The sequence below is a fragment of the Cygnus olor genome, chromosome 1 (assembly GCF_009769625.2).
Source record: "Cygnus olor isolate bCygOlo1 chromosome 1, bCygOlo1.pri.v2, whole genome shotgun sequence".
Taxonomy (NCBI): Eukaryota; Metazoa; Chordata; class Aves; order Anseriformes; family Anatidae; genus Cygnus; species Cygnus olor.
In genome coordinates, this window is record NC_049169.1 from 33,633,184 (window position 1) to 33,705,272 (window position 72,089).

Below are 72,089 nucleotides of genomic sequence, written 5' to 3' on the forward strand. Positions count from 1 at the left end.
ATATGTCAGTTCTAAGGGACCTATGAAGACCATCGAACCTGACTGCCTGATCACTTCAAGGCTAACCAAAAGTTAAAACATATTACTGAGGGCATTGTCCAAATGCCTCTTGAACACTGGCAGGCTTGGGGCATCAACCACCCCTCTAGGAAACCTGTTCCAGTGTTTGACCACCCTTACAGTAGAGAAATTTTTCCTCATGCCCAGTATGAACCTCCCTGGGTTCAGCTTTGTGCTGTTCCCGTGCATCTTGCCACCAGTTCCTTGGGAGAAGACTGGCACCTCCCTCTGTGCTTCCCCTCCTCAGGAAGCTGTAGGGAGCAATGAGGTTGCCTCTGAGCCTCCTTTTCTCCAGACCAAGTGACCCAAGAGTCCTCAGCCTCTCCTCATAGGACATGCCTTCCAGCCCTTTTACCAGTTTTGTTGCCCTCCTCTGGACGCTTTCAAGTACCTTAATGTCCTTTATTATTGTGGAGCTAAGACCTTTACACAATATTCAAGGTGAGGCCAGAGCAAAGCAGGAGAATCACCTCTTTTGACCATCTGGATACACTGTGTTTAATGCACCCCAAAATGTGTTTTGCCCTCTTGGCTGCCAGGGCACACCACTGGCTCTTGCTGAGCCCTCTGCCAACCAGCACCCCCCGATCCTTTTCTTCAGAGCTGCTCTCTAGTCACTCGTCTCCCAGTCTGTACCTGTGTCTGGCTTCACCCCATCCCAGGTGCAGAACCAGGCATTTTCTTTTGCTGAATTTCATGCCGTTGCTGATTGTCCAATGCTCCAATCTATCCTGACACCTCCTCAGGCCTCTTGACCCTCCAGGGAGTCAACAACACCTCCCAGTTTAGTGTCATCACCGAACTTGCATTTGACTCCTGCATCCAGATCGTTGTTAAAAATGTTGAATAGAACTGGCCCTAGAACAGATCCCTGAAGAACACTGCTAGTGACTGGCCACCAGCCATACGTATGTATATATAATGCCGTGTATAGTATTTTTAATTCTTTAATGGAGTTCAGTGTCCTTATTGTGCACCAGGTCATTCACTGTGTATCTGATTCAATGTCCACTGTGATCTGTGCATTTCCTTTAGTGAGATTTGGTTTGTGAACTGTTGTGAAATGTCTTAAGTTTTCACAACTTGATCCTGCACTGGGGCTTTATATACATGGCTAAAAATGCTTGCAATCATAAACACTGATGGAGGACTAATACTTCAAGCAATAAAATAAAATTTAAGCAAAACACAGTGGTTATATTGTACCAAGTAAGAGTAAAAGAAATTGAGTCTTTCTGTTGTTTTGATAGGACAAGAAAAAGATGTAAGAAAGAAAAAATTTTCACAGACATATCCTTCCCAAATAACCAACTAATACATTTGCTTTTATACATTTGTTGGATTATCTTTTTGCCTTTAAAAATCATCCCATGAACTGTGTGTACATGGATTACTTATAGTGAATGTTACCTCATCTTCCCAGTCATTCTTCTGCCTATTATTTCTGCGCATTATCTGAGAGGGCAGTTAAATTAAAGTCTTATATTGAAGGAACAGTATATTAAGGGGGACATGCTTACTAAATGTTGTATATGTGAAAGCAAACCGAAGTCTCATAAAGCATCAGATTTCTCTGTGTTGCTCATCTTTAGATCTGCAGATGCTTGGTTACTTGATTATGGATCATTGCAGTAGTTAAAATAACTCTTGGACAAATAGGTTTTCCTTTTTTTTATTTCCCTTAAAAAGAAAAAAGAAAGAGCTGAAAGGAAGAACATTTTTTTTCCAGAATTTAGGGGTAGTTTCTTTAGCAAAATTGTTCTCAGAATAACAGTGTTAAAAACAAACAAACAAACAAACAAACAAAAACATACAGTGTGAAGCCTATTCAGAGAAAGGTGTGTATTTCTGTATCAAGGGTGTTGAAAGGTCCTGTCTATATTTTCTGCTTTACTCCCCCTTTTCTCTTCTGTGTAACATGCCATGTAATTTCCAGCCCATTTATATCTATAATCAGAAAGTGCATAACATAGTCTACCCTTGATTGATTGTGTGGAAAAATGTATCAATGTTAAATAGCAATGTGACTAATTTTATTTTGAATTCTTATAAACAAGTAAATTAGATTACGAAGTACAGTCTAAAAATAGTTTATAAATATGATAGGAACTTAGGAAATGGAAGACGATTTGAAGACTTCTATCTTGTCATATTCAGGTCAATGTTAATGCTAAATAGGGCTATCGTACTTTTTGAGTTTAGAGTGTCCCATTGTGAGAAACTTTGGTATGCTTCTTCTTTAGATGGCCTGGTTATTACCTCTCAGATGCAATAAAATTAAATTAAGGAAATGTCTACATGAGTTTTGTACAGAATGTAAAATACGTGGTAGTAAAATGTGCTTTAAAATGCACACTTAACTCACTTGCAAGCAAACCAGGCTTATTGCAATGACACTCTCAGCAGCTCCTTGACTGTGCTCTGTGGGCCACCAGTCTTCTGTAGAATGTTCTGTGGGATGCTCTCTGGAGAGCTCATGGGATCGTGTAGTGTTCATTCACTTTGTTTCCATTTCTTTAATTGCATGAAAAGAAGTTAAAAACCTGTCAGTACTTTCCCAGTGCAGTCTAGTTTTACTATAACAAACCCAAGGGAGTCCTGGAGAATTGTTCATCCTAACAGGGTTGTTTTGCAATTTGCTGCACTGAAATTGTGAAGAAACATCCGATTTCTAATACCCAGTAATCAGTTGTGCTTTTATGGCAATTACTTCATGCTGTTTAATATTTAAAGGATGCTTTAAGAAGAAAATAATGAGGAAATTAAAAAGGAAAAAAAAAAATCACATTCAAAGGCTAAATCCTGCATGCTGTGATAAAGACAAAGAAAATAGAGCTTACATGTAGATCAGCCTTCTGTAAGCACACACTCCAGTAGGCCTGACGACCAAGGAGAACGTATCTTTTTGCTGTTGAAATTACTGAAATTAGGGGGAGGCCATGACTTACTTTTAATGAAGTCAGTCAATTCTTACTTTCTTTGTAAACATAGTCTGTAGCTATGAAAGGGATGGAACTTGTTTTTTGTTAAAATAACTGATGACTGCAGTTGCCATGATCTGTAGAGAAGAGGGCCCACAGTCAATGTTTTCTGATGTCACCTGTGTTGTAAAGCTTATGACTCTCTGTTCTACTCCTCATTGCAACATCATATAGTATGTACTAGCAGGGAAAATTCATGGCCCCCATTTAAAGTCAGCCAGACAACATTTATGCCAGAGTTCTGTTTAGTTGCTCTTAATCTCAATAGGCTGATGTAATTGCTGTAATTCAAGCAAAACCAACAAGCATCACTCTTTTTTTTTTTTTTATACTGTCTAGTGATTGTTGTTCCACTTTAATGTAATTTTAGCTAAATTTAATTTCAAACCATCTCAGCTGAATTACTAAATAATAACATTAAAACCAAAACAAGCCTGAAAAAAACAGATACACACTCAGATCTTGTTGTGATTGCAATTCAGGAAAGCTAAAACCAAACATAAAAGAGCTTGAATTTATTTGAAACAAAGGTATATTTTTTGAATAAAGTAGATGTAGCTATTAAATCTTCAGTATTAATATTGGACATATGCAGACAGGCATCTGCTTTCATTTGATTCAATCACTTTAAAAACATCTTTAAGCTTTAGCAACTTTATATAAATTCATTATTTTTGATGTCTTTTTTAATATCAACATTTATTATCAAACTATCTGTTAGTTTAAAAGGAATGGCATTGTCCTAGTATCTGGCATATTCCAGTTGAGTTACTCCTTCATGCATAACTAGATATTTACAGTTTCCATTTGCTAGTTTCAGATTTTATGGTTTGTTCAGTACTCTAGCCATGATCCACTGAATTCTCTGGTAGGGAGCCTAGTAGCATCTTGATAGACAAAGAAAATAAAGGCAGTTATTTACTCTGAGCTTTTATTTAGCTATGGTGTCACTGGCCATCCTTCTTTCTTTGGGCACAAAAGAGCTGGAGAACTGGCTTAACACTGAGATATAATGTGAAGATGCATATGGCCCTGCTGTTGGGGACTGATGCTTCCAGAAAGCACAAGGTGAGGATGCAGCAGATTTCCTCCTGCTGCCCAGCACACGAGGTGTTCCTGTGGGGGCGAATCAGTGGGAGCAGCCTCGTGGGGTCATGGCAAACTGAAACAAGTCAAAGCTGGTCAACAGTAGCTCTAACTTTTGCTAGGACCAGAGTAGTGTTTGCTCAGGAGAAATAACTAGTTAAATAAAAGTTATCTGGGTACAAATGGCAAAAGTACTGTCCCTTTTGGGTCCGTTCTCATTGTGTGCTGAGCTCTTGCTAGAAGCTGTTGGTCCAACTGTAACCTGCTCCCTTTAGACATTGTTTAAATCCTAAATTTTAGATATATATCTGTAGTGCCGCTCATAGACCATTGAAGTCCATGATCAGCATAATAGGGCAAGTCCTAAGCAAATTTCTGTTTTGTTTATATTTAAATATTAGCACATAGCAGACAATTAGCAGCAATGTCACTGCTCTGGCAAAGGGTAAGGAGAATTAATGGTAATGCTAATGAGGTCTGACTGAAAACGTTTAAGGCTCTCTCTGGTTCCACAGCTGCTGCCCTTTTGGTTTGGACCATTTTTGCTAATGTAACAACTAGTTGAGCAATGGTTTGGTGTTTACAGTAAAAAACATAGCTGCCAGGTATTTGTAGCAAATCAGTGACTGGCTCTATCCAGACACCTGCATGTCTTTCTTTAAAACCAGACAAAAGGAACAGTATTGGATAAAAAGAGGGCTTTATGACTTACCATGATGGGTCACGAGTGCAATATGTGCACAGTTTGAGTATCACTTCTGACCACTCTTTAGTACTAGAGTTCCTGTTCTGCTTGTTTCTTCATGAAAATAATAAATTTGCACTACCCTTATTGCTTGCAGATATGAATACACATCAAGAAAGATTTCAGCAATGCAGAAGTTTTAGATCTCATGAAGTGCCATGTGGTAAATCTAAAGGTGATCATCTGTGGCAGTAAAGAATATATACCCCACAGAAATAAATCGATCTAGTTAGCTGCCACTGGCATAGACATACAACATTCATGACTTTTAGTATTCACATTTATTTTGGTATTTGTTATACTGTGCTGATATTTGTGATGTTTTCTTGTTCCAGATCACGCAGGAGAACTTTAAACAGTGCAGGTATGATCATGTAACTTTCTAAAATTCATCAGTGGTTGACAGAACTGTTCCGGTGTTGCCTCGGGTGCTGCTCAGTGAGAGGTTACCTGCATGCTGGAGCACTTCTGTAACAGTAATGGGACAGTGGTTATTTGTTTGCAAATACAAATTTCAGCATAATGACTTGAAATGTGCCTTGGTTATTTAATCATTGATAATACTAATAGCTTCCAAAGAAAGCAATATTTTACATCTGTTATATATTTAAAGTTTAGTTGTTCTCTGACAGCTGAAATTACGTAATAAACATTTTATTTTTTCCTGAAGATTTTTTTTTTTTTCCTTGTACATCAGTTTGCATCCTAACACATTATTTCTTTATGGCTTTGTAAACAAGTACTGATTTATAGAGACAGAAACTTGTCAAATATATAATACATATGCTACTTTAGCTAAAACATCTGTTATGTAACTTGTCCTAGGTCATTCTTAATCACGTGTTATTTTATGCATTGTTGTACTCTGCAGTTGTCATAGAAATTCTGCAAACTTTTCTGAGGTAATAAGATAATACCCAGCTATTGTTTTCCAGTATTTTTTTTCTCCATGTACGTAGGGAAAAAAAAAATAGATATATATATGTAACCCCCATTTAAAATGTTTAAATGTAACAATGTTTACCATTGATACAGTGAAATCTAGAATAGTCTTGCAACTTAGATTTTAGTTACCTAATGTCCCTTTAGACATGCTGCTTTCTAAGAAGAAATTAAATAAGATTTTATAGTATAATTACTTTTTCAATGTCTTGAAAATCATCGATCCTGCTTCTCTCTAAATCTCTAAAAATGCCAATGATTTAAAGAGCAGACTCATGTCTCAGGTTTACACATATCACCGATCACATTTACCCAACTAGGGTTCAAGATGAGATCCCTCTGATCAAATGTAGACACCTGTTTATGGGCAGGAGCAATAATTTGTCAGGTTCTGCTGGCTGAACTCTTCATGAACACAATGGATGAGAACTAGCTCTTATGAAGACATAAATTATAGACAGCTAAAATAAAGTAAGATTAGTCTTACCTCCCATCCTTCATCCTCACCTCAGCTCCAGCAGGCTGAGAATTAAAATCTCTTTGTGTAATGATCATCACTCAACATTCAGCCATCCACCAAGGACTGCACATTTTGCTACAGTCATTGCAGTATAAACAGCTCATGTTTCAGAGGACAAAGATACTGCCTTAAAAATGCAGTTTTGTAAGAGTGCGCAGTTCACAATTTTTGTTTATTATTTTTTTTCCACAGTTCATCATGCTGGATTTCAAAACATCCAGCTGTATTTGTCTGGGAAGGGTCTGTTACTGACTGTAAGGAGACACTTTGAAGATGCTTGTTTAAATTAAATATTTATGTGAGTTTCTAACAGTTGTGAAGATATTTAAACAATATAATTCTCAATATGACTTAGACATACAATGCACTTGGAAGGAAGAAATAACTGATTTTGCTCTAAAGTTAGAACTATGCTGTCAGCTGGTTAGTTTCTGGGAATGTCGGAAACTAAAGCAGCCCAAAACAAAAGAATAAAGTTGTTAGCAATCTTGTCTCATGAACTCTCTCTCTGTATCTTTCTCTGTCTCTCTGTCTCTCCAAACATAAACCTAGGGTAAGGATTGCAGGAGCTGCGTCTTCTGCTGAGAGACCAGTCTTTTAATGATATATGTGGAAGAACATTAGTATTGTGTCAATATTGCCATGTAAAGGCCTTTTTTGTTGTTGTTGATGGGGGTCATACATTGTAAACAGGTCTTTCACTGTGACTATGGAATATTTCTTTTAAGCTAAAAAAGAGTGTTCTGTAATGATTAGGCTGAGTACTTCAAATCTCACTGTGTGGTAGCTTCTGCTGTGTCTTTCTAAGAAGATTACTGATTTACAAGAATTTCAGCAGAATTTGTTGCTAACTTCAACACAGTCACAGGTGTCTGTGTCACCTTGGCTGAGAGGGGAGCTGTGCATCAGCTAAGCCCTGGTAATTGACTGCATGCACTCCAAAAGCATAGTAAACATGCTATGATAGTACTGTGATTGCATTATCACACTGCAGTGGAGGTGGCTTCAATGACTGTTTCACTTCTTGAGAAGTACACACTAGAGAAAAGTGAAGGGATCAGTGAGACAGCTTGTTCAGCAGCTAGTTTCTAGGGTTTTCCTGTAAATTTAGCCTAAAATAGCAGAGCCAGCTGAAGTTCTCTGGCTTTTAAAGCCAGTCAGTTATCTACCAGCTTATCAAACAGGCTCCCAAATCACTCCATGCTGTTTGAAAAATAATCATAAGAAGACTATATTGAGTAGGAATAACTGGAAATGTGACAGCATCAACTTGGCTCAGTTGATATAGTACCTGGTGGCAGTGAAGTGAAAAGATATGGAGCAAAGAAAGCAAATGAAAACTGAAATGCTATTCCAGATTTTGCAAGAGGTTAGGGTTCACAAGGAATGATGAATTGAAATCCAACTGGAAAATTGTATATTATATACTGACAAAAATTATGTAATTTTGAAAGCTGCTTTGCTATTGTGTGACTGCAGTATGACTTGCATATGAATGTTCTTGCTTGGTAGCAGCACCACAAAGTCATAGGCCATAAGGAGCAGAGACTGGGCAGAAGTGTGCTATTATGCAAACTGAAAGTATAAAAGGTAGAAATAAAATATTTATGTTATCTTATGATAACATACTCTTTAGCCTAGGCTTTCTAAATTGGCACAATTAGATCTCAACAACTTGCAGATCAATATGGCAATGGCCAACACGTCATTGACAGCGATGAGAATGGAAAAGGTGATGGTACCTAATACTGTGATTAACTTGCTGATCATCGTATTTTGCTGTCTCTTTTCCTCTCCTTAGGCAATTTCTTTGAAGAGTCATGTACTAGAAGAAGAAGGGTTAATATGGAAATCAGAGAGAGCTGAGGCTGTATCAATAAGCCAGTACAGGTTGAGGGGATTTTTGCACAGGAGAAACATCTGTAGACAAGATGCAACAACCACTGTATAAGCAAAGACCTGAAAGGTATCACTCTTTCTAATTATCATAAGCATGACAATCACCAAGATCATACATCATAAGAATGACTACTGCCCTTGAGAGTTACAGAGTAAGACTTAATGCTCATCAGGATACTTATGGCCTCATTGAATAAAAAGCCATCTAACTTTATGAGAGCAACACTGAGCTCAGGTTGATGTAAGGTTTGATGAAAGTCAGGACGTGGTTTTGTGGACTTGGTGCCATATGGACATGGTCAGAGCACTGGAAGGGGAAGCTTAACACCATGATTTTGGAATCCGAGGAACACAATTACAAGGCTGAAAATCCATGTGTCTGTTTGGAGAAGTATGATGGAAAAGAGAAATAATGAAAAACTTCACAGTTTTGTGAGATCTTAAATAGATTTCTTCCTTCTCCCTAAACATTTTCAGGTGTTTTTTTTTTTTTTTTCTTCTCCCCCCCGCCCCAAAAAATAAAATTATTTATTTATTTTAAGGCAATGCCTTTTATGAATTTACAGGAAAAAGGATTTTAGGGAAGGTTTGAATTCTTTTTTGTTTGTTTGTTTGTATATTTATTTTACTGGTTATGCTTTTGACTTTATACTAGATGGTCTGTAAAAATGCTATTATATAATATTAATAATTATCATATTTAATTAATAATTATAATAATATAATATTATATAATGGTATTTTATTTGTATTGCCTAAAAAGCCAATAGAAGTATAAAAGTATATATAAAACTATAAAAGGTAGAAATAAAATATTTATGGTAATATTTATGTTATCTTATAATAACATACTCTTTAGCCTAGCTTTCTAAATTGGCACAATTAGATCTCAACAACTTGCAGATCAATACGGCAATGGTTAACACATCATTGACAGCAATGAGAATGGAAAAGGTGATGGTACCTAATATTGTGATTAACTTGCTGATCTTATAGTATCTATTATAGTATCTGAAACTTATAGTATCTACTCCTCTTTTCCAGTCCTAGTTAATCTCTTCCTTTTAACTACAATATTGCAGTCTATCAAACAGAATGCAAGTAAAGAGAGATTCTCTAAACATAACAGAGTTAAATCAAAACAAATCGTTTTGGGTTTAGTAGCAAAGCAATTCCCAACCACTGCAAAGGTGAATTTAAGAAGCATAAGTCAGTTAAAATCAGCACTTTCTGAAAAGAATTTATTCTTCTCATGTACTTTCAGAGTTTTGTAAGGAATAGCAGTCCACAAAATCAACAGAGCCAGTCCTGCAATCCTTGTGAAGAAGCAACATTAATCTCCAGTGATGTAAGGTATGTCTGCAAGCCTGATAAGGTCTTTCTACAAGCTAGTTCCTGCTGAAAGGCCCTGTGATTCCGTTAAATTGCTATTCAGTCCAAAGAAACCCATCTGAAGAGGCAACGTGTGCTAGCATGGGTTTACCACCCTATGGCTATGACCACACAGCTGCTTTTTATCCGCTTGGAATATGGTCAAACCTGCTTGCTCTATATTATATGGGTGCATCTATGGTGAAACATACCTTTTGCAAAGTGCATATACAAGCACTTCGGTGTAAAATAGGCCAAACACAGTCTTTGAGTAGGTCTGAAGTCCATTGAGGTTATTCCATTGAACAACTAAGTTAAATTTAGTTTTCTGTCTTTTCAGCAATTCAGCAAAACTCCCTGCAAGCAAATGATGGCACATTATCCAAGACTCTTAGCTGAAACAAGGATAATAGCCTTTCTTCTGCGTAGCTGTTCATATCATTGCAAATGCTCAAATTGTATTTTTGTGCACAATAATTGGACTGAAACATCAAAAAAACTGTTAGGGCTGTGTGTGCTTGCATTGGGGTTGTAGTTGTTATTTCAGTGGGTCTGGAGAGGACGGTGAAACAGTGAAGCAGGCTTTATAAACCCTGTAGGAGCAACACTAGTACTGCCACTGAGCTTTCTATTTTAGCACTGCTGCAACTGGTTTCTAAGTGGAAGAAATGTAAGAGGCACAATAAATACTGGAGTGGTAGGAAAGCAAAAGCAAGCAAGGACTAAAACTTGTGCAGCTGTAGGCCTGCCTATACTCTAGGGGGGGCAAAGGGCTAGTTCAAACATATCATGGCTGTGCTTTATGCAGGAAAAGACTTGCTTTCTCAAAATGGTGAAAGCTTATAGTGTAAACACAGCCCATGGTGTGTGTATATCCATATGAAGCTTTCTTTACAGTGCAGTGCCAGAAATTACTCCCTTGCTAAGCTACAGAATGTAGTACAGACGCAGGCCAGTAGCTGAGGTGGCAAATTAGAGTTAATTTGGATATCTCTGCTCTGGGTTGTTTTGGTGACATTCGTGTTAGTAAATAAAAGAGGACAAGGCGTGCTCTCTGGTCATGTGGACAAACGTCCATGGCATAACTGATGTCCGTATGATAAACTTGTTTTTGCCTTGCCCTTTCTGCCTGTCAGGCGTAGTCCCCATCTCATGCAAAACCCTCAAGCTGTGTGGCCAGTGCTACGTGCAGGAGCACTGCTGAGCCCTGGTTGGTTTCTTGGTATAGCTCTAGTGACTGACTTCCCTCTTTACCCTATAAACTGAGTTAAAAGGAACCAAGGTAAAGCTGAAATGTAAATACAACTATCTGTCTAGATACCTGTCTGTTCCACTGCTGGTGTAGTGGTGGCTCTGTATAGCTGAATACTGGAGAACTGCCTACTGAAGACATTAGCTCATTTCGCTTCATGAACCTCTTCATGACCTTCAAGCCAAACATGTGGTTAAGTGTTTTGCTGGAAGGAGGCTTCTTTTATACTGATAAGAAATACTGTTTTTTAGGGCAATGGGACACTCATTTTCTCATCTCTCCTTTAACCTTTCTTTTCTGCTGTTGCCTATAATAGATGCACAGTCCAACTTCACTTTCCTACCTTATTACTGCAGTTGACATCTCCATCTTACCTCTCTCAATGTACTCTCATCTTTCTTTATCAATTTTTAAAATTTCAGCCTTTCCTATACATTCAAATCCACCCTACATCAATTTTTTTCTTCAGACTGGCCTGTGAAAGACTCACCATATCCATCCTAGATTCCTGTAATTATTTTGCATATTTGTGTGAATTATTCTGTGATAATGGCTGTTCATTACATAGACTGTTTCTTCATACCAAATACAGAAAGTTAAAGAGGTTGTTATAGAAGAAATAGAAAGAATAGAAATAGACAAAATTCTATCTCCAATCAGTCCTTTTTGAGGTACCTAAAAGGCTGAATATTTGGAATTTTTTAGTTTTTTTTATTTATTTATTTATTTATTGTTAGTTAACTGTCACATACCAGAACTTAGAGACTGTAGAATGAGGAAACTTCATTTATACTACGGTACATGGTTGACCTGATCCAAAGAGCCACACTTTGTCAGAGGCTGGTTGTTTTTTTTTTGATAATTTATAATTTGGGCTATTCTATTATTTTCCACACACCTGGATGGTGTCTGAGTAGACATGCACTTAAAGAAATGCATTTATGATACTACTGTCTCTAAACAGAGCACCTGTAGAATTTCTTCAAATTTGTATATAATGAAAAATAGATGCAAGTGGACAAGGTCTCTACCTCCACATAGATATGTTGCACAAGCTTGAGAATGCATCTTCCAAATTATTCTAAAGATTTGTAGAAAAAAAAACTGGTGGTATTCAGCAAAACACAAGACTTCACGATGTACAATTTAATACTGTACTAAACATTGAACTGAAAGAAATGTCATGATTAGAAGTAGAAAATGTCTAGTCTTTTAATCCTATCTGTTAAACACAAATGTTATTAAATGACACTGTAGTTACCTAAATGATTTAATATCTGTCTTAGATGGCAATCAGACAATTTAAGCTAATTAAAAAACAAAAATGTACCGCTTTTCCTGTTTGGAAAAACTACTATAGAATGTAATGGGAGAAAGACAAGACCTTATTTAGGTTATAAAATGCAATGAATGATATCTGACATGTAGAAGATGTCGTGCTTTCCAGTAAAAGAATAATAAGAAGTATGGCTAATCTTTCACTATTTAATGAATTGATTTATTTCTTTAAATTGTTAGAAAGTGCATGGGCAACATTTTATTACTCTGCTGTTTAAATGAAACGTCTAGATCCTTAGGACAGGCTCTGTCTTCCAGTGATATATATATATATAGAAAGGTTGGTCCTCTGGACTTGGACTGCAATTTCTAGGCACTGCTATGCTGCAAATTATAAACATCTACGAGAAAATGCTTCTTATAGAAGCTGTTTGGCTCTGAATCAAGAATGAATAAGTCACTTCTAAAGATTCCGGCAAATAAACTGGAACTCCAGTCGCCTCTTGTACACATGCTCAGCTTCCAGTAATCTGCTAATTACTCTTAAAATTAGCACAGTCTGCAGCCTGCAGGAAAATATGCAGTAAATCTTCAGTCACATGAACTTTTGAACCCAGACTTTTAAGAAATATAATGAGATGGTCACTTAATAAAGACTTTAATCGGAATTTTAGTGTGCTTCATTCTGCACTAAAATGCAGAGAGAATTTACAAATAAGGAAACAAAATTGTATATAATGAATTGGGAATAAAATATGGCTGATTATTCCGGCTTCAAACGGCTGGAATAGAACTGTGAGAGAACATCCCTTACCAAAAATCCTTAAATCCCCTTATATTCTTCCTTGAAAGAGTTGAACTTCTATTTCTGAAGAAACCCTTTGAAGTCTATTAGGCGACTCCATCTTATTCCAAAAATTAACTCCAAGAAAACTGCTGACAAGACATCCAATCACCCTCTTAGAAAGAATTAAATGCACATTTTCAAGAGGGAAAAATACAGAGGAGCTTTTTCTTTCATAAGCTGGGAGAAATGGGAAGACTGCAAAGAGGCTTTTATGATGGTATGGAGTACAGCATTGGGGTGAAGTGGCTGAAAAGGATATAAGAAATTAGTGCTGTATGGACTGCCATACCACAATCTCTGATTTTTTTCTTGTGGTACCCTACTGGGATGATCCAGTTTTGAAAAGCTTTGACATGACACTTCTGTTTGTACTCACATTCTTGTTGGGGTATACCTGCATTATGCCCTGTACCACCATCCCCTTCCCTTTTCCCTCATTCTCACTTCAATGTTCCTGCTTAGTCTGGATCTACAGGACTACGCTGTGGGGAAAGAGGCATCTGGTGCTGAAGTTCTGCTAATATGGATCTAAACCCAGCCCAGATCTTTTGTACATGGTAGTAGAAAATCAGGCTGATTCCCCGGGCACTCACACTCTCAACATTTTAGCCTGGTAAACATTTATCTAGTGTTCAGTATTTTAAAGGAAAAAAACACCAGGAAGCATTTTAAATATTGGGAATTCAAAATCTGGTGCATGGTATCTACCATGTTTGGATCTTGAGCCTGTTTCAACTGGTAGGCACGATTCCAATCAAAACAATTTGTGAGTAGAATCAACCTTTGGCAAGGTTTCAACTATTTGAAGATTTAGCTAGCTGGAACTCTATTTTTACAGCTGCTTCCATATGAATTTACGGATTTGAAGTAAACCCCTTTTTGGTGTATAAGCACTGTTTGAAATGGCATCTTTTGGTCCCCAGTTCAGAGTTTCAGCTAGTCTTGAGCAATGCATCTTTTTCAACTCTGTGCAATTAGTATGTATAATTTTACAGAAGCAGCAGTCTAAAATGTAAACCGTGTCTGTGTTATCATGGCAGTAATCATTTGATCAACACTGGTCTTTTGAAAGCTTTATAGACTTTTTCTCAAGCTACGAATACCTAAAGGATTCCTGCTTTTCCTTTTCTAAAATACAGTTTAAAAATTATTACGTTGGATTTTTTTCCTCTATTCAGCCACATATTAAAAGTATTTTTCATCAGTTCTGCTAGTGTTCACTTTAGAATTAAACCTGACATTACAAACACTGAATGTACTTGTGTTAGTAGAAGTCGACCTTTTAAGCTTTCATTTTTCAGAGTGTCTGCTTGTCAAAAAACAGAAAGAAGGCAGGGAGGGGGCGGGGAGAGGGAACCACATATTGTATAGTAACAAACAAAAAAGCAACACAAAAGATTTTTCTTTTGAAACCTGGCATGTACTCCAGAATAGTTCTTGCCATGGGAACATTTAATTAATCTCAGCAGCTTCCACTTTTCCCAGTTGGGTACTGTCCTGTCACTTCTCCTGGTAATTGCAAATACAAAGCTGTTTTACATACAATAATGGGTGAGTGAGTTGGTGTTCCTGCTCATTTTGCTAAGCTGCAGAAGCATATTCTCAAGTATATTGCACATTCCTGGAGAGTGCATTTACCCAAGGGAAAATATGTCCCAAAATAATTTACGATCAGCCCAGTTCTAGCAAAATGCAAGGAACATATTGTCCTCTATGGAGCAGTGACGCAGTTTCACTGATACAAAATTAGATGAGGCTGAGACTGGGTGCTCTGAACGGCTGCATGATGGACATGTGGCTTTGAGTCCTGCACTGGGTTTGTGTTTTCTTTGGGTGCATTTAGCACAGCTGTGGGGTGAGGACCCAAGCCCATCATACAAACACGGGTTAGTAATGCCAGCTTCTGCAGATTTCTTATCAAAAGCAGTGGGAGGTTCATGACTTAAACGCACACAGAATGAGCCCCATAGGTCATTTGATTGAATTGGGTAATGGTCTGATTTTTGGGGTGAGGGGGAGAGAAGAGAGGTAGAGAAAAAAAAGAAAGAAAGGGAGAGAAATGAAAACAATCTTCCTCTGATACCTTCAGCCTTCAGGAAGAAAGATGGGGCTACCTGTCACCTGTCTTTCAGCTCTTTAAAACTGACCTCTCCGAATTCTTATATACAGTGAGGACTTAGACAAGAAATTAAACTATAAAGATATAATTACTGGGGAACAGTGTGTGTGTATACATATATATATATAATTATATATACTTGTATATAGACTACCTATATAATACTTTTATATACAACTATAAAATAAAAGGCAGACTTCACTAATAAAAGAGAAGTGTCAAATATTTCCAGGGTTCTTCCACTACTGAAGCTACTGCGAATCAGTATACTGCTACAGAAAAGCAGGATAATTAAAGTGTTAATTATTGGGTTAATCTACCCTGAACTGCCTACTGGAGTGCAGTGTTGAGGCTTGACCATGGATGACCATTTGGAAAACACAACTGGAGTGTGAGAGCTGACCTAGCTGCCTCAGTCTTAGGTCTTCAGTTGTAATTATTTTTTTTATTCAATTTAGAACTTACAAGAAACCCTCAAGTATGCTTAATTACACTTTCTTATAACACAAGAACCAGCTCTTTTCAGTTCTTTTAATTAAGAGATACTTAAGGAAGCAGAAGCCAATAATTTTATGTGTGTGCTGGGCCTGGTCTCAGAAACCGGAGCTATCAGCTGTCCACTGTGAAGAACTCCCTACTTTCTACTGCTTTCCAAACTTTCATTGTGTGGGTTGAAAGAAAGGCAGGAGCTTGCCTTAGGCTTCAATTATTATTTTTACTGTAGCGTCCCCAATAGCGTTTGTACACATCATAATATGATCTTTAGCAGTGCAGTTACTTGTTCTTCTCTTCACCGCACATCTTTGGATGGGACTTTTGGGGCAGGGGAGTGGGAGGAGAAAGGTGACAGCACACCACTGTCCTTCACCTGTCTTGGTGCTGGTGTTGGTGTTCCCAGCCTTGCCCTGTTGTTTTCTCCACGGAACTAGGAAGAAGTGATTGCTCTGCATGGAGTGGCCAGGGGTGCCGCCCACAACCCAGCTCAGGAATGCAGATTCTTCACAATGGTCATAAAGTCTTTGGGTCAAACCCTCTTGTTTCTGAGCTAACCAACATCAACTTCAGGGGGCTACCCAAAAGATGAGGAGCCACTGCCAGAGGGGAGCAAGGGGAGACAGTATCTGGTGTAAAGGAATATATAATTATGGCTTGCTTGTACTTGCTTCCAAAAAAAAGTATATTAACACATGATCAATGCTGACCAGCAGAATACATCAGCCTCAAAAGCTGTGCATTGAAAGCTGTGCATTGAAAGCTGTGCATTGACTGTTAATGATGTTGTAAAATTCTGTGGTAATATACAGTGCATAAAAAATCACCATTTGTAATAAAATACAGTAGAAAATAAAATACAGAAGCAGAAAACATACTTCTTTTCAAAATCCGAAAAATGTTTTTATCTTTCTTAATGCATTTTTTTCCCTCCTCTCGGCTTTCCACCTACTGATTTTCCACCAGCAAAATGACAGTTTGGGGCAAAATGTTGGGTTGACAGAAACCAGCTTTGCATTTATAAACCTCAACCCACAAAAACACCTCTGAGACTTTGCATTTATGCCCTGTAGGAAAACAGGATTTATTTTGTTTTGCCTTTTAGAGTAACAATGATAAATGTTAAAATGAAGCTGCTTTTAAGAAGATGTGCCTTCAATACACTGTTTTGGGCTATTACAGGAGTGAAATACTGCAGCCTGGCTGAAGGAGGGCTGGTCTTCATGATGCAAGAGCCCTTCCTGATTTTATCAGAAAATAATGATCTAATTGTGGTGAAACCATTGCCAGTCTGAAGTTCATTTGGATGGATTAATTGGTCTGGATTCTGACCCTAAAGATGGAAAAGTCACCTGAAACTTTGTCATTGTTTTTGAATGAAAAGTATGCTGATCCAGTCCATGAGAAAACAGAAGAGAAAATGACTGAAGAAAAGTAAGACCAGCTACACTGTTCTGTTTGTAGAGATGTGAATAGTTGTGGGGAGGGACAGGACTAACACAGCTTCACCTCCTACCTCCCTGTGCTGCAGGGTCTCTCCTTCCAGCATCTCAGTGCATGGCCACTCCAGCTCTGAAAAGTGAATGTAAATAAGGTAAGTGTTAAACAACTGAGGAAGGGGGCTTTAAAAACAAAACTTAAAGCTGTGGGTCTAAAAGTCTATGAGTAGCTTTTCATTAAAAAAAAAAAAAGACTTTTTTTTCTTTTTTTAGTGTGGCATCTTATTTGTCACTGCTGATGCAGGCCACTGCAAGTGGCATTTTGGGGATCCAGCTGGGACCAACCCCATCCCTGGAGAGATCAGGTGTTATTTTATCGTTCTGCCAAGAAAAACATTTTCAATAACAGCCTGGCCTCTGTGGGAACATTACCGGCAGGGGCTGTCATGAAGATATTTAGATGTTGTGCATTTCATCCCCATCATGTTCATGATCTCCTTGCTGATTTGCCTTGGGCTGGTTTCTCTCTTGCAAAAGGCACCTGTTTTCCTTCATTTCAGTGCTTTCCAATTTGTTTCTGCTTGAAAGTACTAGTCTATAGTTTAGAGCAAAGTGAATATCTAATATACATTTAGTTTTGCTGGAAGAACAAGTATTTTTTTGTTTGATTTGTACTTGACCCAAAATAAACCATTTTATTTTACTTTGGAAATATATATATTCCAAAGTGTAGCGCCTTTAAAAAATAAATAAATAAAATAAATTCTGAAGTTTTAAAAAAATGAGAATGATTTTTTTTATGATAGTCTTTCTCTCTCTCATTCTCTTTCTCTCTTTTCAGAACTATTCAATAATTCAAAATGAACTTTCACATATTATGATTAATTAAAGTCTTCATTTCTGATGAACAGAGGATCTGTCTAAAGAACGTGACCTCCTTCCATATGAAGTTTTCATGTTAGAGAGCCTGACTTGATTGATTGTTCTTTTTGATTGTCATGGTGTCTGATAACTTTGGCTAGGATTCTTTCTGCTTGCCTGAAGGGAAATAAAATGTATTGGGCTTTTGGGCCTAGAGTTACTTTACATGCCAGACCTTCTGGTGTGACAGCATGCCATACTCCAGAACACATGCCTATTCTTTACTGATTTTCTTAGCGGGAATGTTGGCTAATGGTAAAAAACTTTTGAGCCGGGGGGGTTGCAAATTTAGACACTATTCCTAATTGCTTTATTTTATTTGTGCTTATATTCTGTAGATTTTCTGGATATTCAGATTTTCTACAGGACTTTGAATAGATATATCTTCCAAAAAGATCAAGTACAGGATTTACGTTTCCTGTTTTTTTTTTTTTGTTTGTTTGTTTGTTTTGTTTTTGTTTTTCCCAAACCACAGCTGCACATTAACTTGGGGACTGTTCTATTTTTTTAGCAGCCAGTAGCACAGCTGTGCCCTGGGGAGTATTTAGCAAATACAGATTACCGGACAGCTCTAAATTAGTTCCCTGTGTATCACGATCTCTGCCTCGGGTTGAAATGCCCCATTATTAAGTGGGACTATATTCTATTCAGATTTAATGTTTACCTTTAGAAGTAATGAATAACAAAGATAGTGTGGATTCAACAAATTATTGTTACAATCCTATTATGTAAAGTGGCTACATTTTTCTGAGGTCAGACCATGCGGATATTTACAGTGACACTCAAAGCCAGTCTAGCCTTCTGTACTCAGAAGCATGGCTATCGTGACCAAAACGTTGGTCATTACTTGATGGACATCTATCCAGCTTTGTGTTAGAAAATAGGGAGAGCCCAGACATACATTTCAGACCTGTTATGTAAGAGGGGTGCTTGTATTATTGTTATTTGGTGGTTACTCCATTCCATGTGACAGGAAAAAGTTCTGGAAAAAAAAGCATAGTAGAAAGGGATCTGTAGGCTGAATCTCAGTTCATTCTCCTAGAATTAATTTGGACACTTGTGATGTGAAATCATTTCAATTCATCAGGCTATTTCCTATCTATTATCTATATCAGATTTGATGAGAACTTCTGTGTCAGATTCAATATCTGAGCATCCTAAGTGTACTGCCTAGAAAACAGTTTATATTTGAGATAATACATTTCAGCTGATGAAATCCAAGTGTATTTGCAATACTGTTTTTTCTGTTTCTAGGAATTTGACCTAACCTATTTGATATGTAACACGGAGTTTAATTCTACAAAGATTGAAAACATGATCAAATCATCTTGCAAGCTCAATATCAGTTATTAGAATTTTTTAGTTAACCACAAGCATGGTAAAAAAATTCTTTGCTACTGTACCTGAACCCTAATAGTCTAATGGTTAACCAATTTTTAATTTAATTAATTAAGTTTATTTAATTTTAAACTTTGAGTTTTAGGTGTTGTGCTTGGAAACGGTGTAAAAAGATGTCCCTTAAACATACTGGCTCATCTGATGGAGTTGCCATAAGAATCCTTTAAACACTTCCAAAGTCCACTAGTATTTGCACCTTGGTGCAAATGGAGCAACACCACAGAGAAGCCCCAGTTATGGGTGCATGGGGAGAAGAAGGACAGGGCTGCTCCTTGGTGAGGCTTTTGTGGAGGTTTTACCCAGCTGGGCAGCTGAGCTCCACCACAACCACTCTCTCACTCCCCCTCCTCAAAAGGGGGAGAAAATATGACGGAAAGGGCTCAAGGGTTGAGATAAGGACAGGGAGATCACTCAACAATTATCATCATGGGCAAAACAGGCTCAGAGTAGGGAAATTAATGTAATTTATTACCTATTACTAACAAGCTAGAGAAGTGCGAAATAAAGAAAACAAACTGAAAACACCTTCCCCCATCCACCCTATTCTATATCCTCCTCCCTGAGTGGCACAGGGGAACAGGGAATGAGGGCTGCAGTCAGTCCCTAACACTTCCTCTCCACTGTTCTTTCACGGTCACTCTCTGCCCCTGCTCCACGTGGGGTCCCTCCTACAGGATGCCATCCTTCCCGAACTGAGCCTGCGGGGGCTGCCCACAGGCAGCAGCTCTTCAAGAACTGCTCCCACATGTCTCCGTACCACGGGGTCCATCCCCCAGGAGCAAACTGCTCCAGCACGGGTCCCCCACGGGTGGCAGCTCCCCCCAGACCCCCTGCTCCTGCGTGGGCTCCTCTCCACGGGCTGCAGCTCCATCCCGGGGCCTGCTCCTGCGGTGGCCCTCCATGGGCCACAGCCTCCTGCAGGCCACATCCACCTGCTCCACCGGGGGCTCCTCCACGGGCTGCAGCATGGAGATCTGCTCCATGTGGGACCCATGGGCTGCAAGGGGACAGCCTGCTCCACCAGAGGCCTCTCCACAGGCCACAGGGGAACTGCTGCTGCATGCCTGGAGCACCTCCTGCCCTCCTTCTGCACTGACCTGGGTGTCTGCAGGGCTGCTTCTCACTCCTCACTCTCCCAGCTGCTGTTGCACAGCTGTTTTCCCTTTCTTGAATCTGCTGTCCCAGAGGCACAAACAACATCACTTATTGGCATGGTTCTGGGCAGAAGCAGTTCCCTTTGAAGCCATCTGGAGCTGGCCCTTATCTAACATGGGGCAGTTTATGGATTCTTCTCACAGAGGACACCCCTGCAGCCCCGTGTTACCACAACTTTACCACACAAACCCAATACAACTTGGGGCATGGCTTGAGGGAGAGAGAACAACAGCTGAGGATGACAGTCATGCAACTATTTCTAGCAGCTGGTTTGGGGGTTCACATTGCCTTTAATAGCCACCTGTACTGAATCAACTCAGATTAATACTAGTACAGGCTCTTTCAGTAGTCCTGTAGACAACAAGTCCTCTGTGGGACAGAACCTCTTTGTGTTCATGACACATCACCTAAATTCACAGTCTGCTCTCATATAGTTTACAGCAATTTCAAGCTAGACCGAATCTGGAACTGTATTTTTCTTAATCTGATATTTGTTGGGCTCTGTTTATCAGTATTTTAAACATGGGATCCTTGAATAAATGTATTGAAGCTGTTTGCATAATAGAAACTTAATTGGAGCTAATTAAAACTGACTAACATGAAAGATGAAAAATATAAAAAGTATATTCTCTCAGCAGTGCCTCATTCTTCAACATTCATTGTATTTATCTGTATTTATTTATAATATATAAATGGTGCAGGACTGCCTATACAGATAAAAGTGAGGTTTTGTTAAGGGTTTCTAAATTATCATGTATGGTCAAAAAAAGCTCAGATGGAAATGCATCCATGGATTTCCTATTTCTATGTCAAAGTGAGCATTCAAATATGTTCAAAAATATTTTTTTTTAATTAATGCATTCATAAATGCATCACTGGATTATTCATTTCTGAATGCTACATCTGTTTTGTACAGTAAACATTCAGCTAATATGCTTTCACTTGCTAAAAACCCTCTAAAATTGTATACCCATTAGCAATTGTTTAGATAGATATGACAGTATCTGTAGCTGAAAATATTCAATAAAATTCCCTTATTTTAATCCAATACAGATATAATATGGTATGAAAATATTTGGTTGAAAAATGTGTATGATGTGGAGGCAAGCTAGACCTGTGTCATGCTTCCTTCAATGTCTGGACCACTCTGAGCTCTCTCAGTTGGATGTGTGCAGGGAAAACACAGCATGACACAAGGAGAAAAAGTCATGAAGGCATGAAGAACTTTGGGGGCATAAATAATGTTAGCATTCTGCAGAAAGGATTAATGCAATCGTAGAATAATTTTGGCTGGAAGAGACCTGTGGAACCACTCTACCCAAAGCAGTACAAACTTCAAAGCTACACCAAGTTGCTCAGGGCTTTTTTCAACAATTTTATATCTTCAAGGGTAGAGATTGCACACCATTTCTGGACATTGGTTCCAATGCGTGGCCACCTTTATTGTGAAAGCTTTCATCTACTATGTAACTGGATTTTCTCTTTCTGTGAATCCTTGCCTAAATTTATCCATCTTGACGGCAATTGTCTAGTTTACTTTTGCAGTGAATAGAAAGAAAGAACCGCCTCCTGAGGCCTTTGGGGATGGCATTTAACACCCTCAGGAGATGTCTCCTCTTCCTCCTTGACACAGAAGGAGACCATATAACACAGAGAAATGGTCATAAAGCCCTTCCAGGAGGTCAAAGCAGGTGAGGAGCATTGCTTCTGGTCTGTTGTAGACACCTCTGCATCTGCTGTAAGTAGACTCATGAAGAGTAGTATTGTAGCACCTTCTCACTGGGTCTAAAGGAGACTCTATCTATTACTCCAGCTAAATGCAAAAATTTCTGCTGTTTGGATTGTTTCAGTATATTGCCTTGTTTTTTTCCATCTTAGTTAGCTCCCACTGCTTGACTCATGAGCCCTCACATAAGATGGTGGCTTCTTTTTTTCTTGGCTCTCTGACTCTGAAACCTTAGTTTTTACAGAATAAGCAGTTGATGTGTTCCTCCACAAAATAAGTCTGTAATTTGGAAGTCTCTACCTTTTCTAAGTAGACAATTTTTAATGGGATAATTGTTTCATTATACAGTCCATTTATTACTCACTGATGCTATAAATGGCTCAGTCTGTGGGTAGGTACCATATATATTAGTATTCTATTGGAATACTCTCAATGCTATTTTTTGCTATTTCTTAGTGCTTAATTACATATTGTAGTCCATACTGCATGCATATTGCAAATGGGATCTTTTTTTGTTTGTTTGTTTACCATTTGTTGATTCCTTATACTTTATTGCACATTCATTTCTGTTTCATCTCAGTGTGAAATTCTCCAGTACTGACATATGAGTGGTACAATTCGTGTCACAGGTCTGAAAGGATGAGGCTGAGTTTGGTATTCCTTCTTCTACTAGCAAAATACTTTTAGTTTTAGTCCAAATAGTCTTAAAATCTTTTTTACTTGCTTCATTTTCACAGAAAGTATTTCATCTACAGAGGTTTTTAATTAGAGGAAAAAAGGTTGTTTATCAAGTAGTAAACTACTGGAGGAAAACCAGAAAAAAGTAATCAGAAAGGTAGAGAAGAAAGAGGCACTGGAACAGCTGTTGAGGAAGAACTGGAACAGGAGAACAGTGTCATCCATGAGCTGAAAACTCTTGCAGGAGCATGGTTGCCTCGACAGAAAAGCAGTGGTGCCTGTGTTTTCAGGGGAGCATCCCTTCTGTGGCAGATCCAGGGAGAAAGGACCATCCCTGTGAGGAACATGCTTTAGCCACAGGATATGGGCATCTTTGGTTTTCTTTTATTAGTAGGAAAAGTAGTCTCATACTGCTAAACATGGTTTGACATTTAAGGATCAAATGTCTCAAAAAATCAAGAAAGCTAAAATCTGTGTTGGGCTGAATTATGAAGTTCAGACTGGATTGGGTTCAAGGGCAGCAATCCAAGTTCTACTCTTTCTTCTCATTTACATATTTTATAGATTTGAGAAGGCAGTTTGTTAACCTGTTTAAGAAACAAACAAGCATCATACAAGACCGTATAGAAAATGTTGATTTTTTTTTCTTGTGTGTGTGTGTGATCTGAATCTACTTATGCAATGACAGATAGTTTAGATGAAAACTTCAGCACTGCAAATTTTAAGAAGATGTTTGTCTTTGACTTTAATTTCTGGGTAAGTGTGCTGACATTTAATTCTTTGCTTGAGAAGCCATTTGGGTTTGTTTTGTTTCATAGTTATGATTGTTGTTTTTGTTGTTGTTGTTGTTGCTTTTTTTACTATCCCCTTAGGTACCAGGAAGCTTAATTAAACAGAAACAAAGAAAATGGAAATAAAGCAAATCTGGAGTTGATAGTCCAGATGCATTTGTGTTGGAAATGGGAGAATAAATTACATCACTTTTCCAGTACAGGGCTCTGAGGAAGGATCCATGGTGTTTCCAACAAACAGCTCTCATTACTGCTTCCACTTTTGGAGGCAGCATCTGGTTCTGGATTGCACTCTGTGTTCAGCCTGCCAAATTAATATAACGAACATATCTATTGCTCACAGCTGACATGGTCCTGGCACAAGTAGTGCAGGTGAGTGGAGGGACTGTGGCTGAAGTCAATGCATGCTTCATCTCCTCCAGGCATGTATCCTTGTTGCAAAGGGGACAGGGGGGAGAGGACACGTCCTTCTTCCTCCGTCCTTCCTGCTCAGCCTCTTCAGTGCCAGGCTTCCCCTCAGCCTGGATGTATCTGTCCTCAACAATATACCCAGGATCCTTATGTTTACTCCAACTCCTTTCCCCAGTCCTTCAATGTTACTATTGTCACAGCCATTTCAGTCTTCCCTGAGCCTTCCCAGATGAACCCCTCATCCTTTTTATCACAGTCCCACAACTCCATTTTTTGTTGCTCCATGCAACAAAAATGCTTTTTGCCTTACTTATGGCAGTATTCAAACCAATATTTACAAATTACAGTGAGGGCAAAACAACTGGAAGAAGTAAAGGCTGTTGGTAATTCTAAATTGTCTTTGCAGAAAGGCAGGATATTAACTGCTTGTTCAGACTGGTGTGTCGAAACATAAAACCAGTAGGAACTCCTGTAGGAGAAACTTATATTTTGTGTAAGTAAGACGTGATGATCTGCTGTGGGAAGGTCTAATGTACTGCAGTTATAGATCTACCCTAGGCTTTCATGTCGTTATATTTTCCAGAGAACACAGTCAAGTTTCATTGGCATTACAACAGAAATCTTTTGAAGGAAAAATCAGACACTAGAGGTTGTTTTGTGGCCATCCCATATGTACCAGTCTGGAAATAGCCAGGCTCATGGACCCAGGGTCCAGAAACAAACAAAAAAAGCCAAATAAAATCAATCCTGCATCAGGAGGTACACATAAGCCAATCTATTGGTCTGTGCTCTGTTTGGAGCAGAAGATAAAATGTATTATGATAAAATTTATTATTAGTATTGATTTTTTTTTATCATAAGCTTTATAGAGAATATCATCAATAATATCATCTGATAATACTGACTTTTCCCTTCTGTAACATTCAGCTTTGCATGAAGTCTCACCTCATTCCCCAAACAGTTCACATGTTACAGGAAGGTAATGGAAAAAAGATAATAGGATAGATAATGTGTTTCTCTCAGGAAAAGACATTCATAGCCATGCTTGAAAATCGTATGGTATTGCACATAGATGCACATGAGGCATTTAATATTCAAGCCCTTAAGATAATTATATATGTTTAAGATAAGGCTAATTTAAATAATATCTTGACTTGAATATTGAAGCAATATCCAAAACTTTTATTAAATTAAAAAATAAAAGACCTTAAAAGACCCAGAGAAATTTCGAAATCCCTTATTTTTCTCAGAGAACAGCTTTGAAGAGCCTAAAGCTCTTCAAGATATGTAGATATCTCCTTCATATTCAAAGCGATCTAAGTGTCTACATTTGAAAGACTTTGGAAAATCTTACTTTAAAGCCACATAATCAGGAACTAATGAGCTATTTCTATCCTACTATGCTGGTAGAGACAATGTTTAAATACAGCATCCCCATACCAGAATGCCAACGGGAGGGCAGTTTAAAACTTTTTGTCTTAATTCCTTGTCCTCAAAACCTTGGAGTAGAACAGGCTTTTTTTGTTTATTTGCTTGTTTGCTTGGTTTTTATTACATGACCTGTAGTTCCAGGGATCGGTTGAGATTATCATAATGATTATGTTGGACCATAATGTGTGTTAATCCCATCTGAAGTCCTCTGGTGCTTGATATTTTCTTATTAGGCACTGTGCGTATGGTGTATGCTGTCAGCAGAGACAGAGCTGTAGTGGTACTCTTTAAATAGAAATGCTTACTTTGGCACATGAGCTGGTGGCTCATGTCTTCTTTCATCAGTCTTTTTTCCACTCTAAACCTTAAGGCAGTTATATATATAAAACAACATTATGTGCTTGATATTTTAATTACTTTGCTGACCATTAAGTTATTCTTGAGAAGAAACAAAACAAATAACTCCTAGAAGGAGGTGATCAGAGCAGGATTGGAATAATTCAACATTCCTTAGGAATCTGGGAAAAATCCCTCTAAGTCCAACATTAACAACATTCTGAGACAAGGTTTGTAGGCTGCTGTAGCTATGGCTCTACAGCAGCCTACCAACAGATTTAACAGTACGAAGAGATGAGAAAAAAAAAAGATGTAGCTGTAGTTAATAAAATTCTTCATGCAAATAATCATTGTAATGCTAACTTCAGTGAGGATTCTGACTTTCAGTACAAAAGCGTGTGCAATGTCTGTTGTCAAATTCTTACATTGACATGGTATGGCTGATGAAGATAGTCTAGGGTTTGTGATGACCAAGTCTTAATAATTTATCTATCAAACTCAAAATACTTTTATTATTGGGCCCACAAGATAATCCTGACTATAGAAAAATATTTTGGGCCATATGTATGTGGTACCTAAGTGAGCATGAACTGTGAATAAACAAAGAGTTTTCATGTATAAATCCAAGGTAGCTACCAATAATATTTTTTTTCTATAAAATATTTACATTATATAAAGTTATGCATTTATCTTTTTATTCCATTTCCAATTCCATGATCTTTTTTGTGCTGTGTTCTATAAAATATTTTGAATATTGCTTGTTCAATTGCAAAAGCAATGTACAACAAAGTACAAAATAATAATGGGTCTCTACTTGGCCTAACTTTTTAGATCTTTTGCCTTTTGCCATGTGTAATTCTTTATTTTATATCTGTCTTCAAATCACTCATTTCAGAGCTGAATGTCTCAGAAAATGAGTAATCATTTAAAGAGGAAATTTACTGGAAATATTTAATAGCTATTTGGGCTCTGTGCAAAAGCATCCCACTGACAGGACTGTCTGTGCATTTCTCTGTGATAATATTCATCCTCCTTCCACTCTTCCTACTTGTTTGTTACACCTAAAAACTTTTCCAGAAAAAAATAAAAAAAATCCATGTGTTCCACATCCCATGCTATTGGAGGATTTCTTTCCATTAGATTTTTTCTTCATCATTTGTTGTGAACACCTCTAACAAGCCAGCTTCCTGCAGGAAAGCATCAAAAATCTGTAACTTTCATGACATCACCCTCTATTACTGTGGCAAATGACCAACATGGCATTATTACTTCAGAAAATAAATGAATTACAGAATTAATGTTATAGAGAAATAAAATTAATAATAATAAAGCAATCCTTCCTTTGAGCAGACAACTCTCTTTTAGTATGACATAAATTTTCCCCAAAGTCTACTCAATAGCAGACAATTCCCCAAATTTACCAACATTTTCCTCAGGGCATAAACAAGGACTGAAGCCAAAAACCAGTGAAATGCAAATGGATTCTGTTGATCTGTCTGTAGTCATTATCTTGGAAGTGCAATTTGCCCTGGTTCAGCCATAAATAACATTTATAAGCAGAATAGAAGAGAAAACACAGAAAAGCAGCAGCCATGGTGGCTCTGCTGTTCTTGGTGCAGATACAGGGGCAGAAGGGGAGAGATGTCTGGCCTCAAATCATGGTTCCACGCAGAAGCATCTGAGGAGAGCTGCACCTTCCATGCCAGATGCCATATCCTCCCAGAGGCCACCTGCCCATGGCTGCCTGCCTTTCCTGCTCCACAGCTCCATTCTGTGGTGTCATCTGCACAGGATCCTTCAGCTCCCGGCCTCTCCTGCTGTGAGTCCCTGCTCATCTCCTGCCAGTGTGCCATTCCAGAAAAAGGGGCTCCTTCCTATCCCAAAACTCTTCTCTCCCAATGCCATTCTGCCTCTTTTAACCACTTCTCCAGCCTTTCCTCTCCTGCCTCTTTTGCTGTTCTCAAATGATATAACTACAGGTGGAGTATTAGAGGAAGGAAGGGAGGAAGAGAGAGAGAGGAAGGGTTGTTCCCTTTGCTTACTTGTGTGGTGGTAAGCACATCCTCTGGGTCATGCTGTCAGCTCCAGGGCAGGCTGAGGAAGGCCATCTACATCTACTTTTCTTTTGATGTTATTCCTAGGAAGGAGAAGTTTCAGAAAGGATACATGGATAAATTTCAAGTCCCAGAAAACAACACAAATGCAAGAAAATTACTCATTCCATGGGTTGTTTCTAAAGTCCTGAAGAAATTCCCAAGGGGTCAATTCATGTCTGTTCATGGCTATTTTGATCAGAATGGATTTTCTGGTCACACTGATACTGACAGACTGTGCAGAGCTCATTTTGATGGGAAAGCTTTTCTTTTGATTGCTGTGTACAGTTTCTCTTCCCCTTATGTTTTTCAAGATTCTGTGTTCTTCTGCTTCCTCTGTAATGTCTTTATTTCCAAAGCAAACTCAATTTGATTGTTGGTCTCATTTGATATCTGTTCATGGTTTGATAGTAATGCAATGTTTCTTTAAACTTATTTTGGCATCTTAATTATTAGAAATGTAAGCACTTTTATCTGTAATGCAACTTCAGTGTATGGGTTCAAGTATTTCAGGGAGAACTTGCTTCACACCATGGACATCCACATGCCATTCCATGGAAAAATTGAAGAAACTAATGGTTGTTGAACCATCCCCAGAAGTACTGCAAACACTAGACAAACATTTTAAGATGAGCAATTGCCTGTTGGCAGTTGAAATTTTCAGATAAGGTGGACTATTTAGGACTTGATAGCTCTCAGCTCGGGAGTTTCCAGTTTGTTTTATTGTGAAATAAGTGATGGGAAACCACCAGTTCCTGTTCCTTTTTAACAGAAGAGCATAGCATAAGGGACCCTAGGGCTTGATTTAAGCAAAAGTTTGATTTAAGCAGGGGCTTTTTTAGCTTGAGCAGCACATCCCTGTTTCTTTGGTATAATGGTATCCACACCTGTTCTCTTATTGACACTATGCTTGAACTAATTAAGTTGTTGCTCAGTCTGAACCATCACTGAGCAAATTAATAAAAAATGCTCTTAAACATGGGCCATAAGACTCAGTTTGAGCACAGTGGTTATAAATGCTACATATTGTTTAAAGTCACCTTATCTTTTTAAGAATAATTTCCCTACGGTATTCTTTACAATTATATTGTAAATTTATATCATTTTTCTGATTTTAATTTAAATTATTTTTTTTTTGCTTTTATGTTTCATGGGAAATATCATTACATTTTCTTATGTCTATTTGTTTATTGGAGAATTAAAAGCTAAGAGTTACAGTGAGATACAGTCTAAATGACTGAATTTTTCTAAAATTGATGGGCAAAGTTATAATTAGCCTGTCCTAAGCACACTTCCATTTGCTTCTTTATTTTTCCAAGTTAAATATAATAGAAGTTTCAAAGTATTTACAATTAGAGAGATGAAGTTAGCCAGAAATGAAGCTCTTACTTATCTCCTATAAATTTGATGGTGAAGATGCAAGAAGCTTGTTTAACTAATTATCAATATTTCTTCTTTGTAATTGAACAGTCTATAAATTCTAGTGACCTTTTAGACAATTTTAACTTTTTGCTTCATAAACCTCTCCAAGGAATAGATAGTTCAACGATATGATTACTTTATACAGCTGAGGATCAATAAGGGAAATAATTCTGAAACTTAACTACTAATCGATCAATGAAATAAAATATTACAGACTCATTAAACTGTTGAGATTAGGATTATATGATGGCACTATTAAAGGGTATTGCACTCAATTATTCACAAGGTCTTTTGATATCCTCTGTTTTAAATGATGTATCCAGAAGTTAGCGACTGAGAAATCTTTCCTTTAGTTGCTATTAAAAGCTCAGAAGCATGGACATCTAAGCAAATCTTTCAGCTACTTATAATAATACTTATGAGTATGAAAGGATGTCTAAAACATACCCTTATATGTCGAAAATATCCTCTCTGTGACTTTGTCATTCTTGGCTCTGTGGAAGAAAACACTCTCTTACTCCACAGTGTGATTTAATTTTTTTCAGTATCAGGAATGCTTCTGAAGCATAGTAAGTGGAACAGCTTTGAAAAATGAAACTGCTTGTAGGCAGGGCTAGCAATATCTCTGTGGTGAGACTGTATAGTACTTCCCTCATCATGTTGTTTTGAGCACCATCAAGCAATACTAACAGGAGGCTGCAGCCCTTCTCCTTCTGTCCGTATGTAAAACCACTCCAATGAGTGTCCACTTGGACTGCTTGTAAATGAACTATTTGCCCCTGAAAGTAAGTCAGTTGTTTCCTCAAACCTGCAAACACTTCTCTCTTGGTGTATTTCTGTCTGGTCAGTTCTACGTCCAATTTCTCTACTGCATGCAACTCCAAATTCAATCAAAAAAATCATTGATCACAGGAAATATGAATTAAGTAGACTATACTGAAGAACATGGGAAAATAAGAACATAGACCTGGTCCAGAAAAGACAGTTTAGTTGTCATCCGTTAGACCTCCATCTGTGCTGTGCAATACAAGAGGTGTTTGCACTGTGGGGGCACTTAGCATCTTGATATTGCTGTTCCCCAGACCCTTCTTCAGTGCATCCTTGAAAATTAAGTAATGACATTATTAAACTTAATGATGTTAAGTAATGATGAGTTACTTGGTTTCCATCTTCTGAGCAAACTTGATAAATGATCTGGTCACACTTGCAAGAAGGAGACACAGCTTTGACACTCTGGTTTGAGAGGTTTCAAAGCCATCTTCCCATGAAGATGCTGCAGTCAGAGGATGGCAGGTGGGCTGGTTAGTAAAATCTAGATTCTTTGAATGAAATGTTTGGTCAGGAAAGCTTAGGGAATGTAGCATTAAGTGGCTAGCAAGGCAGATGTCTAAGACCTTTCCCCCAAGTACCTAGATTGTTGACCTTATGTTAGTGGTTAGTAGATGTGCATTTATAGGCTTATGAAGGCTATGAAGTCTTTGTATAATTCAGACAAGGAGAAAAGACCTCTAGGGGCAAAGTAGAGATGTATGTTTTCCACTCCTAGAATAACTTGTATAATTGGAAATTCTCCTGCAAGAGCCAGGCTTGAACTTTCCTCAGGAACAAAATGAAATCTGGGGCCCTCAGATTCTGGTTGAGTACTAAGCCCCTTTTTCCTGTTGCACACACCACAAATACAGTCAGGTACTGTGAAAGTTGATCTTTGATCTTGGGACATTCTGAGTTGTTTTGGAGAGGTGCTAAGGGAGATTGCTGACACAGAAGGGGTCTGGGTGAAAATGTTTACCTTTGGCTTGAGTAATCTCATGACAAAGATTTGATTCTGTTTTGAAAGTCAATCAACCTCTGCTCATGAATATTAGCTGGAGAGCGTACATTAAAACATCCCAGGGGAACATTCAAACCATTTGCAGTGTTATCGCTGGCAATTTTCAACTCAAAGTGCTTTGTAAACATTAAAGCCTAGTTTTTGTGTGAAGCATGTAGAAAGAGAGCTGGTACAAGGGTTGGATTGCAGCCGGTACTCTTGCTGTCAATGCACAGGTGGGCAAACTGAATGCTTTCACCCCAAACATCAGTGAATGGAGATTGGTGTAACAAGAGTTTCTACTCCCAGAAACTGGTTATGGCCTGCCAAGGAGGTAATATGTTATCCCACTGCCTTAGATTTTGGATTAGGCTTAGCCAAAACATGTCTTCTGAGGAATATTCCCATCCTTTCCCCACTGGGAACAGTGGTTTTCAACCATGGGCGGTTCTGAGTTATTCAACCCACATAGCCAGTACAGCATCTCATTTTTTGTAGCTGAACCTTATCTAATCTTCCGTGTGTTTTTAGGAACGTCAGTATTTGTTCAGAACTGGAATGAAATAATATCAAAACTTCCTTAAAACCAATAATTCTAAGTCTTTACTGCTGTTACAGTCCAGGAATGCTTGCTTCATCTATTATGGTTGTATCACATAAACTTTGTTTTGAAGGGGTTTTAAGTCCTGAAATCTCAGAACAGGGTTTATAGGATAGATGTGTGCTCCTCTGTGTACCTAGTTACACATTACATCCTTATGCTTTACTCTTCTTAAGATTTACTGATTTGTACTGTACAGAAACATTTGAATCCAGGCAACAGGCTTGATGACACGTTGCATGAATATGCTGCTCTTGAGAAAATACATTCACTAGCTCACCGTGTTTATAAGAATTTTCATAAAGTAGTAATGTTTTCTCCAGACTGGTAAATCCTTTTGAGTCACATTATTTTTCCTGCTGAGAGCCTCATGCTGTTAATTAGTGCTTTGTTGACCCAGCTCTCTCACAGTGTTATGGGTAAGGCTTATATTCTCTGTATATTTATTTTAATACCTTCTTAAAAAAAAAAAATAAATAAAAATTAATTTTTCATTATATTGCTTAAACAAATTCATAAAATAGCCCATGAGAACTTTGTCTTGTTTTGTTGTGCTTTTCCTGTGCTTCTGGCATGATGAAATTATTCAGATTTTTTAGTGCACTTGTACAAAAGCATGAAATGATGACAGCAAAAAATATTCTCTATGTCAAAAAGTAATCTGGAAGAGGTCAAAAAGAATGGCCTTCACCCAGTGTGCAAAACACCATAAATGTCATGAGTTGAAAAGTTCCTCAGTATTTTCCAAAACCTCATCTGAGCAAAAAGTTAATAATAGAGATGTTTGACAAAATGCCATGTTCTGAAAATTAATTTGAGAAAAATACAAAATTAACAAATATTCTTCTTTGAGATTTTACAAATTCCAAGTTTTTTGGTGTCACAAAGAACTTTTCAATATAAAATCTAATGAAGCCAATCTTAAAAAAAAAAAAAAAAATCAATGAAAGCAAATTGCTGGACCTAAAACACATTTTTTGGGGGTGAGGGCTTCAGCCATAAACTTTTAGTGTATTTCATCTTTTTATTCCAGTTTGGGATAGGAGAAAGATGTGAAATCTCTTAAAATCTGGGATAGACAAGCCTTTTCCTCTGTGTCTCAGCTGATCCACCATGGTATATCAGCTTCATTGGCATCTATATGCTGTCCTTCAATCGTACAGAAAATGGAAGAATTAAATCTTAAGAATTTTTGAGAGCACTTTTAAAGTATAATTGTAAAAATTAAAATGATGAAAACAGATATATGATACATGTTTTGATAAAATCTAACATATAAAATGTATTTGAATGTATCGAAATAACCACTGTGTTCCCAGGGAAAATGAATTTATGTAAAATACTATTTTAATGAATTGGCATTTGAGTTTCAAGCCAGTGAAGAATATGGTCCATTTACTCTGTGTGATACTGACTTTTTTGATCTTTTTGACTGTGCTGTTGTCTATTTCTTTGTTAATGGATCTTAACTTATTCTGAAAATTTGTATGGACTTAAGCATGAAAGTATCTTAAAACTTTGTCTTTTTGTTTGTTTGTTTTTTCCTCTTGACTTCCACAATACTATTTTCTTTTACTCTTTAAACTCCTGAAAATCTGAGATTGGATTTTCTTGGGAATGTCAGGTCTTAATTTTTATTTAGTTATTATCCTCAGCTGTCTGAGGTTTTAGTAAGAGAACAAGCTGCAAAACTGCAGATCCTTTTACTAAAGCCTTTCTTTTTTCATTGTTGTGCTGTCAGACTCTGCTTTCTTCCAGTGACATATATCACAAATTTATGGATAGACAAACATCTCAACTTCAGCTACAAAACAAGATGTTTATAAACCCTTTGAGGATAAATTGAGGGACAAATATGAAAGGGTTTCTGCTGCTGCTTTAGGATTACTTTAGGACTCGTTCTTATCTAGCCAAACAGAAAAGTTTTCAGCCATGGTGACTAAATGACAAAGATTGGTGCTGATGGCATTGGATACTGCTGTGTGAATAGTGCTCAGGCAGAAATGGATGGAATAGCATAAAATAAAAACTGAGTAAACATTTATGCTTTTCTTGTTTTGTCAGCCAAACTATACAAAGGCAGGGGGAGGGAAAGAAGAGTGACTTGGCTCAAACCACATGTTTGAATTCCTCAGGATTTCTGTCCAGAGGGAGGGACTGGAAAAGAAAAAAAAAAAAAAAAAAAAAAAAGAAAGGTTTAGTGTTTAACAATGATCTCTATCTACAGAGGGTTGGAGGAAAGCACCAGCAGCTCCTGCCTCTCCTGGTCTCCCACAGCCAGCATGCTCAGACTGGGGAAGGTGGGCTTGAGGAAAGGGACTGCGCACTGCTCAGATGTAGCTCCAGGCTTAGTGGCTCTCACTGCCTGAAGGGCACTTACCCCTTTACTGCCCTTCATCCAAAGTCAGGCTGAAGGCTTTCAGTTTTTTGTTTTTTTATTTATTCTTTTTTTTTTTTTTTTTTTTTGCATTGCTCAGCTAGGTGTTATGATGCAAAAGCTCCTTGTATTCAAGGTTAAGGTGCTGTGGCCTACCCACACTCTCCACTGGGCCAGAAAGGGAACATGGCTGTGTTGGTGAAGATGGCACTACCTAATAGAGAATAGGACATGGACTAGAAGACACCGAGAGCACCCAGAATTATCTTCATATAATAAAGATGTGGTTTCCAGGTCCTCAGCCACAGAGAGACTCAGTCTCTAGACACTTATTGAGAGGCCTAACTCCTTAGCTTTTGGCACAGTCTTTGGATCTGTCTGGAAAAGTTTTTGAGCTAAAGGGACATGAGGAATACAGCCCACTTTTGTGAGTGTCTTCAGCATCATCAGAACAGCTTTTTAGTGTATATGCTAAAAATAAAATCACTCAGCTTTAGTCTTGTGCCTTTTTTCCTTGCTGCCATCAGTTGTGGGATTGCTTCAGGGCAACCAGCAGCATTTCACCTAGTCAGTAGACAAAGTGTCCTATCGTAGGAAATTTTATAAAGACTAAAATTATTTCCTATGTTAGCGAAAGGTACACTGAGCAGAGAACTGCATGCTATGTAAAAGGTCCAGAGGAGTAAATCTTGTTTTTCCTTCTGGTGCTGGTGACGGTCTTTGCAAAACCTACCTAATCACTTCCGTCTCAGATCATGGATGAAGATTCAACTAAGTTCTGAACAGGGGTGAAAGCTAGTCTTCTTTCTCTGAGTCCCCAAGCTCTCCACAGGAGATGAGTAATGTTTTTGTTCTAGTAAGCTACTGTGCATATCATCTCTCATATATTCTGTTCTTTTGTTTCTGCATCATACAGAGAGAGCAAAGAGCAGTGAGAGTGGGAGGACAACTAAAATGAATGGTTTGGAGACAGTAGTCATCAAGTCTGAAATAATGGTAAAAATTATCATATTTGCTACACCAAACTTAAATATTAGGGTCAAAATCCTTGGAAGTGGAAAGGATGGCAATCTTCCCTCTTTCTTTTAGCTTCTGTCCTATGGGTAGATCTGAGGTGTGTGTGATGAGACAGAAAAACATCACAATTTAGCAAAATCATCAGCTATACTAGTGATTTCAGAACATGCATTAACCCTTCTTAGCCTGGACACTCTCCCAGACCTATTAAAACATTTCTATTAGAGGCAGTAGTGCCTCAAATGCCTCAGTAAAATTCTGCATAATCGGGGTCCTGCTTCCCTATGAGGAAGTTACTACCTCAGCCAATATTACTCAATATCCATATACAGCAACGTAAGCAAGGAACATTTATTTTCCTTAGGATGTGACTTTTCCAAGTCTCTTATATCTTTTTTAAATACTGAAATGTTTGTCTATGTAAGTCATCAGTTTATTGCTAAATGAAAACTGCCTATTAATATAAAAGAGAACTTGCTCCTGTATGCTTAATAATTTTTTTTTTTTTTGTCATAGGCAGTGCAAGTCAGTGGAAAAACAAACAACCCCCCTCCCCCTCCCCAAAGGATACATAGAAAAGAAAAAGAAAAAAACGGCTAACTCCATGATAAGCCAGTCTAGCTGTATGTGTATTAGGTTATTTTTTTGTGTTTGCCTCAGAATATAAATATTATAATAGGCCATGATTTGTTCTCCCAACCCTTGTCTGCAGCTAAGAAGATAGAAGCTCTGTATCTACTATGGCAACAGAAAGCTGTGTTTGCGCTGGATAATCTCCATGAAAACTCCTGCTGTTGCCTCCACAGTTTCAAGCCCAGTGTGTGGAAAGGCTGTTGCCTAATTGTAGTTCTGTCTTATCCTGTTCTGCTCAGAGCAAAGCCTTTCTCTGTGATGGGCTGGTTTAAACCCTGGCAGCTGCTATTATCTTGTGTGTGTGTGCGATCCAGCAGCCATGACTGCAGGAAAATTTAGGGTTTGGTAAGGAAAGTTTTATTTTTGTGATGTTTTCCAAAACAATGATCAGAAACGGTCTTGCCCTGCTGAGGGCTAGATTTTAGTATTGTTTAGGAATCCAGTGACATAAATAGTCCCCATAATCCTAAGCAGTTTATTAACTGAAAGATAGCAATATAAGCAATCAGGACATGAGTCTTATCTGCTCTTGTCTTTCCATCTCCCTTCTCTGCTGTTCCAGTCCCACAAATCTGAACTTCCTAGAAGCTTCCTCCATGTATTGTATAATCTATTCTTTCATTTGATGCTTCCAGAAACTTGATCCAAGAATAAAAGCATGAAGTGAAGATTTTCCTGTTATTTAAACACCATACCTCTCCTTCTCCCATTTCATTCCCTTTATTTTCCTTCATGACCTGTGGACAAAGTAGTTTCATTGCTTGTGTATCATTACTTTCATTCAAGGAAATATTGCAATATTTGCAGGATATATAAAAAAATCTGTCATGGAAAAGACAAATGTTCCTTGTGAGTCCCTTGAATCTGGAAAGTGATAGCCTCAGGCAATAGAATGTCTTTGTTCAAGGCTTTCCTTAAGGGGGAAAAAATATCTCATAATAAAGAAAAAAAATAAAATATCGTAAATTATGCCTCTCCTTTAGCATTAGGTATTAAAATTGGCCCTTCTCAATTAGGTTTTCCATCCTGGATCTTTCTCTTTCGGGGAGATGTTATAACTGGAAGAAGTGGATTTCACGTAATTTTTATTTTGAAGAAATTCTAGAGAATGCATTTTCTACCTCTTAAGTTTCCTATATTCTGGTTGTAGTTCTCACTCAGGAAACTGAAGGCATCGAATCAGATCTTAGTCTATACCTACAGGAGAATTAAGTTATGATTAGACTTAGGCTGGTTTGACTGGGAGACAGTCTTCCTCCTCTCTCCTTCACCACCCACTTAATGCTGAATTTGTGCTCCTGTGCGGAAACAACTTGATTCCTGAAGAGCAAAAGAGAGACGGTAGTGGTTAAAACAACTAGCTGGAAGAGGTAAATGTTGGGGTTTAGTCTTGGTTTCTGGTATTGTTTTTTTTTATTCACTGCAAATAAGTAGATTAGCATAAGAAAAAAAAAAAGATTATATTTCTGTTTGAATATCATCTTAGTTTCTTGTAGTATCATTCAGGGACTTGAAGAGAAATTTTGTTTGGTTTAATCTGAGCAGGAGCAACAAGTTGGTTCTCTTTGTTTAGTTCTCCCCTGACATCATGAAACGTATATTCTTGTCTCTGCCAGTCCACAGTTTCAACAGAAAGGCTGAAAGGCAAATACTAGACCTGAGAGATGGGGACATTTTCTAAAGATATTGTTTTAACCTAGGCCAAAAACTGTGTTAACTACATGCCAACCACAGATTAAGCAGCCTTTAGGATAGTCAATTGTTCAGAGGAGGGTTATGGGCCTAGAGGAGGGCACAAAGATGATCAGAGAGCTGTAACACCTCTCCTATGAGGCTGAGAGAGCTGGGGATGTTCATCCTGGAGAAGAGAAGGTGACCTTACTGCAGCTTTTCAGCACTTAAAGGGAGCTTATAAAAAAAATGGAGAATAACTTTTTGCTCAGACAGACAATGACAGGACAAGGGGGGATGGTTTTAAACTAAAAGAGGGGAGATTTAGATTTGATGTTAGGAGGAAACTCTTCACTCAGAGAGTGGTGAGGCACTGTAACAGGTCGCCCAGAGAAGCTGTGGATGCCCCATCCCTGGAGGTGTTCAAGGCCAGGTTGGAAGAGGCCCTGGGCAACCTGGTCTGGTGGGAGGTGTCCCTGCCATGGCGGGGGGGTTGGAACTGGGTGGTCTTTGAGGTCCCTTCCAACCCAGGCCGTTCTATGATTCTGTGATTGTTAGGCACCATCACATCCTGCTTATTGAGGAACTCAGGAGCCGTGTAAGAGGACAGAGTGAGCCGAAAGCCAATTCTTAATGGCAACAAGAAGAGGGGAAAATTGTTCAAGCAATCAAAGCTGAGCCTCGAGGGATCAAAACATTTTTGGTGATGTAATTCAGCTTTTTGTATTCTTTAGGAACTGTGGGGAGAGGGGTAAGGTGTATGGGGCAGAAATATTGACTTTAGAACAGTTCTTGTCCATGAGGGGTGATGCCTTGAGAATTATGGCAGGATAATTTTCTAAGGGTACATGTAGTAGCAGGTATACTTTGATTCAGAAATTGCAAATTGTAGCTATCAATCTGTGTAAGTGTAAGATTAGATACGATAGCTTTTGATAAGATCAGTATAGTTTGAGTTGGCCTTCTCAGAAACTCAGGGGCAATTGTTACCTGTACCATTTGAAACTAGCAACCACAAATAAAAATAGGAGAAGGCAGCAACATGTGCTGGCAAATGGCAAAAGGACTGGGTACAGCAAGTGCTGTAAAGTCACAAACCTTGGTAAGTAAAGGTTTGGTAAAGTCTGTATCACTGTGACTTTACTATTGCTAAGAAGTTGGTTAGATTTTGCTGTGCGGTTAACATGAGCCAAGTGTAAGATTAATTTGGTGAGACCCTGAAATATCATATAGTCCATTGTTCTTTTTCTTGCAACAGGCTCAATGACTCCAACACCTTTCTTGACAGGTGTTTGTCAGGTCCTGAAGACAACTTTAGGAAGTGCAATGACCACCTTAGTCAACCTACTGCAGCTCCCAACTCTCCCTGTTTTCCCTCTGAGGTTTAAGTTTCCTCTTTTACAATTTCAGACCATTACCTCTTCTTCTATGCAAGACGAACACAGAGAACAAATTACTGTAATCTTCTTTGGAACAGTCTTTTATGTATTTTTTTTTTTAAAGTATTCATACATTTGAAGCCAGTCAGATTTTTATTGCTGTGAAAAATAACCCCCAATCTCTCATTCTTTCCCACTCTTCTAGAATTTGATTTCTGTTGTTGCACTTCGCTAGACTTTCTCCATTTATTCACATTTTTATTAAAAGTGTGGTGCCCCGAACTTGCCACTTATCTAGTATTGTCTTGCTAACATTAGGCAAAGCATAATGGTCATTTAATATCTCTTTCACAATAAATAAATAAATAAATAAATAAAGCTCATAAATCTGAAAGAGTGATATTTAAAAATGTATTCAATAGAACTTAACAAATCAATATGCTGTATATATTTACTTCCTAAGAATGGTAACCTGCTTAAATGTACCATTTTTCCTATTATGCTAAAAAAGGCATTTATCTCCAAATTCTAAATTCTGGAACTTATTTTGTTTTAAATTAGTTATGAGAGAAAGGGATAAGCTTTCTGTTGAAAACAACTCTAAACAATTTATCTTGTTCAGCATATTCTACTAAATATTCCAAGCAATTTGTAAACTGTAATCGTAATTATTGCTCTCAGAAAAGATTAACCGTGGACTAATACAATGAGAAAATCACAATCTGATTCTAAACAGGCCATATTTATCTGTTTTCTTTGAAAGGATAACAGCCATTACAGCTCTAATTTATGGTGCTATGGCTGAAAACTTGAAACTCGCTGAAGTCTTCTACTTGTATCATCAAGATGGCCACCTAAATTTAATTACATGAATTTTCCTTTTTTTTTTTTTTTTTTGCATTAAATATTCTAGAAAATTGCCATTGTAATCTTTTACTATCACACAGTAGGCAAAAAGGAAACAAAGCATCACTCGAGCTAAAAAAAACTGTTGCTTTCATGTGAAGTGGACCAACTATGGTTGAATTACCATGCTTGCTCAATTTTAAAAATAGACAAGTACCAAAACAATGTAGTAAAAGCCTAAAAATTAATCCAAGTATAAGTCACTGTGAATTAGAAACTATTAGTGAGGTGACAAGCTCCTTTAATTCTATCCATAATAGAGCAGAATGCTAAATAGGAAGTGAGACATTAGGAGGTTTACTGTATATTACAGAAAACTGTGAGTATGCTTGCACGTAACGCCAAGCTTCCCGTTTCATAGAATAGATGAGACAGCAGTGATGCAGTGTTTAATTTATCTGTAACAGTATTGCTTTAATTCCTCCCTGACATCTGTAGCACTAAGTAGATACCCTGTTAAAACAACAACAAAAAAATAATAATAAACAAGATCATTAACGGTTCTGTAATGGGGTAATATATACGAAAACCTACACATGCATATAAAACTGTACTCTGTATATATATATAACTTTAAAGGTCTATACTTATCTACAAATAGTTCAATAAGCATATATAAAATGGTGAAATAATCCCTGAACCAGAATGATGGTATACTTACATGACTTCATCCAGGTTTTTACAGCAAACAGCTCTTATTAGATGATCTTTTAAGGTCCCTTCTAACCCAAACCATTCTATGATTCTATGATTTAAATGCAAAACCATTATGTTTGTGGGGTATGATAGCTTCATATTCTCAGAGTGGAAAATCCTTTTTTGCTTTAAGGGAATTGCTTCACAGATCTGTTCTATGGCATAGTCTTACAAATAGGGTTAGCTCAGGAAAGAGCTGATAAACTCCAGGAGATATAGCTAGCTTTTTAATTAGCTTTATTGCTGAAGAAAATTTGATGGGGAGCTGCGTCCTGCCACGAGCATTCCTCAGGAAGGAGGACAGAGGAAACTGTGCTAACTGAAAAGGCTTTGGAGGGGATGTTGTTTATTGTTTTCTCAGACAATATTGTTTAACATTTCTCAGAAGTGCAATTCTCAGGAAATTATAGCATCTAGGAATACATTTCAAGCAAGAGAGAAAGAAGGGCAAACAGCTGACCATATAATCAAACTGGGATTTGCTGCAAGCATAAGATGGGTAAAGCATATCAAATGATTAAACTATGACTTGTACAGTGACATTGGCTTTTCTGGCTAAAGAAAATGATTTCAGTTTATAATACATTGTCCTAGAAACACTGATATAAATAACCACTAGTAATCACTTATAGTTCAGAATTCATTGTGGTATCTGTGGTATAGAGATTGTATGCAGGAATAAATGTAGGTAAGTTTGGAAGTATATGAAATCTCTAGCAAGTTCTGCTGAGAAATTAGTTTTTAGATGGGGATTCAACTAAAGCCTCTTAGTTTAAATCAGGCATAAAAGAGCTGTAAACATCAAACACTCACAGCCCAGATAAGAGCTCTGATTGTTCGGGAGTGAATTTTTCTTCACTTATACTCTTCCACTGTAAAGTTTTCCTTTGCTTCAGGTGGAGAAATCTCATGCATTACCAGAAAAAAATAAAAAAATAAAAAAATCATGTTTGATGCAACAGCATTTTCTGACTTAATGTTTTATTGAGAAGTTCTTAATCAAGCCTATACAGCCTTTCACTTCTCTAACTCAGCTCAGCTTCCAGCTCTGCTAGCCTGTCATATACTTGTACCTGTTTGCATCAGAGCAGCCCAAGTGAAGTCAGTGGGAATACTCTTTAACTTAAAACTACTAATTATTTACAATGTTTGAAGTGCTTGCAATAAACAAAAAGAAGATAAGATAATATCTTAATCTAAACATTATATGTGTGCATTTTATAGATGGGTACTCTCTTGCTAAATATAAATAAATTATAAGTAACTGTTTAAAGGCCATAGATAACTTTATTTTTTCATTCTGCCTTTCTTCCACTCATTCAAGTGGCATACTCCCTGGTTTCAAATAGCAGATACAATTAAAAAAGCCTTGGTAACCATTTGATAGGGGAACTAGGAAATGGCACTTCATGTGAAACACTAAGGCTGTCTTCATGGGTGATATAATATGGTTAAAAGATTTCTGTTTCAAAACAACCTTTGGAATCTGCTCTGCCAATTCTTAAAATAGCACTAGTAATTTTTAGCTAATTGAATTATTTCTTTATTATTTATTTAATTATTTACTTTTACACATAAAATATGTTAGGAGTATAGCAATGAAATTTCATGAAGGCAATAAAGAAAAATATACAGAAAATCTGAAGTGGAAATAAATCCTATAACTTAAAAATGGTTTTATCTCTTACTCAGTAACCATCTTCTCCCAAGGGAAACCTCAGCAACTTTTCAGTACCTTTGAAAGTTCATTGTCCTCTTTCTAATACTCCTGCTAGCTTAGATAAGATCCTCAGCGCTTGTCTTACCATTAGAGGTATAATTTCAACACAAACAACACCCCCTAGTTTCTGAATGCTGACTTTAGATTGTCTCAGCTTTTATCTTGCTTTCCTTGAAAATGGGGTGCAGAGACAGAGTTTTGTTTCTTCTGGTATTCATGACATATCCTGGACAGTTCTTCCTCAGAGTCACCTTCTTGGTAGGATGTCTTTTGCATTTCCACTTCAGCCAGTTCCTCTCTGCCTTCAATGACATCACACAAATAGTAAAATCTTCCTTTCACATTTTTCACACACCACACTACTCATCACAAAAAAAAGTGAGCGTTAGCCAACAGTTCTGCTAAGCAAATGGTATGTTGCTGGCTTTTGATCAAGACCACATATGACACATTAGCCAGACACAATGCAGGCTGAATAAGCAGGCACTCAGAGTAAGCTACATTCCCTGAAGCTATCAAGTTGCTGGATTGTTGTTGTTTCCCAATGTTTTCATGCTGACAGCAGAGCACATGGTCGCAGTTTGACATTCATAATCCAGAGGTTATCAGACTCACCTTGACCCTGTTGTGTGAGTTTATTGCTGTCACTTACTAATAGAATTGAATAATTATGTGTTTAAGTCAGAAATGTGACTAGGTACCTTGCTGAACAAAGACCTGGATAGATCTGCTCTTTGAAGACAGGGTTCTTCTATAAGGTAACACTTCCTCAATACTAATAGACCATCTGTGAATTATTGAGATAAAAGCATTATTTGCACAGTGGAGGAGAAAACTTCCTTTGCTCCTAGTGCTGGCAGAGCACCAGGCTCTGGACACTATTTATATCACAATGAGCCAGAAACAGAAGTAGCTTCTCTCCCAGCTTCCTTCTTTCTGATTCATCCCTCACATATTTGCAGCCAGCACAGAAGCTTTGAGGAGAAATAGAAGGAGAGTGCTTAATACCCAGTGTTCTAAAAACTACGGACAAAAGGAGTTACACGTGATCCCTGGTGAGATTATTAACAGCTGTCTGATGGAACATCTCAGGATCATATGAAATCATGTCCTCTCAGGATGGACTTTTTTCTCTTCCACAGAGATTGTGATCTTTGTTATTTAGCTTCTATAAAGAAAAAATGCATTTTACTTTTATTAAAATACATTTAATACAAAAGTACTTCTCAATATACTTTAAAAAAAAAAACTTAAAATTTTGCTTGGAGTTTGAAAATATTTTCTGTAGAGTACCTTTTTTAAGTTTGTAGAACAGTTCAGGAATTTGCCTTTTTTTTTTTTTTTTTTTTTTTTTTTTTTTTTTTTTCTGAGCAGAACTGCTATTCATTGAAATAAAGCTTATTATGTTGACAATTCTTCTGAAGACCTGCAGTCCCTATTATTACAAGAAATTGCCATCAGGAAACTGAAATTCAGTAAAAATTTCTGGAGATAATAAGCTTGCAACATTAATCTAGTGCTGTCTATGTATGCTTGTATGAAATGTGTGACAGTGTCTTTCATAAATAAAGTTAATCTTGCTAATTCATTTAGCCCTTTTAATATGCTTCATTTATATAGGAGTAAATCCCAAGCCCTACATTTCTGAAGAACTGAAATGTGTGAACATATCTGGTCTTACACAGTTTAATGATTCTATCTTTATATTCATTGAATGCATATGAAATAAAATAAACCAATGTGAAGAAGGATAAGGAATCTGGTCAAGGACTATCTGACTTTTATTATACACAAGGTGAACGGCAAGCTTTCTGTTCCCTAGTTAGAGGACTGCAATTTTAAGCTTAGGATTCTGTTACCAATATACAGTATTAGTTTTTCTTTTCTGTGTTTATTCAGCAATGTTGATTTTACATCAGCTCTTTTGATGATGATCTTAGTATCTAGCTCTTTCATTCAGAAGTGCATTTCTGTGTGTGCTGTGTGTGAGAGGGCAGGGGGGTGATAACTGGAACAGATTTGTTGAGGATATCTAAGAAGATTCTTATTCTATAAACATTTTTTTTCTGTTGTTGTTTTGTTTTGTCTTTCTATTCTACTATGACAGATATGAGTGTTTTCTGTAGACAATGTATTCTATTATTATTATTGTTGTTATTATTGTTGTTGTTGTTATTATTATTCTTGGTTTTAATCCAAATTTAATGGAAATAAACAATGTTGATTTAAAAAAACCAAACAAACAGCTAACTACATTCAAAATATCAATTCATGACGCACTCATCTACTCAAAGTAAAGTCTGCATGTTTAGCTTCTCTGAAGAACAGACTTTCCAAATACCAAAGTTATTCTGAAGAGTGATTTATGAAAAATTCTATTTTATGTATATTTATAAAGAAAATCTCTGCCCACTGTTGCATCTTCATGATACACAGAATATGACTTCATTGCCTCTCTTTGTATAATTTCTTCTGGAATTGTTAGTATTACTGACAATAAGTTTATCTAAGGATTTTGTCTGACATGCCAGAGGACTCATATGTTTAGGTGTATTAATCCTTCGGTAAAAACAGAGTCACAGAACAGATATTAGATGTGTCCTTTCTTCTGATTTGCCTGGCCTTGGAATTGAAATAGTAATTGTAGTGGTGAATAGAAACACCCTCAAGTTTCTTGAACAAGGATGCCTCAGTAATATTTCCCATCTTCTTGACCAGGGTAAATATCTCAATTAAATCTGGACTCCCTTTTCTTCCCCTCTGCTCTGCTTCTCTTCCTTCAGAAGTTTTAATTTCCTTAGGAAGAAAATAGAGTTATTTTGCATTAAATGGAGCCAGGCTGTGCTATAGCTAAGCTGAGCCTCCAGGGCAAACTGTAGAGTTTACTGGTTTGATGTCCTAATGTTTCAATGTAGACATAACCTTCCAGGGTAATGAAGACCCTGAGCCTATAATACCAGAAAAAAAAATCAATAAACCCAAACCAACGGAAGTTAAATTCTATTTTTTTGCTGTTCCTAAACCTGCCAAATTCTCTTAGCAAAGACTATAAAAGCCATAAAAATCATCCTCTCCTTTAATTCTCCCTTTACCCTTAAGTCTGGCAGGGAGTTTGCAGTTGTACAGTATTCTCAGATACAATTTCAGGTTGCTCACAGAGACTGTGTTAAGGTTGTCACAGCAACCCAAGGCAAGATTTACCTTGCCTTTGAAGATTCCAGATTCAAACCAAGCACTATTTTCAAATGAGGGGAGGCTAAACTTTGTGGAACTTCATAAAAGCCACATGCCTATTAATTCATTCTGTTGCTATTGACCTTCTTCACTCTAAGTGCTCAAAATCAGCAATTTCACTACAGGTAATGTAATGACTTAGTTGGTTGGCTGCAAATAATATTTACTCAGCTGGATGAAATGCACAGCTCAAAGACCAAATCAGTTTGTGAAATGTTATCTAAAGATACTTTCTTGCTCCCTAGATGTTTGATACAGAAGCAGAGACTAATGAATCCCAAAGGCCAGACTCCCAGTCTGTTATTCTTCTTTCCTACCTCAATTAATGACTTTTTCTTCCAGTTTATTTTTAGAGCTTATAAAACCCAGCGATGCACACATTTTTTTTTCATGTTCCATAGAGAACAGAAGAATAAAAAAAGCATTATAGCTCCTTGTATTTCTTTTCAAATAAAACAAAACCAAAACACAGTTACTTTTAAGTTATGGTGTTAACGTCATTGAGCTTAGCTCTCTTGCTCTTTCTTAGTTATCTTTCTTTGTCTGTTCTTTAGGTACATGCTCTTAGGACTGATTCTCACCCAGTTTCAGCTAGAGTTGTTCGCAGCCAGGATTAAAAATGAATGGGAAAGGTTCTTTGAGCTGTGTAATGGGGCTCTGTTGTAAATGAGAACATGATCCTCTGTTATGGTACAGATGACTTTATCTCAGAAAGAAAATCCATATAAAGAAATCCAGAATAGTACAGATGGCAGGTTTTTCAAATGAAATCTATTTTCCTCTCAGAAAGTCCTCATGGCTTTACTAGTTTAAAAACAGAAACTGTCACCACCACATTTCTTTACCCTGAAAAGCACTTTAATTTCCTTTTCTGGGGGGAGGGTGTGGTGGGGATATTGACTTTCTGCTAGACACTGATTAAATCACTAACACGTGCAAGAGGGAAATGTATCTATACATATGCATATCCATATATACTTTCCTTACCTCAAAGCTGGCACTTTAACATTTATTTCAGTTTTAGTAGGTTTGCTTATTGTCTGTTTTGACCTCTTCCATGTCATTTATTGCAAGTATAGCATTGTTCCCTCAATCAATCCATTGTTCAGAACAGTCAGTTGCTGATTTGAAAGAGCCTAAAGTAATTTATCTTGTGTAAACTAGCTGAGAAGAGTTATTCAATGACAGATGGTGAGTCTTTATATAAAAAAGTTATTTATTTATTTATTTATTTATTCATTCTAGACTTTCCCTTTGCAGTTAGGTTGTAGCAAGGAACAAGAAATTTTATTTTCCTCTGAAAGTATGAAAACTGTTATTTGTCTTTCTCTTCTATTATGACAAGATATGAATATTTCGTGTAGATGATGCATTTTTTTCCCATTATCTCAGAATCTTCTCTCTAGTTATGAAATGTGCTTCCTGTGAAATTCATACACTTCAATTTTTCATGAGCTCCAGGGACCTTCTATCTAGAAGTACTGTTGCTTGGCATCTCCTCCTAGTTAATATTCTCTATGTCAGTGAGTGTAGTTTTCTTTCAAACACTTCTTCATAGAATAAATAAATTACTCAAATGTGCAGATTACTCATAAGGTCTGTCTTTTGTACACCTATGTTCTGCATCTGCTTTCCCATGTTAAGAGAAATTTAAGAGTTTTCTGTTTCATGATCAATTATACTTATACTGGAATAAGGCCACAATGGTATCTGGAGAGATACTGAGCTGTGATCTTAATGAGATATCAGAATTTGTTCTAAATAAGAAGGAATTATTCTCTTTTCTTCCCTTCAGAATAGCAAAGTATTTTTTTAAATGAAGTGTTTATGCACAGACTGGAAAGGAACGAATACAAATCTGCATTCTTCTGTCCTTTGAATTTGAATGAGAAATGAAGTTGTAATTGTTGGAAATCTTCACTTGTACCATGTAATTTGCAATGTTTTAAAGAGTAAACAGATTATTGCATGCATCCAAAATCTTGATTGTAAGGATTAATGCTTGAGAAGATGAAAGGAACTGTCTAGCTATAAGACTTTGGGTTAATCTCACCTTTCATATAAAAGGGAGAGAGCTAGTTCCTTATTTAAAGAAAAGCAAAGTAAGTAATGCAATCTATAAATGCTTTCAGTCATAACAGTACCTGAAACTTTTTTGATTACTGTTACTGCAAATAATCTCAATGTTAAATCCTATTTGTAATCATATTAAAAATAGTTAGGTTTTAGACCTGCAGTTCTGACTGAAATTCTGTTTTAACATCTCACCCTTTGGTTAATTAGAAAATTTTCCTCATTTCCAGGCTGAATATATTCATGGACACTTTTTTTTTTTTTCCCCTGAGGTAATATAGTGAGTTAAATATCTCCTAATGTCAAGTTCTCCTCTTGATGCTTGCTTTGTATTTTTTGAGATCTTATTTCCTCCCTTTTTATTTTTATTTTTATTTTTATTTTTATTTATTTTATTTTATTTTTTATATTTTATTTATTTTTTATTTTTATTTTTATTTTTATTTTTATTGAGTTTTGTAATAAGCACACAAACTAGGCTGCTTTATGTTGTCACTATAAATGATACCCTTGTGCAAAACCTGATATCTATCTTTTTGTTGTTGTTGTGACCAAGGTGAAGAGCAGAGATATGTGAGCATCTTTTAATTAAATAGCTTGAATGTGGGTAGCAATCTTGACAGTAATTTAGCCCATACTGAACTGTTTATTGTTGGAGTTGGGCTGATGACAGTATGCAGGCTTGCTAGGTTAAAGCTAGTATTTCTATGTAGCACTGTGACTGTAGTTCAGAGATATCTTTGGACTCTCTCATAAGATCACTCATAAGAGTGTTGTTCCTCTGAGCAACCTACAACCTCCTCCTTAAAACTGGTATAATTTGGGTAAAGCCTCTTGAAAATGTGTCCAGAGTGTCAAAAAATATTCCCCAAAAGTACAGATAAAATGAAAATAATGAGCTCATTGAAGATACTTTTGCTGTGCTTCTCCATTTTCATGGCCACATCCTTTTGTCTATCTATTACTTTGTGTCCTGGTTTCAGTTAGGATAGAGTTAATTTTCTCCTAGTAGCTGGCAGGGTGCTATGTTTTGGATTAGGATGAGAAGAGTGTTGATAACGTGCTGATGTTTTAATTGTTGCAGAGCAGTGCTTACACCAAGCCAAGGACTTTTCAGCTTCCTGCTCTGTCCTGCCAGCGGGCAGGCTGGGGGTGCAGCAGGAGGTGGGAGAGGACAGACCCAGGACAGCTGACCCAAACTGGCCAAAGGGGTATTCCATACCATCTGACGTCATGCTAAACAATATATGGGGTGGCTAGCCGGGGTGGGGGGGCCGGCTGCTCGGGGATAGGCTGGGCATCGGTCAGCAGGTGGTGAGCAATTGCATTGTGCATCACTTGTTCCGTACACATTATTATTAGTAGTACTATTACCATTATTATTATTATTATTGTTATTATTTTCCTGTCTTAATAAACTGTCTTTATCTCAACTCACAGGCTTCATTTTCCCGTTTCTCTCCCCCATCCCAGAGAGGACCACAACAGTCCTTTTTGGTGCCCAACGTGGGGCACGAAGGGTTGAGATAATGACAGATCTGACCAGAGTGTGTTAAACTAAAATTGGTATAAGTGTTAGACCTGCTTAATAGTTGCTAGTCACAATGTTGATCTCTTTAATCTCCAGGACACTTTGTCATTCACCAATATTCAGCTACTGTTTAAAGCAAAAATCCTTAGCAATATATTCATGGGTTTTCATTATTGCATTAATAAATTTGATAGTACTTCTGTTGCTCATGTCCTTGAGGTTATCCAGGTCTCTCTTGCTCATTCTTACTCTACATTGGCAGGCAGCTTTCTTTTACTGGCAGATTTCATTAGCAACTTCCCAAACTTCATGTTGCAGTCAGTAATGAAAAATTAAGCTGTTGTAAGAACATAAGAAATACTGCACTGAGTCAGACCAGTCGTCCATCTAGCCCAGAGTTGTGCCTCCAGCAGTGGCAGCAGGAGATAATATTTAGGGAGCCCATGTGCCTGAACACTGCCTGTGGACCATAGAATCCTAGAATCCTAGAATGGCCTGGGATGGAAGGAACCTCAAGGATCATCTAGTTCCAACCCCCTGCCATAGGCAGGGACACGACCCACTAGATCAGGTTGCTCAGGGCCTCATCTAACCTGGTCTTGAACACCTCCAGGGATGGAACATCCACAACCTCTCTGGGCAAACTTCTGGTACTAAAACTAGTTCCTCAAGTGAATCTCCTTCCAGGAAGATCCTGTTCCTATCCAATGCAGTTCAAGTCCTCTAATCTTTCAGTTCTTCTATACAGTCCATATTTATTTTTTTTTTCCAACTAATATTTCCCATGTAACACTGTCAGCCATCAGCACAGTTTGAGTAAATGCTTCCATATTCCAGTTTGTTTGCATGTGCTAACATATATGCCTCTAATCCCACACAGAATGTTTCAGTGTCCAAATTCCATGAGGAACTTTATAAATGAGTGCCTTGCTTTTACTCACACCCCAAGGCAAATATTGTGTAACCCCCTTCCCCTTTAACTCATTTAATAAAAGAAGAAGACCCCCTTTCTCTAAGAGAACTGGAATAGTAAAGTTACAAGGAGATCTGAGAGCTGCACCCTAGGGAACCAAAATATATGACTTGTGGGCCTAGCCCATTTTTAGAGGTTTAAACCAGAAATAGAGCTTGCTCTCTAGTATCTCTGTCTTTCCTGAGTAATCTTTCTTGTTACAGGATCTTTTAATCAATTTCAGTATATAGGAAATGAACAGAGGATCTCCTGTGTGGTTAAAAATCACAGCTAGTCCTTAGAGAGACGACAAAGCAGTCCAGCCTCCCAGGAGAAGATTGCCCCTTGTCACTGAGGAAATCTATGACTGTGTGAGAGTCACAGAAATCACTGACAGTAATTAATTTTTGTGTCTGTGTGTGTTTGCCTCATGCTTTCCTCTAGTTTATTTGGGATTATGGCATTCTTTTCTACTTTATTCACAATATTTTATGGTTAAAATTAAATTGAAGTTTCCTATAGCGGTATAGTTTTTAAGATTCTGCAAGACCAGGCCAAATGCCTGTGTCATAAACACAGCACATGGGTCAGCAGGAGGCATTCCTGTTGATCTAGCTCCAGTCCATTAATACAGTAAATTTATCCTCTTTTTTTTTTTTTTTTTTTCCACCTACTTTAACATTAAGCACATTCCTCTTACTTCAAAATATATTAACAGCTTAGTAAACTCAATCCATTTATTGTACGTTTAATCTAGAATGTTATGTAAACTTTAGTTCCAGAAGACTTCTAATTTATCAAGAACTGTTTTGCAAACTTTTATCAAAGTAAAATCTGCTTTGGCTTTCTTAACTTGGTTGCAATTTGCAGGCACTCAATTCATACTGTTTTGTAGCAAATAGTTGCCTAATCCCCCAGCTGAAGTAACATTATGCAGAATCAGATACCAGGGTTGTTGTTGTTTTTTTGGTTGGTTGTTGTGTTTTTTTTGTCTGTTTGTTTGTTTTAAGTCTCTGTCCAACAGGTTTGGCATAGAAGCAGTTAATCAAATCAAAGTGACCATATCTAGATGACCTTTAATCTCATTCTTACTTCAGAGTAGCCCTGTGCAATCCTCCTTTTTCTTTTATTATTTGCTTATTACACAAATAGATGGACACATTAGACAACATCACTCATAAAATCAATGTGATGTGATTGTTTCCAGTGCTTCACCTGGAAAGTTGCATTTGTTGAACTCACTTCTCAGATGGTTAGAAGCAATTTTAAAGTCAAATGCTGAGGCTTTAAAAACTTAAATATTTTTAATCTTTTTTTTTTTTTTTTTAAATTGCTGATGCCTTTTAAATCATAAAGCATTTTCTCCTCCAATTTTGAATCATCTTAGTGTATTTATAAACAAACATTATATTTTTTCCCAGTCTATGTTCTGGTTAACAGAGGAAATCTCTTTTGATGTCCTCTTATGATCCTTTTTTGATTTCTTAGTCAACCTTGTAACCCTTCTCTGTTTTTTTTAAATTATTTTTACAATGGGCAGTCAGAAACATACACAGTTTCCCAGATCAGATATTTTATTTTATTTTATTTATTTTATTTTATTTTATTTTGGTAAAATGCCAATGGCAGTTGCACATCTGCAGCAAACTGGATGTATTTTAGAATTGAACTTGTTTCATGATATGTGTAGTTCAATGTTATTCCACAATCAGCTCCTAGGGTTTCAATCTTCTGTTATTTCCAGCAGAATGGAAGAAACTTCAGTTCAGTTAAGGTTTAGTAAAATAACACTATATAATTAATACAATGAAGTCATATAGTTTTTCCTGTAAAATATTCTGTGCCCCTGAAATCATGGTGATGATGTCTTCAGTTTTGACTCTGTCTGTGTGACACAAAGTGATGCCCAGAGAGTCCTGGTCTGCATTGCTGGTTTTGTTTTAAAATTCATCGAAACATTTCACTCAGTCTAGTAGTTGCCATTCATCACTATTTTTGTCTTCTTTTGAACCGTTTCCTTACTGACCTCACAATTCTCCTAATTTTCCGTAGTATAAGTGATAATTCCCTATGTGAAATTTTATGTTATGCCTGGCCAAATACCAAACATAAGTGCAGTTTTCCATCTCTCACTAGTCTAGATACTCACTTATCTCAGCAGATTGATCTGGCGTGACTGATCTCTGGTAAACCCACATAACATTTAGAGATCCCACATTTGATGCTCAGATTTCTGATTTATGGGGAGGAAGAGATTGCCATACATCAAATGATAGTGAGTAATCACAACACACTTACAGCTGATGTGGGTGATATTGCGGTGGTAGTGTTGTCCCTACACTTGCAGAGACTTAGTTCTGGGAAGATTACTTGATGAACAGGGAACAATTTCTCTCTCACATTTGTCTTTGAGTATGAGATGAGATCACAAAGATTACATGGTAGATACTGGGATAACAGATTGACATGAGCTTAAATATATATTTAAAAGGGGTTTATAGATGAGGATTTTGCCCTGAATATCAGCCTGAAATACAATGACTCAGCATTACTTGAGAGAAGTTACACAGCCTCCAGCGCCCCTTCGTTAGTTGACATGTTTTTCTGTAGGGACAGGCTTTAGCAGCTGAATATTTCTGAATCTTGGTCTATACCATAACTGGTATGCAACAGTTGCATATTATTCCTAAAAATGTCTTCTTCAATATAGTCATAGAAAACACGTCTCTTTTCATTATCCTGTAGTCTCTCCAAATTTCAGAATTTACACCCTATAATAGCAGCACATATCTTAAAAATATATTTAAAACGTAACATTTTCTTTAAAACTCAATGTGTGTTTTTTTGTCTGTTCTTGCACAGTATTTCACTCACGTCAGAATATCCAGCAGCTTCATACCATTATTGTTACTATTAATCTCATTTAAAATAAGAGTTGAACGTAACTTTTGATTCACATATCCAACCTTCTTCTAAAGAGATAACATTTATCAGTTCATATTACAGCTGGTCACTGTATATGGCCTTCTTCAATAGAATGGCATTGTGGCAGTTACTATAGTTATCTTTACACAAATGCTTTTTTTTTTTTTTTTTCTTTTTCCCCTTGTGGAGTCTTGTTTTCCCTAATTAGTCTTCATTAATTTTAAAAAGGAGATTAATGCTGTGTATGTGAGGGCTCAGCTGTGGCTGTATGAGGCAGTTAGAAAAGGGTATGGTAATTGCCTGTTCTTTCTGTCTCACTGCTGCTGAAGGGGAAAAGAAACGAAACAATAACTTCTAATATCTGATTACAGGAAGTTCTTGATGCCTACATTCGATTTTGCTGCATTGAATCTTCATTAACCCAGTATCTATTCTCATACTGTGAGTCTGGCATAGAAAAAATTGAATATATTTCTTTATCAAGCAACTTGAGTTGTGCTTAAAATCCTTCCAGGGACAGACTGAATCTCTACTGTCTCTGCTATCATCTATTTGGATTCAGATTCCTAGAAGAACCTAGGCACAGCATTTTTCAGTTTCTATATACATTTGAAAGAGCTGAAGTGCAGGTGGGGGGTATATACGTGTAGATTTAGGGTAAATTGAAAATGATCCCAAGAAGCACATCTTGTGAACTAATGGTTTTATGACAAATGCTACAGTTCTAACTAGAATATACAATGCTTATCATCTTGATTCTCCACTCTCTTGCACCTATATATATATCTATATTATTAAATGATGAAGTATCAGGCTAGCCTTTTGGCTTTTCACTGAATGCCTCTGCTTTATCTGTATGATTACATCTGTGTTAGATTTGCCATATGCACGTTTGTTACTGTGTGGTTTCTCCTTATGTCATGGTAGATTTTCTATCTCTGTTGCACCCAAATTCTGAAATGCATTACAAAGAACACCCAATTTCTGTTTTAAATGGATTACCTTTCAGCTGAACCACTCTGCAGTAAAAATGATTAAATTGTAAATTGTGATACAGTCTCTCTCTGTTATTTAGGCCAGATTTTTTCTTAGGAACTTCTGATTCTCTTTACTTTTATTTTGGAAGGGGGAGGGAAGTAGGAGGTTGCACTGCAGATTCTGTTTTGCCATGGGGTTCATCACACAAAAATCAAGTGGGTGATTTCAGTACAAAGCTATTTGATTATGCAACATGAAATCACGTAACAGCACAATTGCTTCAAATTCATGGAATTATTTTAATTATCTCAGAGTAATGTTTGCCTTTAATGCTTTTTAAAAAAAAAAAAAGCAAATTAAAAAAAAACCAACAACACATTTTTAATGTTTTCATGTATTATCTGATTATTTTCCCTAGGCACTCTGGAGTCCATTGTCACTTGAAATGGCTGTGACTACAACATTAACATCAATGAGAACTGAGGTTCAGGGTTTTCATAAGGCTCAGCCAAGGAATACAAAAGAGATGGTATTGTGATTAAACTACAAAAAAGCCACAAAATGTGACAGGAAAAAGGTTGTACAGGAGCCAGTACCAGCTTCTGCAGTATTTTCTCTGATGATTTGCTAACTGAATGAGGCTAGAAATTTAGCTAATCTATGCAAAGCTCGAATTTCAAGGAGAAACCATAAAACCTGTTTTGTTGTTGTTGTTGTTTTGTTTATTTTTGTTTTTTCCTTGGGAAAATAATAAAAAAGAAAAGGAAATCTCAGGAGATTAGCTAAATGAACTGTGATACACATCCTGTGGGAAGAGAGAGAGAATTTAGCATACAGACAGCTGTATTTCTTTGATTTCTATGGGAAATTCCACTCTGATCTGATGAAATATTTGGTGGAGGGAACATTTAACCAAAAAGGATTGTTCTTGAAAGTTTTTACTCTAAGGGTCATTTTTTCCTCAACTCTCTCCCTCCCCAAAACCCACTCCTTCTAAAAACTATGTTCAGCATCTTCACACTTTCAGAGTGTGATGGACATTTTTTTAGAGCTCCTTGGAGCATCTTCATTAAAACATGTAAATGTATACTTCTGTGTCAGTGGTGCTATATTCTACAGCTGAACATCCTAACATGTTATAGAAGAGACTCTTATGCACAACAATGTATGGAGCTAAAACTACTAGTCATTTATAATTGATATTAATAACATAAAGCCACAATATTTCACAGAAAATAAGCCAACTGAAACTATCTGATACCCACAAGCACCACCATTTATTAAGCTGACACTTCTCCTTGACTACCCCATGTATAAAAATGCATATTTGAATGTCAAAAAAAATTCCATCTGTTATCAGGGATTTTCTTCCGAGTATTTGAAAGCCTGTGACATTACAAAAATGTATCATATTTTATCAACACTATTACTGTTTCCTGCAGATGACTGTGAAAAGGCCACTGTATAGCTAGCGGCTACCAAATATTGCTTTCTGTATCATAAGTCACAGTAATTCGAAATAATGATGACATTTGGCTTTGGAATATGTTTTCCCTTTGGTGACCTGAATTTTTATTGTGTACTTGGCAGATGCTAATTTAAGAAAAGCAAAAGCAATGATCACCATCGTATTTATTTTTGCTACAGGTGAACCCTGCAATTTAGCTCTTGTCACATGCAAATTAAAATTGTCTTACGCTATTTAGCTTGGTTAGATGACATTAATGTGATTGCTTATGCACCTTCTGTCTCATGGACTTGAAGTGCTCATTTGAGGCTCATCAGCAATGAGCTATCTTTGGTGACAGCTACTGTAAATGTACTCTGGGAAAACTGATTTAAGAAACTGGAGCTCTTCAAGGTAAATGTTTTGTGGTGTTTCATTCCAAGCCTCCATAAATTCATCAGAATCCTATTTAAAGATCACTTTCTACAAAGTTTGTGGGCTGCCACCTTGAAAGTGAATTCTCATCTTGCTGCAAGCAAATATGGCCTTACGAAGAGTGAAAAAAAATATATGCCAGGGATTCATCCTCTAGTGGAAAATCACAACAAGGCAGCATTAAAGGAGCTTGTTTAAAGCACAGGAGAAAGTCAGCGCTTTGCACTATGAAACACACAACACTGTCTTATTAAAAAAAAAAAAAAAAAAGTTTGATATTGGACATTGTTAGGATTCTCTTACTGAAAGGCAATGATTTTTATTCAAACTGTAGACATTGACCCCTCTATTTAGGTAATAATAATTATTATTATTATTATGTTTAGCCACCTTCTCCTTCTTCTATTTCCTTTTATTTGTAGTTTTATGATGGAGACTGTAGAAGAGCCAGAATATCTGTTAGCTAGTATCTGAGTGGGATGGTATTCCTCTCCCTATTCTATGTGCTGCTGATGGAATGAATAGTGCTGAGCTCTCATCTCTCATTCTTTTGGTCCAAAGTCAGTAAGTAGTCAGATTATATTCTTTAGGAAATTCTAAAATTCTGAATAATTCCTTTTTTTTTTTTTTTTTGGTGTGTGTGTGTGTGCTTATTATTATTGTTGTTGTTATTATTATTACCTTAATGACAATATTATATTAAAACATTGAAAAGGTGAAATTGAATCTGAGTCTGCTGTGTGGAGTTTAAAGGCCAATTCTGGCACCCTATTGGTGTTGGGGAGCTGGGAGTCCTGGAGCCATGGGGAGCAATGAGTGTGCCTGTAGCTTTGCAACCAACCTGCTTAGCCCTGAGGGTGTTCAGTCTTCTGCCACTTCCTCCAGATGGAAGGGCAGTCTGGCTTGGTCTGGGGTTGGTGGGTACCCCAGACACCTTGTTACATTACCTTTCTTATCTCAGTGCTCCCACACCCTGTGGCGGATGGGCTATGTGCATGAAAACTGTGGAAGTTTGTGGTTTCCAGTGCTAGAGCATGACACATGGTAAGACTGCCCTGGGTCCAGGCAATGCTGAAACAGCCAGCATCTGTGAGACACACCAGCAGAAGCTGTGACAGATTTCCAGCCAAACTCTGCCTGTAGTTTAATGAGAATTTGTTGGGAAACTTAGTTTTCAACAAATTAACCTCTTCCATGCCTCTGAGAAGCATTCCGGAAATCCTCTACCAGCTCTGCCCGATCAGAGGCTCCCACAGGCTTGCTTTTTTCATCAGTTTTGCTCAAGACTCACATGATGCCTCAGGGTGTGTGTGGAGGGGAAAGCACTTAGCAATAGAATAGCATCAATTTGTGAGAGAGATTTTTATGGAAAAAAAAATCAACTTCACCTAAACGACTGAGACTGAAAAAGTATGAGTGATTGAGCATTTGAACGGGTAGGACTCTGTCATTTTGAAAATGCTGCCTTCTGCTTCATTCTCATCAGACCCAGATGGTGTGGCTAATGTTTTACAGTTTCTAGCCAAGTCAAGGGCTTAGACAGTAGCAAACTGACTGATAAATCATGCAGAGGGAGCAGCACACTGAACACTTGGCAGGTGTTCCTCTGACTCTTTTGTTGGGGAATTTACCAACATGGTTTTCCCAAGAAAATCATAGTTCAGGGTGAAGTCAGGCTTTTCTTTTCTTCAAGCTACAGAAGCTCAGGAGCCAAGAGTGTCTCTTAGCTGAGATGCATACCCAAGTACGTGCTTGACCTCTTCTCTGGATGCAGTCAAAACCAGAGTGATGCTTATTTTTGATGTTCTACTGTGTTATGGCAGCAGACAGGCATGTTTGCAGTGTATCTGAAAACTGTGGTTTTTTTATTTATCTACATTACTTAAAGGATTATATATTATATTTATTTCCTCCTTCATAACATAGGGAAGTTCAGACAGCAAGATACTTCATATCTTAATTTCTCCTGATGGTAGAGTTTATCACTATCCTTATACATCAGAAGGTCAAAAGTTGTGCACAAGATAGACTTCATCATCAAATTAGTTAATCAGTAGATCTGGGACACATAGTACCCACACATACTTTATAAGTGCAGGGGTAGGATCCAGATTTATGACACTAAGTAATCAAAACTGCCTGTCCATCCTGCACAATGTGCTCTAGGTGATCCTGCTTGGCAGGGGGGTTGGACTAAATGATCTTCAGAGGTCCCTTCCAACCTCAGCCATTCTGGGACTTCTGCAAGGCTGGGGATATTTCCCATACGCTGTGGAGTTTGTTAGCTTGGCTCCAACACTTAATGCCAACTTCATGCCTTTGTGAAAGCTATGGGACAGAAGGCAATACTTAGTCTGAAATATTTTTTATAAGGTTTATAACTAAGTATGCAGTTCTCTGCCTCTGTCTAATGCAGAGCATATTTGTCTTTCTAAGTGAGTTGGTAGTAAACAAATCCCGTATCAATAACCATAGAAAATTGATTTTAGTTTATGTAGTAAGAAAACTGGGCTAATTTAACTTAGCCCATCCAGTGATAAACAAAGTTTTGGACACTTCACGTTTCTCTGGTGAAGAATCCTGATAAAAAACCTTACACCTTTTATTCTATTAAACAATCACTTTCTATGTGGTTAACTTCACATTAGCTGCTTCAGTACATCTGCACAAAGAGGTTTCCAAACAAATCATGACTCTTTAAATGGTGTGTGCAATGAAAACATCATGTAAATGGTAACCAGAGCAATTTAGAATGTTTTCTTTACTTTTTTTTTTAATAGGATACTGCTAAAATCATACTGTCATGCAATTAATAAACAACTTTCTTAAAATTTAACGTTAGCAAATGGCAGCTAACATGAAACAAATAACAATGAAACTTAAACACATTCATAGAGTAATTTAAGGCCAGAAATACAAGCCATGGAAGTGACTATTTGAACATGTTTTAAAAAGTCATAAATAACACCTCAGATTTAGTTTGTTTTAAATTTGTGCTCAAATGTTATTAAAATCTCTTTAAAATAATAGTTATAATAAAACTGAAATGCTCTTTGCCTCTGGTTGCATACATTTATAGCAGAAACAAAAAAAAACATTTTTCTTAAAAATCAAGTTGAGTGCAAATCAAGGGCTCAAGCCTTGGAAATACTGTGTTTGGGTGGACTTTAAAAAATGTTAAGGTTTCAGTGAGTGTTGAAAGACTGACCTTTATTGGCACTGACTCTTCCCAGTCAATCAAACTGAGGAACATGGAATTCGTTCATTTCCCAGAGGCTCGCACTCTGCTGAGAGCCCAACAGAGATGTATTGTTAGGGGAAGACCCTGGTGTCTGACCACAGGATGGGGGCAGCAAGGTTACTGCACACCACATATGCCATTCCTTTTTGTGTTAGCCCAACGGGAAAATGGACAATAGCCATAAAGATGTATATGTTTACAAAATGTATTTCAAAGAAGGTTGAGCAAACGGTTAGCAGCAACCCTGCCTAAGATTTGTGGAGTCTGAAGCATGTGCAATTCTGAAGCAAAGGGCCACGTGCAAAATCTGCAACTCCTAAAGAATACAGAAGATTTGTCTGACGGCTGGTTTGTCATCATCAGTCAAGAGGAACTGAAAAGGTGTAAAGGCTCAACAGCCAGAGCCTCTTGTCCTCTTTATTGCACACGACTGATCCTGACAGACCACCCAGGCACACGCACTTTGGGGCTTGTAAGTACATGGGTGTGAGAGCATGAGGGAAAGGAGGCTACGAATTTGCCTAGAGATTTCGTAAAATAAGACCATGCCCCACTTTCCTAACATTGTCCTTTAGTTTTGTTACACTGCTTTCATCCAGATCAGTTTTACAGCTGAGTTCTGTGATGTTGATGAAGAGTGAAGCCAGTATAGGTGAGCAAGTGCAGGGAGAGCTCCCACATTTTCTGCAGCAGTTTCTCTGCTCTAAGGAGACAAGGATGCTTTGCAGAAGTACCCACTGAAACTCTCCTTTGGCTGCAGTGTGCTGTCGAGCAGAGGTGAGTACAATCAGAAAGATTGATGGTGCTTTCTGAAGGGCTTCTTTAAAGCATCCTCCAACACACATCTTCATGGTTATATCACAGTGAATTTAGCTTGTGATTCCATATAAGTGGCTAAGAATAATAGAGTCTGATTTACTGCTGTATTGCTCTAACTCTGGACTCAATTGAGTTACACAGGCATAAAATTCAATAGTGAATAAATCCATAATATGTGCCTACCCATATAAGTCATTTCCCAAGAAAATGTAAGCATCCTCAATATCATCTCCTCCATAAACAACAAAACCAGAAAAATAAGTGCTGCTTATAATCTTTGTTATACACCCAGAGACACATTTTAAACTGTTTCTTCCCTGCTACATAGATTCTACTATACACCATCCATCAAGTAACTCCTGCACATGGATATTGTCTCAAAAAGAGTGATTGTAGAACTATTTCCAATACTTATCTGTTTAAAGATTTCCACCGAGCATAAAACAAACGTACCACAGCTGCTTCTCCTGTCTGTACTCATCATATTGGCTCTAAGCAGATTATGGTAATTATGATGGAAATTGCAGGAACTTGTCTTCTAATTAAAATGGAAATGGAATTTACAAAACAAATATGTAACAAACTGTGCTTTCTCCTATAGGAAAATAAACTAAAATACAATCAGCATGGTGCTTCCAGATGTGATTCAGTGCTGACATTATGGGCAGGAAGGGAAGGTTCAATCCCAGTTTGTCAGCAATGGACAAGACAAACAGCAACACAGAGCTGTCTACCTGGAAAGGAGCTTAGCCAGGGAGTAATGGCTTTTGCCTTTCTTTGAAATGAAGGTTGTGCAGCATTTCTGCTGTAAATATATAAGCCCTGTCTGATAGGAATTAAATGGAGACAAAGCAACTGTCTTTTACCATGTATCTGAAAGGGTATTTCAGGCAAGGAAAGCAGTATGGGAGAAGTCAAGAAGAGAGGGAGGAAGAGACTCTGGAGCAGGAGGAAATGACATAGGAAAGAATTTGAGGAAAGAGCTGGAGCAGAGTTGTGAGCTAGGAAATATAGTGTCTGTCCTGATAAATTGTGTATGACATCAGAGAGCTTACCTTCTGTGGTGAATAGTGAATGCTATTACAAAACTGTGGAAAAGTGTTTTGTCAAATGAGTGGCACAATAAGGGTTTCACCAATTAAGAGCTGTATTGAAAAAAGTTAAACGAACAAACCTGCTAGTAGAAGATTCCTGTAGATTGTATCCAGCAGTGCAGGGAAATAGGAGCTTCCTCCTAAGTGACAATCTCTGAGGCTCACAACAGGACTGCCATGAAATGTAGCTGTGGAGCTCACTCTTCTAGCATCTTTCCTGCCTCTGAAAATTACTGTAGCCTGTTCTTGCTTTCCTACATCATTTGAAAATGCCTATATTACTGGACTGAGGACAAAGAGTGCCTTTGCTTTATACTAGAGGAGCAGATATCTGGCTCTGACCCATCTGGGTGACGATCAGAGCTTCTTGCCAAGTGTACAGGACACATACCGACAAAAGCGGGAACAAATGTACACTCTCTTTAGGAAAGCAGGAAAAGGAAGGAAACTTAAAAGACAGCACCTATGAACGATAAGAAGTGAACACACTCCTGTCTCTTGTCCAGGTGTAATATCAGGCTTTACATTGATTTAACTTCCATCTCTCTCCCCCCATATGCCTCTCCTTTGATAACAGACAGGGCTCGTTGACCCAAGCAAAGCAGCAGGCAAACGCAGCTGCAGGATTTCCTGCCAAAGGGGCAGCACACTGAACCTTTCACTGTCTTGAGGGTCTGTGGGCTTAGGTCTTTTATAAACAGGCAACCCAACCCTTTTCTATTAGTTCCACTAAAGAGAATGTGTAAAAAGACTCAAGGCACACTGCAATAAAACTTTCTTGCCATTAGGACTTAAACCCAGATCCATACCTGGCTTGCATTCAGCGACCCTAGATCATGTTGCCTGAGAGTTTGGTTCATCACCTCACAGACCTATTTACCATCTTCTGCCTCAGGCATGCCTTCTGTAACAGCATGAACCCGTTTCTAAAATATTACACAGAACATGTAGAAAGTGGATGTTGACTCTATTTGACCCGTCTGTAGTATGAGCTCACTAGGATTTTTTTTTCTCTCACAAAATATATTTGCTTTGTGAACTACAGACGTCTGTGAAGCCATCCTGACTTAGCCCACCTTCTAGACTTGTTTTCTGCGCTGAGGCCCAACTTCAGCATGAACAAGGACATCTCCAGGTGGGATAGATTACTCTCCTCCCAGCTGGAGAGCTGATAGAGAGATTTGAACTCGCATAGTAGAGAAAATAGCTTTTTCAGAAGCACCCTAACCTCTAGTTAATATGGAAAAATAAGGCACACTTTAATGTCAAGAAAATACCTCAGTTTTTATAAAGGCAGATTTTGTGCCCCAGATACAACCAAAGAAGAGATTTCTTAGGAAACCATGTGAATATTTTGAATCACACCTTCATAAAGGGCTCATTAAAGTTAAGGTCTATCCTAGTTCCTTACAACCAGCATTGCCATTTCTTCTATCATTGAAGCCCAAAATTAATGTTAGCAATGAAAATTTACCTTCTGCCTTTAGAGCACAGTGAATTACGGAGAGAATTCATTCTTGATCTCAATCTGTAACAAATTAAAAAAATTCAATGTCCTAAATTGTGGTCTTTTTGATTGCAACCAGGTACAACAGTTTGCTTAAGCTCACTGTGATGTAAATCAAATTATAATTTAGAACTTATTTTTTCTGAACATTTGTTACTTGGCAAAGTAAAATCAGATCCGTATTGATTCTACCAGCTTCTCACTAGACACAAGTGTTTGAATCTCTAAAGCTTGCACTTTTTAGGACAAAGTGGCCTGAATGTATTAAATGTATGAAACCAGGCTTTTTAGATCCAATTATTTTATTGATTATAGCTCTCAAACTCTCTTGAAATGCTCCTAAAAATCAGGCTTGATTCAGAAAATTTGTACTCAGAATCAAAGGCCAATAGACCAATTTAGCATTGCCTGTTCTGTGGTTCCCACATTAGCTGAAAAATTACTTTTCATAGTGAGGAAAGGTGAAAAAACTATGGTACTTTTAATTATGCTGATTATAGTAATTAGGGGATGATTAACAGTGGACCAGTCAAAGTACTGTCATGCCACATATTTCTTGTTAAATCTTTCATATTCTGCTATTGTTTTCTCTCTTTTTACCTCCCCCCCCCCCTTTTTTTCTTATTTTCCTGAGATTTTTCTACTTCTCACATTTATGGTTTTTACATTACAGTACTAAGGTAATACCTCTGTACAGCGTACAACAGCTTTAACTTGCCTCCATTTACTTAGCACCTCCTTCAAGAAGCTTTACTCAAGTTACTCCTTCAAGAAGCTTTACTTTAGTCTGGTATTTTGAAATATTAATAATACTGTACTCCATGACTCCATGTAGATAGTACTTCTATCTGGTTTAGCTTAAATGTATTTTAATTCTAGATTTGAATGCAACATTTCATATTACATGTACTATTCGAATGTTCTGTATCAAAGAAGAAAATAAACATGGGCTAGCAATTGTTTTTAAATGACTAATAATAGGTATTGACTTCTTATAACTTCATTTTCTTGTCCACTAAGTATTGATATGGAATGCCTGGAAATGGTAAATTAATTCTGCAAGTATCTTTCACTATGTTCTGCTCAAATGTGATGCCTCAAACTGAATGCTTTTTAATGGGGTGGTTGGATAAAAGCTTTTGTAGAGCAGCTATTAGTTTTTTCTTCTTTTTACATACCACAAAATTATGTCAGAGTCTTTTTGTAGCTACTGCCACTGTATGGCTAACTTCATCAGCCCAAGATCACTTTATATATATATTTATTTTTTAGTATTGAATTTCTTCATTTCAGATAGCACTTCAGATTTTTCCCAAAGACCTAATCAAAGTTCACATTATTATAAGCATTAAAATAAAAAATCTTATTTTTTTCTCAAAATTTTGAATAATCTATTATTAAACAGGCCACTTTTTTTTTTTTTTTCTGTAGTAAGGCCTAGGAAATTCAGCTCTATTGTGCATGATACAGAGGAAAAAAAAAGAAAAAAGAAAAAGAAAGGGACTTATATTTGCACTCAGCCAAAGGATAATAAGCAATGTCTTTAAATATGAATTACTGGCTATTAGAAGAATTACAGCCTCAGGAGAATGAAGAGTTTGATGCTTTTCTGGAATACCTAGAACAAATGGACAATTCCCAAGTCATGGGTCTTCCTGTGAGCTCTAAAAGCTTTCCAGATTTATTTATTTATTTATTTTCCTGTGAGGATTTGATGAGGCTCTTGCTCAACACAGTATTTCAATGTCTAAGTGCTGCCAGACTACTTGTAGCTATTCCTGTGCAGGTACCTAGCAAGAACAACTCTTCTACTGCTCAGTACTGGGAATTTCTGAGCATGTTCTCAGCAATTGCTGGGAACCTCAAGGTGTCATTGTGGAGCACTCACTCTTTCCACAACAGCTGGCTGCTCCTAGAGAACCAGGTCCTTCATCACACCAGATTTGATTATCCTCATCACCCGTTATATAATATCATAAATCTCAAACCACAATGGCTGCTTTATTTATTTTAAAAATGCAAGTATTTTTCATTAAATAATGTAATAAATTAATAAAATAATGTAATAACATTAACTCTACTCCACCTCTACAAGATTCTGATTTCAACACGCATCTACATGGCAATCCAGACCTAGCTGCAAGTGATGGAGATGTAACAGGGACAACTGCAGTATGATAGCAGTGAAGCTCTGCACCTCTAAATCCCCAGGGGAGAGCTTCAGCTCCACTGGTCTTAGTATATGTCCAGGCAGCCAGGATGCTCTGAATGAGGCTGAAAATGAGGACTGTTATGACATCCTGTAGCACACAGAGGGAGATCAAGAGGGAGATCTGTTGCAGCTGCCATACACATGACATCGTAAGTACAAAGAACTGTACCTATAAGAAATATAATTTTTGTGGATGTCAAGATGTGTCTGTTGAAATGCCAGTCTCTCTTTTTTTTTTTTTTTTTCCTTTCCCATTGGATCTTCTTTACCATAAGACAGGAATAGCAGCAGACAATGTGGAAAACTTGAAGATGAAACGTTACTGGCAGATCCTGCAGCCAAAGCAACAGCAGAAAGACAAACAGGTCTGGAAATACCCCTCATAAAATATCTTCTCAAAAGAGCATTCTAGTAAGAAATTGTAAGAGAAAAAACTCACTTTGGCAAATAAGCTTCTGAAATGGATGTGGTCTTGCCCGCTTAAACCATTGAATAGGTGTTTCTATATAAAGTAGTCGTGAAAAATTATTCTTTTTCACTCTGTAAGTGTACCAGAGTTCTTTCACGGGAAAACCTTAAGGATGTTTTTTGTTTTGTTTTGTGTTTTGTTTTGGTGGAGAAGAAAGGAAAATTTTTCAATGACAGATTTGCAGCCATCCAATCTTGTGGATTCTTATTCTTCCCATTGAAAGTAATAATAGAGTCTGTAAATACTGTTAACTCATCATTTAATTTTAATCATTCACTTAAGGATAATTTCTGCTTTCATTAGAGTCAAAGCCTATGATTTTAATAACTAAAGTGATTACAGCATTGGGCCCCTTTTAAAACCTTTTAAAAATGCATTCTTGTTTTGGCCATTGAAAAAGGAGCTCAAACTATCATTCAAAACTAAGTCTCTTATGACTTTCCTGAAAATTCTTTACACAGTTGAATTGTGTCTTAGATGAGTTAGTCATGAGTATGTGAAAATACAGCATGACATGTTTCCATGCAATGGAGAGGGTTCTGTTGTCTTTGCCTCACCTTTATTTCTAGCTTGTGCCACAATATTTAAAGGCAAAATTTTGCTGACAAATATAAACTTTTCTCTAACCTATCTTAGAGCTGGGTCTTCACTGAGATTTCCACAGAGGCTCTCACCTTTCTTCTCACCCCTTCTTGTCTCAGTGAAGGTCCTGAACTTTGCTATGGCCCTTTCCAGTTGACTGAGACCTGCCTCCACTCCTTGTCAGGGTAGTTCCTCCCTCGCTGCTGCGTTCTGGGAGCAGAGTCAGTCAAAGCCATCCATTGTATTTTGGACAGATGAAGAAAAATTGAGTCAATTACAACATTTTCAGAGAAATGTATTTTTGCTGGAACACACGACTTAGCTAAAGCTTTTCATGAAGACGCAGTGACTTCAACTTCTTTTTATCTTCCTGGCAAGAATTCTGAGACCAGCATTATGCTAGCAATTTTTATTTGAAAGGAGAGAGACAGAGATGCAGAGAGAGAAGGAGAATAATACAAAAACCTCCCTTTTTAAATACAAAGATGGATATTTCTTGAAAGCACCGAAGAGTATCAGGGTTTTGTTCTGATGTAGAAAGTAACCAGGAATGAAATGGCATTCTGCCTGCTCCTGCCTTCTTGCAAGGAATACAGCTGGAAATGGAAACAGCTAGATGCCCATCAGGACATTTCTTGTGTTACTATTAATCTCAGGATTGTTTTAATTCAGCTCCTCACCTTCGCGCCCCTGCTTGCCCATCTGTCTGCAGCCCCTAGGCATAGTGTGCTTTTCCCCATTGGAGTATGCTAAAATTGGTCATTTAATGAAGCTCATCAATCTCTACTTTGCCTACCAGATGGAGCGCCTAAAGGCTTTGTGTTTGGCCATTACTTGTATCTCTCTTTATTCGATTTATCACTCATTACTGGGAGCACGTGCTCACAACAATGCACTAGACATGTATCAGCCAAGAAAGCATCAGGCCCTGCTGGCCCCTGCCCAGTGTCCCCACACCCCCAGACTCACCTGTGCTGCCAGATGTCTTCGGAGTGTCTCTCCCCTTCCATCTCAGGCTCCATTTTATGGTCTTTTCGGTCTTTTCAATCTTTTTCTAACAGGAGGGCCAAATTTCAACCTTTAGCTTATGTTTCTTTTACTTTGTTTCAGTATGTTTTCAGGCCCAAATTTTACAAGTACGCTTTGTCTACTAAAAAAATAAGCTGAGATTTGTATTTACATGGATTTAAAAGAAGGGATCTACTTTCACAGTTTTATGACATCTTCCTTTCACAATTACAATGCACTTTTCACAGGGCCTCCCCAAATGACCTGCTGTACAGGAGATGGCAGATACCATGAAAATGCTTCACATAGCCCACAGAGCTGTAAAATGCTGTGAAAGAGATGAATGAAAGCTGTGCTGAGTGATTTTGTGGAAGTTTTTGCCTTCTGCTCAAAAACATCATAGAAGAAGAGTCTAAAAAGTCTATTTTTATTGGTGTTGTCTCCTAAGATTTGGGATTTTTAATGAAAAACTTCCTAGGTTTCATATAATGGGAGCTGATTCAATGAACACTAAGATAAGTAAATGAGTAACAAGGCATCATCCTGGTTGCAGACAGACATTGTACCCATTAAATAAATATTGACACAAAAAGAAACTCAGAGGTTTGTGTACAACTGAGTTGTATTTCTAGCCTGGTTGAGTAAGAAAGACGGACTAAAAGTACAGCTTATTTGTGTGTCTAGTCTTCCACCCCTATGTCAGTCCTTCCTCTAGTAGTGCTGCTTTATGGATGTCCTGAAACAGAATATAAGGCTTTTGGACTGTTGGTCTAAAACACTTGTCCATGTTTATTTAATTTTTTTCCACCCCCAGGAATGAAGCCTAAATCATCAACTCTGAGATTCTCCTCTAAGATTTTCCTTGCCAACTTGTTTCCCTCAAGCAGGTACTTCCTCAAAGAAATGTAATGTGATAAATTTAACGTGTGACTTGTAGTCTTTGTTGTCTTGAAGGCATAGAATTTGCCAGAAAATTGACTTAGTGTCCTTAGCTTTCTAAACTTAATGATTACATTTAAAATAATTACGTTGCTGGTCCTTCAGGGCTCCACAGTGTTCCCATGACACTGCAGTGCTGCCATCACTTTGAAACAGTTGTCCTCAGGAAATGCAACTGCTGTCTTTACATCGGTGGGATGCCACATAAACAAATACTTGCAACACTTTGAGGTCTGATAACTTGTTAATTATTAATTGTAACTTGTTAATTGTTCACTTCTGCTTGAATGTTCTGGCAACATATTTATTTGACAATTTGTGGCTCCTGAAGATTCCATTTGGCTTCTCTGGGGCTGCCAAAATATTCACCCTACCATATACGCTAACAGCATGCATGCTTCAGTTACCTACTTTCAATAAAGAGTGCAATGCAAACTCCCTGAAAATGTCCAAGTAAAGCAGGAAGTATGTTATACAATTAATTTACTTGTTCTTTTACCTTTTTTTTTTTTTTTTTTTTTTTTTAATGATTTGATTCACAGAGTCCTGGGTCCTTCTTATGGTTCTTCAGCAATGCCTTCTTAACCATATGATGACCCAGAACTTGACTGCAATAGATATTTAACAATTTCATATATACATAAGCATGGGATATATACATTTGTATAAAGGAAAGATTCTTGGTCAAGGAATAGAAAAAGTATCGGAGGTGGATCCTAAATCTTTATTTTTCAAGTCCTTTTGCTCCTAGCTACATTTGCTTTCTTCCTAAATTGGCACTTGTAATGTCACAAAGGTAATTACTGCAGCAATCTGGGAGCAGTGGTATGTAGCAAGCTGATATGTAAAAATGTCGATTTTGTAGCACCATACTGCTTTTGTTTTTTTCAGGAAAATTGAAAATGGATCTGAAAAAGGGTATTAAAAATAATGAAATATAGTCTTCATCTTTATAATCATGTTGAAATAACACTCCTGAGTATTGCTACTATCCTTTTTTGGAGGGAGAAGTTTATAATCTTTTCTGAGTTTACTGGCTGAGGTTTATCTCTTCTGCATCCAATAGCAGAGTGAGACTGAGCTTCCCAGTTTTTGAAAAAACAGATAGCATTTAGGTATAAAAAATCACACTTCTGTATGAAACATTTGATCCTACAACAAGAAACCTGAAGAAAGCACCTAAGCAGTAACAGTAAAAATGATTGATTGTACACTCATATAGTGCCCAAGCAATTGAGAAGATGAAAATGTCACTTTTCTAAAATGTAATGACATATTTAAAAAGTATCAGTAAGACAGTAACACTGATCTGCAAGTCAGTGTGTGATCATGTGCCCATATTGAGTGAAGAATATTTATGGGCGAGGAAGCCAAGGATGTTTGTTGCTGTTAAGAGGTGCAATCCAGCCAGCCTCTCCATCTATTCAGGAAGCTCACACATTGTTGTAAATAAAGAGAGCTCATGGTTACTGGCAAGTACTTTTAAAAATCAGGCTGTTAATCTCAACTACAAATCATTACCAGAGATGAAAGTACTCCTACTAATTTATTTTAAAGTGTATGAAGTTTAGCAAAAGGATTATCTTTATCTTCAGAGTATGAATACAGTCAACTCTGACAGCCAGACTGCCTAGCTGGGGGATAAAGCTGTCTGTACAGGTTCTGAATGCAGTGCAGAGACACTCAGGATGGTTGTCTGAAGAACCCTGGATACACCATGGTCCCTAATTTTTGCTGTATCACTGTGTCACTGGCCCTGTGTGCTACATTTTCTGATATGATTAGCCTGGGCTTTTGTGCTACCCCCAAAGCAGCTAAATTGCTCTTAGTCCCAGTCCAGCTCAGGAAGGTCAGCAGCAATTTGCGTGCCCTCCGGAGTGCGATGCAGAAAGGTAAGGGCACTCAGAGCTGCAGGGCAGAATTTCTGTCTGCTTACAATAAACTCTTCAGAGGTTATTGGCAGCTTTCTACAAGCATCAGAGCCGAGGGGCTCTGATCAGCGACTATTTCAGAGTGGTGTTGAGCTTACTGCTCTGGGAAACTACAGAGAAGAAAGAGAAAAACAATGGAAACCCTGTTACAAAGAATCAGGCCTTGGCTTATTTAAGCTGATGCTGTTCCACTGCCTCCTACACAGCCCATCATGGTCTGCATTCTCTTGGGAAGGAGCATAACATTTCAGGAGATACCTCATATCAGAGGATTCTTAAGGGACAACTGAAGCTTACTTCACTTTCCTATGAAACTGCAATGTCTTCAGGCTGTTTCTGGGATTGGCAGACAGCTCAGTGACATCTGAGGTCCTCATGTTGGAGGGGCCATGCTGAAGGCTAGAGGACACCTCTTAGTGAGCTTGGAAATCAAAGATGCTGATTGAAAGCAAAGTATTAGCTTTGTTTTATAGCTGGGGACTAAAGTCAAAGAATTTCATAACACATTGGAGAGACTGTGGTGACTCACACTAAGACTGTGTATTTGTGCCTAAATTACGTAAACATGGTAGGATGTCCATATGGCTGAGTGGAAGGAGCTATTTAGCAATTGAATGCACAAATGAGGTACCCCTGATGGTAATCTTTGCTGAATATTGTACTAATGTGCTGCCTAATGGTTTAGCCAGATATACCCTACTGTGGCAAGACCAAAAGTGAAAAGTTACTTTCAGTCTTTTCTTTCTTACTTCTACCTCCAAGCTGCGGACCTAAAAATGTTAACATTTTCTATAGGAACAACACTGTTTTCCACAGGTTTGACTTTTCTTCAACATGCTCCCTGGCCAATGGATGTGCTTTTCATTACTTATGGGATCATAAGGTGTTTGGAGGGCGAACTGGTGGAGAAATCAGTGCTGGGCACCTGTGAAATTTGCAGATCTCAGGAAAAGGTTTTCCAAGGTGCATTGTGCTCTCTTCCTTGCACATCTCAGGTTTCTAGCCTGATTTGCGATGCCTGTAAAGCATTACATACTAATGTCTCATCAACATAATGAATGCACGACTAGTGTTAGGACCGTGACACTGATGCCTGTGGGCATTACCTCCTCACCTTCCTGTCTCAGGCACTGATGAACATTAGTGTTTACATAGCACTAGGGTATCAATTTTATGTTACATGTGGGTAGTCATTTATTCTAATGATGTTTAATCTTTTAAAAGTCTGTTCTAAATAGATTATCCTTTATTTTTGCCAGTAAAAAATAATATTGAATTCAGTGTAAAAGTACCATGAGAATTTTAAGCTCCAAATAGTTCACCTTCCTCTTCCAAATGAGTAATGGCCACTTGAAAACACAAGACTATATCCACATGTTGAGGGTCTGCATTTTGCATTTTTGGTTTTGTTCAACTTTGTTGTTGTTGTTGTTTTTATATAGAAGTATAGTTTCATCTCTGACTTTAATCTTCACTTCTTTGCAAAACAAGGTTTGTATTAGCTTAATTTTTTCCCATTGAAGTTGGATTCTTTCAGTGTGTCGATATCTGGGGCATGTGGAGAAAGATGGTTACAGGGTTGTTTTGGTGTTGCCTCTGTAATGAATGAATGCCCAGGAGTCAATTACCATAGCACAGAATCATTTAGGTTGGAAAGATCATCAGGTTCGACCTTCAACTTAGCACTGACAAGTTCACCATTAAACCATGTCACTACATCTACATGTTTTTTGAACATCTCCAGAGACGGTGACTCAACCACTTCCCTGGGCAACCTGTTCCAATGCTTCACAATTCTTTCAGTGAAGAATTTTCTCCTAATATCAAACCTAACCTCTCCTAGTGCAACTTAAGGCCATTTCCCCTTATCGTATCACTTGGTGCTTGGGAGAAGAGCCTGATCCCCACCTCGTGATAGCCTCCTTTAAGGTAATTGTAGGGTACAATAAGGTCTCCCCTTAGCCTTCTTTTCTCCATGCTAAACAATCCCTGCTCCCTCAGCTGCTCCTCATAAGACTTGTGTTCCAGACCCTTCACCAGCTTCATTGCCCTTCTTTGGACACGCTCCAGCACGGCAATGTCCTTCTTGTAGTGAAGGGCCCAAAACTGAACACAGTACTCAAGGTGCGGCCTCACTAGGGAGGAGTACAGAGGGACAATCACTTGCCTGGTCATGCTGGTCACACTATGTCTGATACAAGCCAGGGTGCTGTTGGCCTTCTTGGCCACCTGAGCACACTGCTGGCTCATATTCAGCTGACTATTGACAAATACCCCCAGGTCCCTTTCCGCCAGGCAGCTTTTCAGCCACTCTTCCCCCAGCCTGTAGTGTTGCATGGGGTTATTGTGCCCCAGGTGCAGGACCTGGCACTTAGCCATGTTGAATCTCATCCAGATGGCCTTGGCCCATCAGTCCAGCCTATCCAGATCCCTCTGTAGAGACTTTCTACCCTTGAACAGATCAACACTTGTGCCTAACTTGGTGTTTTCTGCAAACTTACTAAGGATG

General features: G+C 37.6%; 1 long non-coding RNA gene across 1 annotated transcript; it reads right to left on the minus strand.

The window, feature by feature from the left end:
• Positions 1-5,306: 5,306 nt before the first annotated feature.
• On the minus strand, positions 5,307-40,713 carry LOC121064203. Its single transcript, XR_005816407.1, has 3 exons — positions 40,449-40,713; positions 17,109-17,164; positions 5,307-5,340 (listed from the first exon to the last, which is right to left on the minus strand). It is a non-coding gene; the product is annotated as an uncharacterized LOC121064203 (long non-coding RNA).
• Between the last annotated feature and the right edge of the window lie 31,376 nt (positions 40,714-72,089).